The sequence below is a fragment of a genome, unplaced genomic scaffold, assembly GCF_019419815.1.
Source record: "Pyrus x bretschneideri cultivar Hongxiangsu unplaced genomic scaffold, Pyrus_bretschneideri_v1 Contig282, whole genome shotgun sequence".
NCBI classification, from domain to species: Eukaryota; Viridiplantae; Streptophyta; class Magnoliopsida; order Rosales; family Rosaceae; genus Pyrus; species Pyrus x bretschneideri.
This window is the reverse complement of record NW_025999593.1, coordinates 35,442-98,155: the sequence shown is the minus strand read 5'-3', so window position 1 is coordinate 98,155 and position 62,714 is coordinate 35,442. Positions and strand designations below refer to the sequence as shown.

At 36.3% G+C, this 62,714-nt stretch overlaps 2 protein-coding genes across 16 annotated transcripts; one reads left to right on the top strand and one right to left on the bottom strand.

Moving 5' to 3' along the window:
• Window positions 1–19,716: 19,716 nt before the first annotated feature.
• On the bottom strand, window positions 19,717–20,814 carry LOC103959293 (probable CCR4-associated factor 1 homolog 11). The gene has a single exon (XM_009371646.3). It carries the CDS (start codon window positions 20,700–20,702, stop codon window positions 19,851–19,853), a length of 852 nt encoding a protein of 283 aa, XP_009369921.2. The 5' UTR covers window positions 20,703–20,814; the 3' UTR covers window positions 19,717–19,850.
• Window positions 20,815–21,896: 1,082 nt separating this feature from the next.
• Window positions 21,897–27,488, top strand: LOC103926669. Of its 15 annotated transcripts, XR_007259969.1 has the most exons (14): window positions 21,898–23,430; window positions 23,649–23,718; window positions 23,809–23,986; window positions 24,065–24,129; window positions 24,303–24,488; window positions 24,583–24,702; window positions 24,812–24,903; window positions 25,052–25,105; window positions 25,600–25,658; window positions 25,911–26,033; window positions 26,214–26,460; window positions 26,573–26,704; window positions 27,016–27,180; window positions 27,342–27,368. XR_007259969.1 is itself a non-coding variant. In XM_048588639.1 (9 exons), the coding sequence occupies exons 4-9, from the start codon at window positions 25,103–25,105 to the stop codon at window positions 27,471–27,473; spliced, it is 555 nt and encodes a 184-aa protein (XP_048444596.1). In that variant the 5' UTR covers window positions 21,899–23,430; window positions 24,312–24,488; window positions 24,839–24,903; window positions 25,052–25,102; the 3' UTR covers window positions 27,474–27,488. The 15 variants fall into 15 exon arrangements, 9 of the variants coding, with proteins under 9 accessions (XP_048444591.1, XP_048444598.1, XP_048444597.1 ...); XR_007259964.1 differs by lacking the exon at window positions 24,583–24,702 and having other exon boundaries at window positions 21,899–23,430; window positions 23,892–23,986; window positions 24,839–24,903; XR_007259966.1 differs by lacking the exon at window positions 24,583–24,702 and having other exon boundaries at window positions 21,899–23,430; window positions 24,839–24,903; window positions 26,219–26,460.
• Window positions 27,489–62,714: the final 35,226 nt, after the last annotated feature.

The following is a 62,714-nucleotide window of genomic DNA, read 5'->3' as shown; positions in this document are numbered from 1 at the left end:
AAGACCGTGATGATGATGGACGGGGAAGATGGGTGGGGATATCAGACGGGGAAGGTGGATAGAGAAGGAAGAAAGGGTGATGGGTGTGTAGGAGGGGGAAGGGGAGGAGCGCCATAGGAGGGATGTGGAGATGGAGGAAGAGAGGGAGGAGTTGCAGAGAGGTGAGAGGGAAGGAAAGGGATTTTGGGGGTGAGTTTGGGCGTTTTTTTCTTTTTATTTTTTTTATTTTTTTATTTTAATAGGGTAAATTATTATAATATTTTAAATGCATAAAATATTATTTTTTTGCCACATGACACAAATTTGGTAGGCACATCAGCACAAATGTGACAACCACGTCAGCTCTTAACGGACTAATGGATGAAAAATGTAACAAATGTACTATATTGAAATAAAATAGTACTTGAGGTATGAAAGTTAAATGTTTTGAAGATGTTGTATGAGGTTATAATAGATTTCAAACTTGAGATGGTAAAGTGTAATTTACCAAAAAAAAAAAAAAAAGGGTTTACATATATATATAACTGAATCAAGCCAAAACTGAAACGAAAAATCAAGCCGAATAAAAACTGAAAAAAATTTGAACCGAACCAAATAAAATTTTGGTTTGGTTTTCGATCACGGCAAAAAACCAAACTGATTGGAACCCACCCCACCCGTACAACAAGGGCCCAAAACAAGTTATGCACAAACAAAAGTGGGCTACAAATACACAAAAGATAAAGTCCCAAGACCAGCCTTGGAGCCTAGCACACACAAACTAAACAGATTGAAAATCCCTAGAAATTGGTCTTCCTGATGTTGTAGGCACCGATGCCTCCACTAGAGAATCACCCAATAATCATCACAAACCGCCTCCCATTACTATCACCTAAGATCGCACCATCAAGAAGCCAAGAGAAACATCGCTGACAACGGTAAACAACGGGCATGACCAATAATGGTCAACAAGGGCGATGGTGCTAGCACCCAAGCTAAAGCTCTACACACCCTGCCAAAGATCTGCGACAAATCACAATAAACGAAGGCGGTAACTGACTGAAATTGAGGAGAGAGATGGCAACCAAAAGATGCAGGGGAGGGGTTTAAGTCTCAAAAAGGTGAGATAAAAGGAAAAGGAGAAAATATAGGAGGAGATTGTGAAAATTGTAGGGAAGGGGAGGTAAAACTAAAGGCAATAGATTGAAGAGAACGAAAACTACCCACATATGGTGAGAAAGACTCTAACAGGAAAAAGAAAAGCTTAGGAACAAAAATACACAAGTTTTAAATATTTTAAGCCTATCTCTAATCTAAAGTTAAAAGTTGGTCAATTTTAAAGTTAATTTCACTTTAAATGTTATATCATTCCATTTTTTTTTTTTTGGGAGTTGAGCGATAGCATTAATAAGTTGAATGTTAGATTAGCTACTGATGAGGTTTGAATCCACGTCATCATGCAAGGGCACAACACCTTTCCAGTATTGCGGTAAACGGACACTTGCAATATCATTTCTATTACATTTGGGATTTGGGTGCATGTATTAATATAAATATTATCTAACAGTTAGATATAGTCATGTAGTTATTGTATTCAGTCTCTTACCAAAAAAATGTCAAATAGCCAATCTCTTAAATTTGAGTCAAATATAACTAGAGATGGCAATTAAACCTGCGAAATATGATCATAGCAAGTAATAGATCTGAATGGTTCTATTTCGGAGATAAATTTTAGGTACTTTACGGTTATGGGTAACCGTTGGGTAAATATTTCAGTTTTAGGTTTGGTTATGGTTATTGGGGCATCCTCCCCAAACCCATACCCGAAACTGAACGGTTTCATTTATTATAAAAATAATATAAATATTTATTATATGGAAATGAGTTGTTAATAATCATGCATTATTAATATGAAAATTAATTATTTACTTTTAGTTCATTAATAGTATAAATTATGTGCTTATAATTTTCAAGAGTGTAAATTTTTCCTTACGTATTTAATATTACTTATTAGATGCATTGTATCAACTGATTAATAATAAAAATTTATTTATTATCATTTTTTATTTAAAATTCTTTATTTAATAAATATAAATAAATATTTAAATATTATAATGGGGAAACCCATTCCCTGAGAAAAAATCGATTACCCGACGGGTTTAGTTATGGAGAAAACCCGTTCGGAGATTCCACGGTTTCCAGTTCGGGGAAAATAAAAGGGTTTGGGTATGGGGATGACACATACAAACCCAATCCGCCTTGTTGCCATCCCTAAATATAACGTTTCCAATCAAATACATAATCATATATGACTATTTGAGAAAAGTACATATGACTTTACACTTATTCTAGATTATATATATAGATAAAATATAATGCATTGGAAATAAATTGGGTCAAATTTGAATCCCAAACTTATATTTGACATTAACATTCTATGTGCATTGGAAATAGCTGTAAAATCTAAATTTCAAATAGTCTTCTATGTAGATGAATAAATGACCAATACAATAAAAGGGAGTATTTTTGCTCACCTCCATTAATTAACGGCAACTTGTGGTCAAGGGCAACCGGATGAACCAGATCTTATACGCCCTCCAGTTATCCGACATTAGATCTCCGATGTCATTATTTGATTCCCAGCCACTTCAGCCATCGAGTTTCCAACCGCACAACCCAGCATATTCCCAGCTATACCTCTATAATCATTTAGTTTTAGGATTGTATAATATTTTTTTTTTATTGTTTATACGTACATTGTTTATTACATTTTTTGTTTTTAAAAATACCAGATAATTAAATTAATTAAATAACTAGTACATATTTTGTCACTTAAAAGTATGTGTGACGAAATACTAATAAAAAGAAAAAAAAAAACTCAAAAACCAAATATGCAAGGAAAGATTTCATTGCGTCTTGGTTTACCTGACGATGAACTTTGTCACGTAAAGTTTTTCGAGACGAAGACTTTTCGTTGTCTACACCTTAGTGCAATGAAGATGTGTTGTTACCTTAAACCTTTCGCAATGGATAGGCTTCGTCCCCTAAATTTTAGTGCAACGTTGTATTTTTTGTCACATTATGTTTTGTGTGACCAAGTTTTTCATTGTGTTTCTAACCTAAATTATGTCGCGCAAGCACTATTGTGCGATGAAGCTTTATATCTTGTTGCGCAAAGATTTGCATCTCGAACTTTGCCTGAGTACAAAGGTATATTTTGTTGCCCAAATTTTGAAGTAATGAATTTTCACTTTGCGCGATGAATAGACTTTCATCGGAAAAACACTTTTCTATAGTAGTGATCGGTGATTTCCTTGAAGAAATTTTGATTGATTGGACCATTGCAATTGAGAAAGTGCAGCATAATTCTTAACTTTGTGAAGTCTTACGTGGATGCAAAGCTCTCCAACTATCTTGACATCCAAGATTCACCGATCGTCTAGGCCTCTACTTTCTTTGAAGATGCAAGAGAAGGTGGTGGAAGTGCTTTTCGAGAAGATACATTGATAGCCTATTTAGGGTTGTTCGTGGATGTAGGTTTTGACACACCCCGATCTGGGATGTCCATCTGAACTCCGAATCGAGCTGTGTTGGCAACACCAGAAGGGTGACAAAGCCATAAAGTGTAGTGATGTGAAAAATATGGGTAAATTTAAACCTTAATGTGTCTAAATGCAAGAGTGCGCAAGGGAGTGGGATTGAACCCAATTCACACGTGATGTCAGACCATAAGTAAAGTATAGTAAAAGTATGATAAGAATTATACCATTGAAGGTAATCTCCTATTCCAACTTTTGCCAAGAATCCTCGTCGACACGAAAGCTCAGCAACTAAAACCTGGAAAGGCGGAAAACAAGGGTGAGTGGGCCTAAAAACAAAGTCAGCTTACGGTGCATTATGAACATACACGTGAAGACTGACCTTAGCTCAAGCGAGTACAAACACCAATGTAGCACATGATGAGCAGATAACATAAATATAGTCATGCCACAGTGGTTCGATAATTCTAGTCATCATAATATTATTCATAATAAATCTAATTAAGGCATCCTGTAGGATTTATAATGATTTCCTAATTCTCATCATTATGACATTTCTTATAAACATTACTCTAGTCCGGGCATCACGTAGAAAATGCTATACTAAAATGTATGGAAACTAAATAAATAAATACACACACACACACACACACACACACACACACACACACACACTAACTATATATATATATATATAAAAGAAATGACTCCACTCACAAATACTTGTGAGGTCGCAGCCGTTCGAACTAAGAAAACAGAGTCCCCGATAGTAATCGCACATAAGCATAATGTTGGTACCCATTAGCAAAACTCAACTAAAATGATTAAATTTGAGAAAATGGATCGCATATTTGGAATTAGGGCGTCGAAATAAGCTACGAAGGGTTCCTTGTAATTTTCATAAAAAGTCAATGAAAAGTCAACTGTTAACCTCGAAAAGTCAACTGAGCCGCCCAGGCGGTCAATTACGTTAAAATTTGGAATTTCACTAAATGGATGTCAAAAACGGACCCGGGATGTCGACATTAGTTAGGAGGAATTCTGAGAAAATTTCGAAAAAGTTAACACAAGGAATATTCCAAATCCTTTTAAGAAATGGGGTAGGCCGAATCCCGGGTTCGGATCTGGGTTTTTGGATCTTTTTTTTTATGTATTGGGTCGGGTTGGCCCATTTGGGTTCGTGAGTTGAATCCATTAGACCCAATGAAGAAGGCTGGAATTGGGAGAGTCTAGCCAGGAAATTTCCCGAGCTCCATTCGAGCTCGACTCTTACCTACTTTCAGAAAATTTTAAGTCAATTTGAAGGTAAGGAAAATAAGAATAATAATTTACCAACACAAGGACCAGCCGTGGTCGGAAAACATCTACAATTCGAGGGTGTATCGCCAGAAACTGGGAAGTGTTTCCCCGAGTTGATCTCTATATAAATCCTACCCAAAACCCGCGTGTAAGCTCGAAATCAAGCTATTAATCGAAGGTTAAAACGCTATAAAGTGGTGCGAGTCCTTATTGAGGTTGGGAAAGAAATGGAGTTGCTAGGTTCTCATCGGCAATCATCTGCAGCGAGCGCATTGAGAAAGAGAGTGCCTAGCGTTCGAGACAAGAAGGAAAATGGGAGATGCACGGCGAGGTGGTGGTCGTTGGAGGCGGTGGAGTTCGCTAGAGTGGCGAGTTGCGTGGGTCTCAGTGTCTGCAATTGTAGAGGAGGGAAATAGAGAGAGCGAGAGAGTTAGGTGAGAGACGGAGATGGTTCAAGAATCCTGAGAGAGATAGGAAGGAAGACATGTGGCAGGAAAATAGTGGAGAGTTTGTGATGTGTAGGCCCCACGGGCCGTAAATAAATTATTTAAATAATAAAATATCCCACCAAAAATTGTTATAATAATATAATAATTATGAAAAATGTCACATCCCCGCCCGGGCCCCTACCACATCCCAGGCTCAACTCCACTGTAGCATAATATTGTTCGCTTTGAGCCCTAACCACGCCCTCACAATTTTGTTTTTGGGAACTAACATGAGAACTTCCCAGTGGGTCACCTATCCTGGGAATGCTCTCACCCAAATTCGCTTAACTTCGGAGTTTTGATGGACCCCGAAGCTAGTAAGCTCCCAAAAGGCCTCGTGCTAGGTAGAGATATGAATCTACATATAAGGCTTACAGGATCCTCACCTCTGGGTGATATGGGATCTTACAATCCACCCCCCTTAGGGGTCCGATGTCCTCGTCGGCACACTTCCGGGCAAGGATTGGCTTTGATACCAAATTGTCACATCCCGACCCAGGCCCCCACCATATTCCGGGCTCGATTCCACCGTAACACGATATTGTCCCCTTTGGGCCCCGACCACACCCTCACGGTTTTGTTTCTGGGAACTCACATGAGAACTTCCCAGCGGGTCACCCATCCTAGGAATGCTCTCACCCGAACTCGCTTAACTTTGAAGTTCCAATGGAAACCGAAGCCAGTGAGCTCCCAAAAGGGCTCGTGCTAGGTAGAGATGGGAATATACATCTAAGGCTTACAAGATCCTCACCCCTGGGCGATGTGGGATCTTACAAAAAATATTTAAAATATAAAATAGTATTTTTAACAAAGTATTTTTCGGTTCCGATTTCGATTACGATTCCGCTTACACCTATACGTTTGTACCATTGAGAACTTCGAGATTATGGTAAAATAGTACCTCATATGCTTCACGAAATGATGATCAACAAAAGTGAACAATCTCACCTCAACGGGCATTTTGGTTAATTCACTCTTTTAAAATTAATAAAATCGTAAAATTATAGATAGGTTGTCGTAGGCTTCTTCATTCCTTGGTTTGCCGTATTAGTTGCTCTTTTTAAGTACAACGATATATTTTAGGGAACTTTAACGAAAAGCTCTAAGTACTGTTCACTTTAATGAAAAACCACATTTTTACACTAAAAAGTCAATCTTGTTACTATTCGCTTTACCCTTTATTTTGTCCTTATCGTTAAAACTCAGTTTTCAAACTTTTTTCATTAGTTTTTCTTATATTTTACACAAAAGAGGGCAGCGCTGGGGGGTGGGGAGGGGAGTTCGGCTAAGCTAGATAATGGGCAACCTAATTTGGTATTGAATTTGCCATCCACAAGATTTGAACCTAAGGCCTCTTACTTGCAAGTGAAGATGAATACTTTTAGACTGTAGTATTGAAAACAAGCTTAGGTGACGCCTTTATCTAAAAATTGGAAGCCCTAACTAACAGTCCAAATCCTTCTAGGAGTGCTCTATTAAACTTCCCTAAAATTACTCGCTACTTGGAAAGCACGACACCAACAAATTAAGAAATTTTTATGGAGCCATTTAAATGATTTTGACCTTTTTTTCCCCTTTTGATTGCCTTTGTACAAAGCTTTTTCTATATCATTTCAACTTCGTCTCTAAATTCACATATATTATGACATTTTTATATGTAATCATTTTTCGTTTCCAGTAGTTTCTTGGTGGAAGACGCAGTTCAATTATCTGTAAAGTCAGACATGGTTTCCAATTTTCAAAACCATAGGCAATATGGTACAAAAGCATGTAGGGTTGGTGCAAGTTTCACTATGATCTGTTTATTTATTTATAAAAGGGGATCAGCCCTTACGTTTATTATATTAATGAAGAAGAAAAAGGTAGTATAAAGATGCGGGGTCATGAAAAACGATAGGTAGGGAATTCTGAAAAATCTCTAGAATAAGTTGCAGACGTAAAAGAAGGCACGTGATCTCACTAATGAGAGCCAACATGATCAACCTTATAATTAATTAAGGAATTAGCAACTTGATTGTCCTCTCGAAATATTTGAGAAAAATGAGAATGCATTTTACTAAGAGAGCCAGACAATCTGATCAATAAATCCTAAGAAGCCATTGGCACTAATGAACTTGAAGAAGAAAGAAAGTAAACAGTCAATGACAAGTCACATTTAATCCGATGATATGCTATTTTCTAAATATTATTGTTATTATTATTTTTGTTGTTTCAATAATATCAGTTGTTGTATATGAAAGAGAAGATCATATATCTTCTAATCCACAACAATACATTGTATACGACTAAAGACCAGTTGAGGGCCCAAGGACATACAAAGTGGGAGAAAATAAAAGATGGTTCGTGCAACAATTTTTATTTATTTTTTTATTTTTTTATTTTGTTTTTATGATTCAAACTGTTCATTGTTTGGATCTTCATTCAAAGACACACCTTAAAATAATCATCCACATGGGTGAACATTAGTCATATCATTATTGTCATGAATAATTTATTTGTATTTTCAATGTGTATTTATTTGTTGGATTCGTAGATATCTCAAGGTGAAATTATGGATGCAAATTTTGATTATTTCTAGTAACATTACCACACATTAATAGGTCAAACTTAATATTTTTTTTGTGCCTCTACTTTTTTAGGCCTTGGGGACCGCCTTGGTCGCCCTTTTTTGTTTTCTATTTACTTATCTATTCATTTATTTTATATAATTTTGTAGAGACATATTATGGGAGATTAGCTCTTTGTCAATAGTCATGTACAAGACACCAACCCTCTCCCAAAAGAAAAAAGGACCATTGCACCAAGAAACCCCATGCTCAACCTCCCTCTACTAGATTTTATTAATAATATGAAGAAAAATAGAAAAGTAAAACAAGCACAGGACTAGATTTTTTTAATAAGGCATGCAAGATCTATATTCTTTGGAGAGGGAGAGAGATTTGTGATTGTGGTAAGTAGCTACTCGTGGGTATTTTATGGAAAAGAGAATGTATTTTATGGTAAAACATCTTGATCACCTACGAGTTAGAGAATGAATATGAAGCTATTGCCAAGTTAGGTTGTGATATATTATGTTATTATTGAGCCCTTATAGGTAAAAAGTAAATTTGTCATGTGCCACTTTTGAGGGCATCTTCAGTAGATAAATACAAATATAAGATAGTGATTTGAATTTAAAAAGCATTTATTTTGATCTCTATAACTCATAGAGTTTACAACTAAAGTGGTTTGGATATGTGAACGAAAGATCTAGAGATGCTCAGATTAGATGATGCGATTATGAAACAGAGACTCAGAGCAAAAAGGGTAAAAGAAGACTAGAAGAATTGGAAAGAGGTTTTAAGAAAAACATGAAGTACTTGGAGCTAACAGAAGACTTTACCCAAAACCAAGTTGTTTGGACCCAAATTAACAGTTTTGGGCTAAGCAATTATGGGTTCGCCCTAAGGGAAAAGTCCCAGGAGACTTGGAATATTCCCAAGTCAAGCCCAGCCCAAGGAAGAGTAGCCGAGTCTTAGTAGGAGTTAGTTTCATTGTAAACTTGGATAGAGTTGGCGGAGTCCTGATACAATAAGGACTCTTCATATGTCGGTGATGTTGCGAGAATCAAAAAGTATCTATTGAGGATTAGGGATTGAATCTAGAAGATAAAGAGGCTGAGTTCAGAGTCCTAAATATGATAGGAAAGGCCGAAGCCCATTTAGAATGGATGAAGGAGAGATCAAAGAATTATACTCCTAATGGGATTCTACTACTTGTCCATGTGGTAAACCATTACTATAAATAGAGAAGAAAGGCCAATATTCAAAACCCTTTCAACTCAAGACACAAATATACCTTGCGTAAACTTTTGCTCTACGCGAAACCTTTCAATCCTCTTGAGAATTTTATTTTACTGTTTTCTGCCAACATATCTTCAGTTTGAATAAACAGAAGCGTGAAGTCAACTGGCAACATCTTCAATTTGAATAAACAACACTGGAGTTGTAGAATTAGGCGACCGAGGAACACCTTTAGTTTGGATAAACAGCACTGCTTCGAAACCGATTGGTTATCTATCTAAGTCTCGGTCAACAAGAAATCTCTAAACTTGTTGGAAGAGGTCATTTTCTTAGATTTTCGGTGAGTGAGGTGTTACTAGATTCTTAGCATTCGACACATTGAAAGCCAAATCTAATATTGAACTTCATAGTGACTATTAGCCTTTTCTTTAGGCTCTAGAACCCGAAGGCCGAGACATATTCCTTCTCCGGCCATAGTCGCAAGATTTAGAAGTCATTAGCACACTCAATGCCACAACAACATTCATTTACTCCCCGGCCGAGCTTGGCTGACGAGTTGGCACACTCCGCATTCAACTGAATGACGTAGTTAGCTTATTAGTTATTCGGTTTACACGCCACTGTTTAGACCCAAAATTACACCATTTGCCCGAGTAATCAAGATCGTGAAGTGAGCAGAGTTCTAGACCATAGACGACAAAGTGGTTGAGATAATTTTAATTATTATTAAGGGATAATATTGTGTTTTAATCATAATATTTATCTTTAAGTAATATATTGAATTATTTCAACTTAGTGCTGTCTAATTCCCCAATTGAATTGAATGATGATGGAATATGGGGATATGGATGTGCATTAAGGTGCGGCATCAAATGATGAAGTAGGATGGGATGATTATAACATGAATACAAATGGAATATGCCTTTTGATTCTTGCCGCGTGAAATGCATCAGTAGGAGATTTTGACTCCTTATGCAAGTATGGGTTTGATAAAACAAAGGATGGAAGTATATTGGAGTTTATTATGCATGCGTGGTTGCACCTGGACCAGGAAAAGGAGAATTTCTATTTGGAATAGGAAGCAAAGTTTGAGGGCTTGGTTTTTACTAAGGAATGCGAAAGATAAGGTTCACAAATCAATTCACAAGTTTGGATTGAAATTATTGAAAACATTGGCAATGTCGAAATCGTTGGCAGCTTAATGAATGCCCACATAGTTTTTTCAATACCCACACAAAGTGACGTAGACTTTGGAAATAAAGGTGATCGTATTTTCAAAGTCATGTGCTGTAAATTTTAAAATGTAAGAATATGTTCGTATGGAGTTGCTCTATAAATAGAGCACTCCGACTGCTATCAAAGCACACAGAAAACAAAAGGGAAAGATCATTAACATCAGTATCTATTCCTTCCTCTTTTATTTGTCATCCCTTTGAATTATAGTTACAATGTGATATTTTACCCCTGCTTCACTCCTGTTACTAGTAAAGGTTACCTCTCTAACTTTTACCTATTTATAACACGTTATCAGCACGACTCTCTAAAATCTAACCATTTCTCATTTCTCTTCGCCGAACGAAAGAAAAAAAAAAGTTTCCTCTAAGGATTTTATTGTTCATCTTTTTCCTCTGCCTCAACTGCTGGATATACCCTCGCGAATAACTGTTTACGCCATGCTTGCTTTTAGTTCTCAACCTAACAGTTACATATATCTTTGATTTCTTGTTTGGTGTAGATCTTGATTACTAACTTAGTGTTTATATATGTTAATTTTACTGCAGTCCAAGATGGTACGGTACAATTGCCCTTCTTGAATTGCAAATTTAATCTTACTACAATCTAAGATGGTGCGGTATCATCACCTATCTTGGACTGCAGATCTAATTTTATTGCAAATTTTAGGTGGAGCGGTATAATCGCCCACCCTACCTTGCATACTTAATTTGCTTGCTGTTTAATTTCATTACAATTTTAGGTGGTGCGGTATAATCGCCCACCCTGCTCTGCGTATTTAAATTTTCTTGTTACTTGAGTGGTGCGGAATAATCGCCCATCCTATGTTATGTCATTTCAATGAGAATGGTGCGGTACAATCATCTTCCTCATTCATCATGTAAATCTTGAGCTTGAAGTTTCGAGTGCTTATCATTTGCCTGAAGATCAAAATGAAAAATTTGTAAGAACCAGAAGTTCTAACACTATATACCTCTAGAATACATATTATTCCAAGTTCTTACACATCTCATTTTTCTTTTAGAAAAATGGCAAACTTGGCAAAACTTGATTTTGTTGCCCTGGACATTACTGGGAAGAACTACCTTACCAGGGTAGTGGATGCCAAGATTCATTTGGAGGTAGGGAATCTTGGAGAAACAATGAAGGAGGAGAACAGTGCATCTTCTTAAGATCGGGTAAAGGCCATGATCTTTATCCGTCGCCACCTTCATGAACCACTAAAAAGCGAGTACCTAATGGTTGAAGATCCGTTAGCTTTCTGGAAGGCATTGAGAAACAGATACAATCGCCATAAAACAGTGATTATTCCAAGAGCTCGTTATGAGTGGACTCACCTATGGATCCAGGATTTCAAGTCAGTGGCTGAGTATAATTCTGCGATGTTCAGAATTAGCTCCCAAATGAAACTCTGTGGGGGAAACCATCACTGAGGAAGATATGCTAGAAAAGACTTTCGGCACCTTTCATGCTTCAAATGTGCTCCTGCAACAGCACTGTAGAGAGCGAGGTTTCACCAAATACAACCAGCTGATATCTGTGCTCTTGGTAGCTGAACAAAACAATGAGCTCCTGATGAAAAATCATCTGTCCCGACCTACTGGATCTGCACCATTCCCAGAAGTGAATGATGTTTCCCTCGAAGTGAACATCACCTCTTCTAGTGGCAATAATCATAAACGATGACGTAGCCACAGGTAAGGACGGTAGAACGGGAAAGGTAAGAATCATGGTGTCCAGTTTCACAACCAGGTTCCAATGCATAATTCAGGCCAAAGCTTTAAAAATGTGAATTGCCACAAAGGCAAAACTCATATGAACAATGCTCCCAGAAACTCTGAAGGAGCCTGCCATAGGTGTGGTGGCAATGGGCACTGCCCGCGGACTTGTCGTACCCCAAAACATCTAGTGGATCTATATCAAGCCTCTATTAAGGAGAAGGGTGTCGAGGCCAATTTTCTCGACCAGGCTAAACCAATGGATATACCTGATCCAGTGTGTGACTTATCAGGGAAGTCGAACACAACCCACCTAGATGTCTCAAATTTTATTATGGAAAGGGGGAATGAAGTATATCGGTCCAACTAAATCGTTTATGTTTGATGTACTGAACTTGTAGTTCAAAACTAGCATTTCAAATTCAATAAAAGTAGTGTTTAAATTTCCTGTTATAACTTACTTTTAACTGTGATTCCCTTACTCAGAGAGCATGGATAAAAACTATGGTCATTCTCAAAACATGAGAAATAGTAGAGATATTTGTCTTGCAGACTGCGCCACCACGCATACAATACTTCGAGATTGAAAGTATTTCTCAAGATTGATGCTTACAAAAGTAAGGGTAACAACAATATCAGGCCTTTCAGATGTAATTGAAGGCTCAGGGAAAGCTCAGATTATATTACCAAATAGAACAATATTGTCCATATAGAATGCGTTGTACGTTACTCGATCTACTCAAAATTTGTTGAGTTTTAAAGACATACGTTTAAATGGATACCACATTGAAACGAAAAGTGCAGAAAATGTGGAGTATCTATGCATTACCTCCAATGATACCCAGAAGCGTATATTGGAGAAGTTGCATGGTTTGACGAGTGGATTGTATTATATATATATATATACACACACACACACATAAAGACAGTTGAATCACATACTGTCATGAACCATAAGTTCATTGATTCAAAAGTTTACATGCATTAGCATGACCATCTGGGTCACCCAGGATCTACTATGATGCGTAGAATCATTACCAACTCTAATGGACATCCATTATTAAGCAGACACATTGCTATCTCAAATGATAACTGATGTGGTAGAAACTAACACACAAATTAAACGTTTTTTAGACAGTTGTAGTATGAGTAAGTAAGGATCGTTATAGGTCAGGGGTTAGAATGAATGATAACCAGCACAAATTAGACTTAAAAACTGAAAACTAGGCTAAACTGACACAAAACAATAAGGGGGGAGGTTTTTGGACGAATTTTGCACTGAAACAACTAAATTGCAGAAACAAAGTAAAGTATGAATGAAAATTTGGTGAAAGGCTAGCTAGAGGATTCTTCTACACACATGAACCGTATGCATACAAATCGATTTCCAGTTATTATTCCTATAAACCATGAATGACAATGCCCCAAATTAATCGTGAATAGCACTAATTAACTTTTAGATTTTCCTAATTTCATTGAATTGGACTCAGTGACGCAATCAAATTATTCTTATCAAGTTCCCTTTATGAACAACATGATAGAGATACATATCAAATATCATTAAGTTCTGTGAAGATCATAAGCATTGACAAGGCATTCGTAACTATGAAAAGCATGATACTCCTGCCAAGAATTTACTTAACACAATCATGACTAGTGATCTTTACTACTTGTAAATATAAGTTCATAACTATTAGGTGAAATTCCCTTATATTCTAGCATCAAATCCCTGCATGCAAACTAAGTGTGCACCCTTAATAAACATAGAAGAATAAGTTCTTAATAAAGCAGATAAGTAAATCGCATTCATGTTTTATAAAACAATAACTGGATGTAATCAATTTATATCAAACATATGATTGTGGCTTCGAATTCACCTCTAGCTAAAAAGGAATTTAGTTACACATGTTCGTCATAACTAAATAAAAACAATCTAAATTAAACATTGAAATCAAGTATGGAAAGAAAGAACTCTGAAATACTCCAGCAATGGCAGATTTGGCTCCTCTTTTAGATGGCAGAATTGGCTCCTCCTCTCCTTCCAAAGCTGCGGCACACTTCTATTTATTTCTCTATATTTTTCTCTCTAAAACTCCCCCCGAGTTCTGCGGCAAGGGTGTGCATTTATAGGGCAGACACACGGCATTGTTTGTGGAGGAAAAGGATTAGGGCATGGCACAATTCTAGGAGAAAAGGAATTAAATTGTTTATATGATTTCAGGACTTCTAAAATCAGATGTGCATTGTTAAAACATGATAAGGACTCCTAAATGCAGATGGAAAGGATTTAGAATAGGACAAGGACTCATTTTGCAGCTGGAGATAAGTTTAGATAATGTTGGATTAAATAGGATAATGTTTGGATAATATGGGATAAGATAAGATAAGACTAGATAAGATATGATAAGGTTGGATAAGATCTCCTTGTTTTCAGCTGATTCCTTGTCTTCCAAGCCTTAATTTAATTCTTCCATATTTGTAGCACATTTTTAGCATCATTTGTCACCAAAAACGTCAATCCATTATGCTTCATACACATGCTATCTAATCCAAGTCCAAAACCTCTCCAAATTGCTCATTTTTGCCCTTTTTGTCACCTTTGCCAATTAGACGTACAAACACATGAAAATAGCTTAAATTACTATAATAATTGGAATTTAACTAAGTAAATGCAAAGAAATAAGATAACAAAGTCGCATAAATATGTTCCTATCAATAACCCATGCAAAGCTTGTTCTCAAGAGAAGTTGGTAATTAGACCATCACAACTAAAGGTTGATGCTGAATCCCTATCATTTCTGTAAAGAATTCAAAGGGATATTTGTGGTCCTATTCAACCATCCTGTGGACCATTCCGATATTTTATGGTTTTGGTTGATGCATCTACCCGATGGTCACATGTTTGTCTCTTGCCTACTCGGAATGTAGCTTTTGCAAGACTTCTTGCTCAGATAATTAAGTTGTAAGCATAGTTCCCAAATTACCCCATTAAGTCAATTCGACTTGATAACGCTAGTGAATTTACGTCTCAAACTTTTGATGATTACTGCATGATATTGGGAATTGATGTTGAACACTCTATTCCTTATGTCTATACTCAAAATGGTTTAGCAGAAGCATTAATCAAGCGGTTTCAGTTAATAGCCCGCACTCTGCTCATGAAAACAAAATTGCCAGTGTCTGTATGGAGACATGCCATCCTACATGATGCATCATTGGTTCGATTAAGACCTATAGCCAACCACCAATACTCCTCAATAGAACTCGTATTTGGACATCAGCCAAACATTTCACATTTACGAGTTTTTGGTTGTGTTGTTTATGTACCTATTGCATCACCGCAACGCACTAAAATGGGACCTCAGCGCTGATTGGGAATTTATGTAGGTTTTGATTCACCATCTATCATTAGATATTTGGAACCCTTGACAGGTGATATGTTTACAGCTTGTTTTGCTGATTGTCACTTTGATGAGACAGTCTTCCCATTGTTAGGGGGGAAAAGGATGTTCCAGAAGAACGACAAGAGCTGACATGGGTTGTTCCCACCTTATCTCATTTTGATCCTCGAAGCATTCAATGTGAAAATGAAGTAAAAATGATCGTTCATCTTCAACGTATTTCCAATCAAATGCCAGATGCATTTAATGATGTTATGAAAATGACAAAATCACATATACCAGCTGCAAATACACCTGCAAGAATTGATGTCCCTATTGGACAAAATAAAGTGGTAGCGAATGATTCATCTAGTGTACTCCTGAAGCGTAGTAGACCTGTAGGTTCAAAAGATTTAGCCCCTCAAAAGAGAAAGATAAGGGCACAACTGAATCCAAATGAAATCATTCAAGAAGAGAAAATGAATGACAAATCCATAATTCATGATTTTGTACTTTCAGAAAAAGAAAATGTCCTTGATGAGACGCATGTACCTGAAGACACAGAGGTACATAAAGCAAAGAAATCTTCATAAATTATGCTTGTACTAATGAATTGTGGGATTGGAATGAAATAATCATCAACGACATGTTCGCATTCACAGTAGCCAATGAAATCATATTAAGTGATGATCTTGAGCCCTGCTCTGTTCATGAATGCAAACAGAGACAAGATTGGCCTAAGCGGAAAGATGCAATCTAGGTAGAATTAAATTCCTTGGAAAGGCGAAATATTTTTGGACCAGTAGTCCAAACCCCGCCTGGTGTAAACCTCATGGGTTACAAATGGGTATTCACAAGAAAACGCAATGAGAAAAATGAGATTGCAAGATATAAATCACGACTCGTTGCACAAGGTTTTTTGCAAAGACCTGGAATTGATTATGAGGATACATACTCTCCTGTAATTGATGCAATTACATTCCGTTACTTAATAAGTTTAGTGGTTTCAGAAAAACTTGACATGCGACTTGTGGATATCATCACCGCGTATCTATATGGAGAATTAGATATTGACATGTATATGAAAGTCCCAGAAGGACTTAAGTTGCCTGAAACAACTAACAAACCACGAGGTATGCTCTCAATCAAATTAAGGCAATCATTGTATGGGCTGAAACAATCTGGACAAATGTGGTACAATCGTCTCAGTGAGTATTTGATCAAAGAAGGGTATATCAAAAATGTCATTTGCCTTTGTGTGTTCATTAAGAAATCTAACTCTGGATTTGTTATAGTGGCAGTATATGTCGATGATATGAACCTAGTTGGAACCCCTGAAGAGCTCAATAAAACTGTTGAATATTTGAAAAGCGAATTTGAAATGGAAGACCCAGGTAAAACAAAATTTTGACTCGGCCTACAGATCGAGCATTGTGCTAGTGGAATTTTGGTCCACCAATCAACTTCCATTGAAAAAATCCTGAAGCGATTTGGCATGGACAAGGCTTATCCACTAAACACGCCAATGGACGTTTGTTCTCTAAACATTAAGAAAGATCCATTCCGTCCAAAAGAAGATGATGAACTGGTCCTTGGTCCAAAAGTACCATATCTCAGCGCAATAGGTGTTTTATTGTATTTAGCACAATGTACTAGACTAGATATAACTTTTTCAATCAACTTGTTAGCAAGGTATAGCTCTGCTCCAACAATTCGTCATTGGAAGGGAGTTAAGGATGTATTGCGATACCTTCATGGGACAACAGACATAGGTTTCTTCTACTCAAAGAAATCCATAAATGACCAGGTCCTTATTAGATATGCAGATGCTGGTTTTCTTTCTAATCCGCATAAAGCTTGTTCACAAACTGGATATGTGTTCAAGAATGGAGATGCAATAATCTCTTGGCGCTCAACAAAGCAAACATTAGTTGTTACGTCTTCAAATCACTTAGAAATACTCGCTTTACATGAAGCAAGTCGTGAATGTTCTTGGTTAAGATCAATGATCCATCATATCCGGAATTCATGTGATCTCCCTTCAAAGATAGACAGTCCAACTGTCATTCATGAAGATAATGTAACCTGTGTTGCCCAAATGAAATAAGGATTCATCAAGGGCAATAAGATTAAACACATATCTCCAAAGTTTTTTAATGCACATGAGCTTTAAAAGGCTAAAATTATTAAAGTCAGACAAATCTGTTCCAATGAAAATCTGGCAGACTTGTTCACCAAGTCTCTACCAAAGTGCACGTTTCAAAAGTTAGTACAAAGTATCGGATTATGTCGACTTACTAATCAGCTAAATTTGAAAAATGTGGAATGAGGAAAAGATCTATATCAGGGGGAGCATCCATGATACATGCATGTTGTACTCTTTTTCCTTCGATTAGGATTTTTCCCACTGGGTTTTCCCTATCAAGGTTTTAACGAGGCAACATTAGCATACTTAACTCTATATCAACAATCCAGATCAAGTTGTACTCTTTTTCCTTCGCTATGGTTTTTTCCCATTAGGTTTTTCTAAGCAAGGTTTTAACGAGGCAACTAATGTTGATATGTGGGCATCCAAGGGGGAGTGTTGAAAACATTGGCAATGTTTAAATCGTTGGCAGCTTAATGAATGCCCACATAGTTTTTTCAATACCCCACACAAAGTGATGTAGACTTTAGAAATAAAGGTGATTGTTTTTTCTAAGTCATGTGCTGTAAATTTCAAAATATGTTCATATGGAGTTGCTTTATAAATAGAGCACTCCAACTACTATCAAAACACACAGAAAACAAAAGGGAAAGATTATTAACATCAGTATCTATTCCTTCCTCTTTTATTTGTCATCCCCTTGAATTATAGTTACAGTGTGATATTTTACCCCTACTGCACTCTTATCACTCGTAAAGGTTATCTCTCTAACTTTTACCTATTTATAACAGAAATTAAATTTTACACAAGGGTTAAGCCGCGCTAAATGACATTTCCTTTTATAAATACAAAGTGGCAGATGACATTTAAAGACCCCTTCAAATTAACACACAAATTGTCATGCGCAAAGCTTCTCAACAACCCTGAGATTTTTTCCTCTCCCCTTTTCTTCTCGCCAACACATCTTCAGTTTGGATAGATAGCACAGTGAAGGCAACCGGCGACATTTTCAGTTTGGATAGACAACACTGGAGCCATAGAATCAGCCAACCGAGGATCACCTTTAGTTTGGATACACAGCACTGTTTCGAGACCGACTGGTTATTTATCCAAGTCTCAGTCAACAAGGATTTTCGAGTCCTTGTTGGTAGAGGTCATCTCATCAGCCTTGTCGACGAAGTGAGGTGTTACCAGCTTATTACATTTGGCACATTGAAAGCCGAATTTGAAATTGACTTTCACAGAACTAGCAACCTTGTCTTCAGGCTCTAGAACCCGAAAGCCGAGACGTGTTCCTTCCTCGGCCGCAGTCTCAAGATCAAGAAGTTAGCAGCGTACCCAATGCCACATCAACATATTTTACTCCCCGGCCGAACTCGGCCGACGAGTTGGCACACCCCGCATACAACCGAAGGACATAGTTAGCTTATTAATTACTCAGCCTGCGCGCCACGTAGGCTTGGTAATTTTTAGGGTCAACATCCACGTAAACTAAGTAGTTTTAGAGTCAACACAAGCATAGTAATGCACTAGAATTCATATAATCAAACCCACTTACTGAAATAAGGCTTGTTTGCGTTCTATTTTATGAGGAAAACGATGGAAAGGTTTCCTTTTTCCATTCCAGAAGTGGATAAGCCTATTATGAAGAAGCTGTAGAAGAACACCACCACGAAAAAAGAAGAAAAATCCTATCCCTGTAGGAGTGCTTGAAAGGATATTACTATGCGGTTGTCAAGCTCATATCTCGCTATTTGGCTGGAAAAGACAGTCTGGAAGCTTCCTCTCTCCCCCACGAACTCCTGTTGGAATGAGTGGGCCCGAACGATTTCTACGCTTTTCAAAAAAAATATCTAAAATCACAAACACTTTTTTGATTATGGATCTACTACTAGAAATTCAATGCGTAATCTTAGCATTCAATGGAATATTTTAGGGAGTTTTAACAAAAAACTCACGGTACTGTTCACTTTAATGAAAAACCACATTTTTACACTAAAAAGTCAATTATAATACTATTCACTTTATCCTTTATTTTGTCCTTATCATTAAAACTCAAAATTTTCAAGTTTTTTTTATTAGTTTTCCTAATAATTTACCACATTATGCATCTCCCACTTAAAATGGTACGATCATTAGCAAGTTTCCTGAATTAAAAAGAATTTTTTATCTTATTAAACAAATTGCCCCAATTAAGGAGGCAATAAATAGAATTTACACAACTATGATTTCTTTTCCCTTTCACGCTAACTAAAATACTCCTTTTGTTTTTGGTCCAAAATTTAATTAAAATACTTCCAATCCATACAATACTCCAGCGTGTTGCTCGGGCCCGCCATGCACAAAGTACACGTCCCTCATCTTCTGGAACGCATGCCATGTCAACAAGCTATCTGAACCGGCCTGGTGGCACTTCCCGACTGCCCGGTCCACCTCTAAGGTTCTCGCAACCCGGTCCAATCCGCCGTACAAGCTTTTGCAAAATCGCATCATGTGCTTGACGTCATAAACCTTATTACCGAAAAAGACCCTCAGAATTTTCAGAAATTCGTTCAAGCCACTCGGCAAGTCCCGGCGCGTGAGAATCTTCACCAGGTACCCGAAGTCGTAGGCGCTGTGAAACGTGACCCAACTCACCGAGTCGTTGCAGACGAGTCCCGACGACATCATCAGCTCCGCGAAGCGCGAGGAGTCGACGCCGTGGGAGCGGTTGCGGTCGAAGTCGATGCCCTGGCGGCGGAGGAGTTCGATGGAGTCGGGAGCGTGGGGGTCACGCGCGACGTCGAAGTCGTTGAAGTTGAATTCCCAGATGAAGCGCGTGGGGGAGCCGAGGTCGGGGAGGTTACCGCGGGAGTCGGAGAGGGTTAGTCCGACCTGGATGAGGCTGAGGGCGTCGACGTTGGATTTGAGAATCCTGTAGTGATCGGAGGGCCGGAGGGTCTGTCGGGAGTAGGGAGTGGTAGGGTCGACGGGGGGCCGGAAGACGACGCCGGGAAACTCGGTGTCCATGGAGATGAAGGGGTAGGCGTCGATGACGTTTTGGATGAGCTCGAATTCGGATTCCAGATTGTGGGCCCAGACTTCACGGATCACGATGGGCTTTTGGATCGGAGTCGTCGGATCTTGGTCGCCGTACATGTCGGAGAAAAATAACTGGAGACAAAATGGTTTTTATTTTTATAATTTTATTTTGTTGGAGGAGCTGAGAGAGGAGGAGCTGAGAAGGTTTGAGAAGGCTGAGAGTGATGAGGTGAGTTTTATAAAGGGGGGGGAGAGAGAGAGAGAGAGAGGAGTGAGAGATGGTGCTGGGAAATTGGATAAAGGAGGGGTGGAGGCGTGTAAGAGGAGTTTGAATAATAAATAATAATATTAAATAACAGGGTGGGGTAGGAGTAAGGGGTGAAAGAGCGAATATGATCATTTCAGGATTTTAAAAATCATTTCATCGTGTCTGTTTATCTTTTATCGTGAGGTTATAAATTATTTTAATTTTTTTATTTAAAATTGAATACAAACAGTAACTGATGAAAAATGATTACATAATATACAATAAACGAGTAGGATAAAATGATACCGGAGACCTCACAAAAGAATCCTGAGAGCATCCTAATCGTGAATGGGGTCAAGTGTTGAATGAATGCGTTTTTCCGTGTTGACTGAAACAGTCAAATGGAGTAACAGAAAAAAGGAGGTGAACAGAAATGGTCCAGGTTGGCTTCTTCTTTTGCCCATTCTGTCCCTTTCATTCCCACAGTTCAATTCAATGCATGATTGATGAAACAGTTGAATGAATGAACCTGTTGCTATCCATCCATGTGTGTTGTATACTTCTTTTCTTATGGTATCATCTTGCAAAGTTTTTCTTTTCATAGTTTGCTCTTTTTGTGCAGGCCTCATTATCTAAGGTATAATCTTTTTTGAGAATTTTTAGTCAAAATTATTCGTGATCAATTTTCAAAACTTCATTTTGATGATTGAAATCGGTAAAATATAATTCATTTAATAAAATTTAAAAGGTACGGGTTATGCTATTCCTCTTTATATAGCACTATGACATTATCTATTCTAAAACTAAGGAGAGATTTACTGTTCATTGGGCTACAGTCAAATGTTTGCCCCTCGATTTCATCTTATTTACAAAAAAACCATGAACATTGGGCTGGGTTTGAAGGATATTATTTGAACTGATAAGGGTGATTTTGTCCGGAGGGTTTAGGACGAATTACCCCTTCATTTCATCTTATTTGCAAGAAACCCATTATTTGTAGACTAGGTTGGAAGGGCAATTTTGTCCTCTGGGTTTTGAGTCAATTAAAGGGTTTGCCGTGTAAGGGTCGCACTTACTGTCTTTCATTTATGGTTTCGGGGAAATGAAGCTCTCACAGAGAGCGGAAGAAACGGAGAGACAGACAGAGAGACAGACAGAGAGAGAAAGAGAGAGAGAGAGACAGAGAGAGAGAGAGATTTCGAGGGGAAGACAGCGCAGGGAGAGGTATGGCTGATGGATTTCAGAAGTGGGAAAGTGGGTGATATCTTCTCGGTTTTGACTGAGTTCGAGGGTTGTTGTGTGCTGTCCTTCGATGAGGGTTTCGGGGGGATGGAGACTGTGACAGAGAGCGGAAGAAAGAGAGAGAGAGAGATAGAGAGAGAGAGAGATGACGATGGAAGAAGAGCGAAGGGGAAAGGTATGAGTCGTCGATTTCAGAAGTGGGGATACGGATTATCCGGATCTACCGCTGCATGCCTGGATTTCGAAAGATAAGTGCTTTAAAATTTTTTTTTTTCTATCAGCTTAGATCTGCCTGTTTGTTGTGGATTATTTTCGAATTTTTTAGTGTATTAGGTCAGATTTTGGGGGAATCATCAGAGATATTTATTTCCCTTATAAGTTTTCTTTTCTCTCATTTTGCACATTGATCTCTCTGTCTGCGCATTTGTTCACAGAGAGCGGAAGAAACCGAGAGACAGAGAGACAGACAGAGAGAGAAAGAGAGACAGAGAGAGGCAGAGAGAGAGAGATGTCGACGGGAAGACAGCAGGGAGAGGTATGGCTGTTGTCTGCAGTTTCATTTGCTGTCCTTCAAGGAGGGTTTCGGGGGGATGGACTGTGACAGAGAGCGGAGAAATTAAGCTCTCACAGAGAGCGGAAGAAACGGAGAGACAGAGAGACAGAGAGAGAGAGAAAGAGAGAGAGAGAGACAGAGAGAGAGAGATGCCGAGGGGAAGACAGCAGGGAGAGGTATGGCTGTTGTCTGCAATTTCATTTGCTGTCCTTCAAGGAGGGTTTGGGGGGATGGACTGTGACAGAGAGCGGAAGAGAGAGAGAGAGAGAGAGAGAGAGAGAGACAGAGATGACGATGGAAAGAGAACGAAGAGGAAAGGGGAAGCTACATGCCTGAATTTCGAAAGCTAAGTGCTTTTAAAATTTTTTTTTTTCCTATCAGCTTAGATCTGGTTTTTTGTTGTGGATTATTTTCGAATTTTTTAGTGTGTTAGGTCAGATTTTAGTGGAATCATCAGAGATATTTATTTCCCTTATTAGTTTTCTTTTCTCTCATTTTGCACATTGATCTCTCTGTCTGCCTGTTTGTTCTCTCACAATTCCCTGCTTCTGTCGCTCTTGAACCTCGATTCCTTTCGCTCTCCAAGGCTACCTTCTCTCCCTCTTCCACCGTGCGATCTTTGTCTCACAAGTTACCAACCACACTTTCTTGCTAAAAAACCTTCACTGCTTTCTCTGTTGCTAGAGGTTGCTTTCTCTTCTGCTCTCGCAGGGCCTTCAGTTCTCACTTAGATTCCAGAGTAGAAGCCCAGAAAGCTAATATGGCAAAGCGAGAGCTTTCCAGCACTCTCAGGAACTTAAAAGGTGAAAAGAAACGATAAAATTTTGGTTTTTTATTTATTGTGAGTGTTAATTTCTGATTAAATTATTATTTTTGATAAACCCTTTTAGAATCTGATCTAGGTTTTGCTTAAATTCATCTTGGTGTTGTTTAATTTTGAGTTATATAATTTTCTGGTGGACCTTTAATTGTATTTACAGATTAATACAACGTAATTGGGTTATTTTTTTAATTACTGTAGTTTATGCAAAGAGCAACTTAGAAAGAGGTGAAGAAAGAAGAAGATGTCAAACCATACCTTATCACCTCAGGTACCTTTTAGACCTATTGCATGTCAAAATCAGCTTCAAATTTGTGATTTAATATAATTGAATTTTAACAAGTTTTTAGTGATTTTGTAGAATTTTACGTTTAATAACCAAGTGGATTACTTTACTTGGTTGGACCTGTTTTTATAGCTATATTTCAACCTTTCCTCTGATAGCTTTTAACGATTGGATTTCTCGAGTCTACTTTCCATGCTTTGACCATTTCATTTGGCTGAGGGTTCTGGGTTTTGGAGAATTCTTCATTAAATTGGTGGGTTTGTAGAATTGTACCCTTATATTTCTGGGTTTGGTTTTATGTCAGTTTAATAAATTTTTTTAGGTTTTGCAGAATTTTTTGTGATTAAATTTCTGGCTTAAGTAGCGGTTTTTGAGGTTGTGGTCTCCAAAAAAAAGGTAATTTTTACATTAATTCTGTGAAAATTTGTACATATCAATGTGTTAGAATATTTAAGGGAATTTAAAATAAAATATGGTATTGGTATTGGTGGGGACGATGTATGGGAATTTTTCAAGGATTATTGGAATCTCATGGTAAGGAGTGATGTAGAAACTTATAGCTGCAGCAGTTGATGCAGGTTTCCTTTCTATGAACCTGATTTTGGATGGGGAAAGCCACCATGGGTGACTTCAGGTACGGAGTTCAAGAATCTGATTGTGTTAATGGATACACGAGATGGAGATGGCATAGAAGTATCCTTGAATCTCAAGGAAGAAGACCTGGCCATATTTGAAAGCACTAAGGAGCTGCTTGAGTATGCATCTTTAAATCCAACTGTAATTTTGTTTAGTATTGTTGAACCTTTTATGATCTTTCATTGTTTTGTTTCTTGCTTCTGTTTTTCTTAGGTGTGTACTAAATTGGATGTTGGTTTGGTTGTTTCCAATCTTTCCCCACGACTTTCGATACCCAATAGAGAATATGAAAAACCCAACTTTAATTTTGTAAATTTATTGTCCTAAATGAAGGTAACATGGGAATTTGTTCTGAATGGTGTTCAAAGAACTTCAAACTCAACTTTGTCCTGAATGATGATCTGTTCTCTGGATGTTTGATATCAATTTTTTATCTGCTCAGAGTGATCTGATTTACATCTTTTGCTAGGGTGCTAATGTGCCTCCACCATTCAATTCATTTGAATCTACTGGTCTCCCATATGAGATTCAGAGGTATGGAATTATTCTTCTGTTTTTGTCTCTTTTGTGTAATCCTGGTAAAGTTACCTGAGTGTTTTGTGCAAAGTTATGTGATTGCTAGAGGTCCAATGTTGAGTTCCTCTTAACAATTGAGCTCTTTTTGTCACTATTCATATTGCAGGTTTTGAGCTTCCACAAATTTCAAGGCGTTCAAACTTTACTCTCGAATGAAATGGTAATTAAATTTCTTAAAATTATAGTTTATTACTATAAAAGATAAAGACTTATTTTCTCAGCATTGTAATCTATGTATGTTTACACGTTATCCAACTTGCTTCTACAAAATCAAAATACTTATATCCACCTACAGAATTCTGTTGAAGAAGTGAGATTTTTAAACTGCAGTTTTTCTTTAATTATTCACAAATGTATGTACAAGTTAACGAAAAAACATGTATGCTTTTTTGGTGAATTTAATTTGAATTGTTAAATTTTGGTAACAAAAAAACCTATGATAAATTAAAAGACTATCATTAAATAAGATTTTCTGCTCAGTGTACCTCTATATAGTTCTATTTGAACTCACATTTTTTTTTTTAATTTAAATTTTATTTCTCTGCATAGTCCGGAAAAATTCTGCTTTCCTAATCATTTCACACAATTTTGTTTAGTTTTAAAAGTTTTGCTATAATTTTCTCTGATGAAAGGACATTCTGTGACAAAAACCAGGATCAATTTGTTTGCAGCTTGAAGATTTTTACTTTCACCAAGTTTATCTTCAACTCCAGGTATTTTCTCCCATTGACAACTTAAAATCAACTGAACTGCACCTCTATACTTGCATAACTCTGTTTTTCTCTCCTCCTTAAATTCATATATGGAGATAGGAAGTTTAAGAATCTTTGTTCCTGCTAATAGGTTTAATAATCGTGACATTTGAATGATCTTTGTTTCCAGGAAAATGATTTTAAAGAATTGTAGCTGTGATTCAGAAAATAGTTAGATTTTTTAAAGCTGACACAGGTTTTTATGAATATCAGGCTTTGAAATACAATGTTGTTCTAGGCTGTCATCTAGATTCCCAATCACATGTTTCCACGGCGGTTTCAAAGAGGTCCTTGAGACGATCAGATGCTGTACTCAGCTGCCACCATTATAATAAGGTTAGGTGTTGAGGTTTTTCCTTAACTTATTTTTCTCTTGGAATATGAAACCCTATGTTTTTCCTGCATGTTGGTACATGTAAATAACACAATGGTTCATAATCTTTTATTTAGAGTTTAATAAATATGATAAAAGTGGATCATAATTTTTACAATAACCTAACATGGCTATTTTTGAAGGTAAGACCGAGCGTCATTCTCTTGGTCACTAGATGCCTTGAGAATTTATAGTCACTCACCCAACTTGGGATTTGAGTAATCATGAATAACTCGATTTTGTGTTACTATGTGATGCGGTGGTGAGAGGACTTTGGTATGGGAGGGAGGACTAGAGAGAGATGTTTAGATTTGAGAAGGGTAATTGGTATTGAAAATTGAGATGCCTATATACCATGGCAGGGTCGGTTCCAGCTTTTTCTTTTCCTTGGTATGCATTATTTGTCCCTTTCTTTTAATTTGTTAGTTTAATTTATTCCTGCAATTTTGTATGAACTATATGTGTGTAGTGATAGATTGTAAGGTGATTGAGATTTGTGCAGGTAATTACTATAAATACAAATGGATGGTGCATACAAATTACTATAACTTCAAGAAAAAACAAAACAGACCCAGATACCAATTCACTTCAGTCCTCAAACATCTCGATCCATTCCAGCTTTTTCTCTTCCTTGGTATGCATTATTCCTCCCTCTCTTCTCTTAATTTTTTCTTTTTGTTTAATTATTTCTGGAATGTTGGAACCTGAATTTCCAGAATTATTGTGATTTTGGAACCCTAATTTGGGATGCATGTAAATGTAAAGTCTTATATATTTGGTCTTTGCTTACAACCTCTCTCTGCTCTTTTTCTCTCTCTCTCCAAAACTCAATTTTGAAGTTGTCATGCATTTTTTATTTTTATTATCACTGTCACCTTTTGATTTGCCTTATGGTTTTATCATCGTACATCATTAGTTGACTACTGTCTTTGTTTTCTTCTGCAGCATGGAGAGCTGTACAAGGCACTTTCTGCAATTTATTGCAAAATAATGTCAGTTATCCCTTCTTTGGATACAACTCAAACTGGGAGCAAGTCTGGTATCCAAGCTTTACGTTCGTTGCATGTAGCACATGAAAAGTCTAAGAATGTAGTAAGCTTTATTTGGCAGGTATTCCCTCAATAGTTAAGGAAACAATTATTTTCCCCTTTCTGCTTTGAAGGAATAGAATTCTCTTTAGATGTTTAAATTTGTTTCATTCATGATGAGGTTGTGTATAAATTGCATTTGCATTTGTAACTCAGTTTTTGACTCGAACATTGTTTATAAAGATTGCAGGTGCATAATTTTTCATATAATTTTCAATCCCGCAGCAACGCGCGGGTGCAAATTCTAGTCATTTTACTAAACATGTTGTAAATGTTATTTATAAGATGGTTGTCCATATTCTAGGGTCTATGTAATATGCTAATAGTTTAGTCCTTATTGTAGTAAATACGGAAAATCCTAAGTGACGTTAGGGGGAAGAAATGATAGTTTCAAGAAAGCCGTGGATCAACGTTGATACATACACTCTCGTCTCATAAGACTTTGGGCTCCCCACAAATGGAGATTAATAAAGTTCAAGCCCTAATTGAAAATAACTTTCTACATGAAAGTTTGATCCAATTCTATTAAGTAATTCAAATTAAGATGTTTGTTCTAGATGTGGCAATGGAAGCCCTAAAGAAGCATTGTACCCAAGCAATGAAAAACTTATAAATTAAGCATGCGCATGCGCATGCGAATGAGAGTTGTTGGGTCACAAATTGATGATACTAGATAATTTTTATTATAGTAGCTACTCACATCATCAAGGGCTCTTCAATAACGTTTTCCCATTAAATGTCGACAAACCATAAAAGGTAAATTCCATTTTTGAGAGGGACTAAAAAAACGTGAAATAAGTGAACTTGTAATTTAAACCCAAAAAGTTACTCTTGGGTGTTTGTATTAAAGTGAAATAAAATCATTGTATGGCATATGCTTCTTGGTATAGACATAATCTACTATTATAAGTGCAACCACATTTTTATAAGTACAATGTCATCTTAAACATGAGACTTATAGCATGTGGAAACTGCATACTACTTGAGTTTTTAAGTTTTTGTATCTTTCTCGAAGTAATTTCATAAAGAATAGAGAATTCCATGAAATTCTTATTCAAATATTTCAATTGAAGAGCACATAGCTCAAAATATCTACTCAATACCTATTCTAGATAAATTTGGTATATATTACCTTAATGAGTACTTTTGTTAGTTCGAATTGAATTATGTTGTTGCAAACATACCCTTAAAAGATTTAAAAGTTATGATACAACTCTTGAAGAACCTACAAGGCTATTTGCATATATGGTTTATATTACCATGGACTTGTACACTACTACTAGTATATTTTATATCCTAAATTTTGTATTTATTTGTTCTTTGCAAGAACACAAATGGTTGTTGTCAACTCCCGATAGACTTTCGCACTTCCCCATGTCAAGTTCTACTCAAATTTAATTTCTTGAAGGCCGAAGTCACATTACTTCAAACTTGACAGTGATGACCAGTCAAATCAAGACTTACTGTCATAAGGAGGAGTCACTTATTTAGCGGAGTTATTCATTAGGGATACTGTTCTACAATATATTATAATGGACATACAAGCGCATTGTGCTCTTTTCCTCTCGACCAGGTTTGTCCCGTCAAGGTTTTAGCTAGGCAACATGTCCAACACCATATCAATATTTCATAATCGTGGTGCCTGATTTTTCTCCTTGCTTAGATTTTTCCCATCGAGTTTTCCAAGAAAGGTTTAATAGTTTAGTCCTCATTGTTGTAAATATGGAAAATCCTATAGGCAATCTAATGAGAAGAATGGAACACTTTTATTTCCTCCTCCTAATCCCTCTCTTGTCTCTCTATTCTCTCTATATTTTTATTTCAAACAGTACAGACATTATAGTTTGAACAATTCATACCCTTTATCATCGTCTAAAGAATATCTCTAGAACATTGCACTCAAATCGGAGGTCGCTTAGTCATTCATAAGAATTTTCTTAGAGATGATATTTAGATGATGATAAAGAGAATGAAAAACTCAATTGTAACGTTTGTACAGTAAAATGTTATCACGTCGTCATGCAAGAAGAAATAAAGACAATAACCGTAACAAACATTTAACTAATTCGATTTTAAATTTTAGTTATCATCATTTTTGACAAAAAATATAGTTTATATTAGAAACTACAATAGAATGATGCTTCAAAGCATCTCCAATGAAGTCCCTAACTAAGGACAATCACTATAAAGTAAGTATAAAACAAATACAGGAACAAAATGAATCTTTAATAGATTGAAAAGTGAATCCCTAAAGTATAGGGTACCAACGAAGATTATGGGCCACATCATCGATTTTGGCTAGTGATAACACAAATGTTTCTTTTTGACAACTTGTTTTACCAAGCGGATGAAGTCTGTAGTGGTCTTATTTCTCTCATCCATATATTCCTGGTTGACTCTTCTTACTTTTGAACAAGTCTGCTATGTTTTGCGGATCAGGATACTCTGTTGATCTTAGGAGGCTAAGCCTCCTGAACAAATAACACGGTCTGTTGGATCAAAATCAACTGGCTACAATTATTATAATTTTTAATGGAGTCCTTTGTTTGTAGCTGTTGGATTTTGATCCAACGGCCAGTATGATTTGCTTAAGAAGCTCAACCTTGTAAGCTCAAGAGAGGATCCTGATCCATGTTTAGCAATAACAATTTAGCTCTTGAAAAACAAAAATTAATTAATTCATAAGACGGAAGTAGGTATCAACTAACACTTTAGGTTGGTCAACAATATCAACTAACTTGACTTTTAGTCTTTCTTGGGGAATGCATTATTGTGCCCTTATGCTGGACATATAGTATACACAAATTTATTTAAAATTTAGTTTATATTTTACGCTTGCTAAATTTGAAATGATTCTTAAAATGAGTCAGGATGTTTTATTATTTTTCTATCACATCTTAAGATAATAAAATTATTTTATTTCATATCTTTAGTTTAATTGATTGTATGATAATTCAACGAATTAATGTTGACGTAACTTGAGACTCTTATTTGAGCTAATGTGTAAGACACATTTACACTAATTGATAAAAAAATAAAAAAATAAAAAAATAAAACTTATCAATTTAAAAAATGACTTTAAACATGAAAAGTATAAAATGTAGGTTGCCTTTAAAGCAATGTTGTAATAGCAAGTGGCCATCGACCATAGTGGTAGATAGAAGTGTTGTCTTTGTATTACGATGTGTGTCTGAAACTCATCAACTCTCTAATCCAATAAATTTATCGTTTGATTAAAGGAAAAAAAAATTAAATAAAAAAGTAATGTTGTAATATTATTAATATTGTAAATTAGCTAGTTGATTGGATTGATTAATTGTATTGTTTGATTTGTGTTAAATAGTTAATTAAGAAGAGGTCGATTGCAAGCAAGTTGTGTAAAACCAATGATTGAGAACGCTTAAAAGCGTGTCAACTTCAAAAGGAAAGACTTTGGAAGCTCTGCATCAACTTCCAGCCGGCTTCTTGCTTCACAGTCAAATAAACTTGCGCGCGTTTTGAATATATATAATTACAGTATTTGTCCATGTGCTAAAGCTAAATCATGTTTATAGAGAGACGGAGTTTTTAGTCGATGGCTTCTTGCTTCTTTGTGAAATAAACTTCCATGCATATGTATTCGGAACTCATTTGTGATCTATCTATCCTTCACGTGAGGCCGTCAGTGCACGTTGGAAAATTTAATATTATTATATAATATTAAATTTATTAATTGAATGGATTGGAAATTAAAAGGGAGTTTCTCGATGAAAATGAAGAGTTGCAACATTTGATTCTTCATGAATAGTTATATATTTTAGGTCATGTTTTAAAAAGAGACATCTTTATTTCTATTAATAGGCAAGTCCCCTTGTAGTCATTTAGTAACCATTTCTATCATACGCATAATCATACATATAGTGCACAAGATATTAGAATGTCATTAGTCCATATGTGAGAGTTTTCAACATCTTTGTGGTTCATTGGTGCGTTGTAATTTTGAGTGCTACTATTAAGAAAACTTGTCGTTGTATATTTGCAAACAAGCGCTAATCAGCCATGAGAACTGTAACTACTACAAAAGAGGCTATCATTGGCGGTGTAAAAGTCGACAAGAAACCTTAAGTACTGTCGGATTTTTGGTAAAAATCTGACACCAAATCGTGCAATGTCGGATAGGGGAATCGACGACATTGCTAGCATCATGAAAAGGGTATTGACGTCGATTAGTCCCCTTAATCCGCCATGAAGAAGGAAAGCAATATAAAATAAAAAAGGATCGTAACATCGGTTAAAAATGACATCTAGGCTCACGTCAGATAAAGGCGACATTAAGTACTGACAATGACTATTGGATGGAGCAAACTGGTGTCAGTCCTAACCGACACCACCTAATAATTTGATAATAAAATAGCCACTATAATGTCACCCATAAGCGACACCACAAACCATTAATAAATAATAATAATAATAATAATAATAATAAAAAGTCTATCTTAGTTTTTAACTGCTTCGTTCATGCATTTCTGCAAATATATTGTCGCTCATGCATTTCTGCAAATATACTATACATTTCTTCACTGCTTTGTTCCATCTCCCAATAGACCAAAATCACTAGCTCTTGAACAATTGCTTGCACATTCAAGTTATCTAATGCACATAAACCAAACACAATTTATAATTACTTGATTAAATTAAAAAATGGAAGAATTGAAATTTATAAAAATTAAAACAATAAAATAAAAAAGATGAAGCTTAATTACCCTAAGTGAAAAGCAACCCATCTGAGGCAGCAAAGGCGGTGTCCTAGCGGTTGCAAGCAATGTCCAGCCAACACCAATTAGCCTCCGCCATGCACCTAAAAAGCTTCGGAGAGTTGCTTTGGGATCTTCAACTGCTACTTCTTCCCATTCTGACCCGTCTGCTCGAACTTGCTATATCTCCACACGTAAATCGCCCTCTTTGTCAGAATGCTCATTGGCCGGTTGCGACCCAGAACTCATCAATGTCCATTTCCATAAATTCCCTTCACAAACTGAACCACAAAGTTTCAAGTTAACATTTGACAAAAAATTAACAAATTTTAATCCAATTGAAGGAGAAAGTTGGGAGCTTTACAAAATGGGTTCTCTATTTGGTTACCGAGGAAATGGAAGAGTGGTGAATTGGGATTTTATTAGTAGCCAACCTGAGAGAGAGAGAGAGAGAGAGAGAGAGAGAGAGAGAGTGGTGGAGATACTTGAGGACTTAAAGCAGACGAGGAAGAAAGAAGCTAGAAAATCGAAATAAATTCTCACGATTTGGAGAAGGGGAGTTTTGCAATTACTAGCTAATGGGATGAGATCAACCAATAAATAAAATTTGAACTTCCTTTTTATTTTGAGAAGTGTGCCAAAGTGTTGTGAAATTTTTAAATTTCAAAGATGTTTGAAAATTTGCAAAAGTCTTGTCCCGCGCCTTCTCTAAATTTTGTAGTTAAGTGTGTGTGATTTCACCACTTCCTTTTAAAAAATAATTATTAGTGTCGGCTACAACCGACACCAGGTTTTAAAACATTTAAATATAATTATTAATGTTGGGTAGAAACGACATGATTCTTTTTTTAACCGACACTAACTTTATGTTGATTGAAAGCGACACGTTTTTCTTTTTATACGACACCACCATTTAAAAAGATTAAAAGCTATGTCAGTTATAAGTGACATTAATAGTCTATGTTGGTTATAAGTGACATAGACAGTTTATTTCGGTTATAGCCGACATTAATTCCGACACCATGTAAAGAGGGCGTCAGAAATGTCTTATCCGCCAATATATTATATAAAATCGATACCAGCCACCAACACAATAAGCCATTTTTGTAGTAGTGTGTACTAGGACGTAAACTTGTCTTAAGGACAAAATGTCTAACATTTTTCTCGACTGATTTTCAGACTTTTCTAACCCATTTTCATGTGCATTTGACATTGTTTTCTATTATGAGTATGCCTTAAATTTGGTATCTAGTTGCATGCATGAACTATTATTTGATTGTATATGTGATAATATAGCTATTAGACCCTATTTTCCAATCTTTCATCTTATATTCCATATCACAATTATTTATCTGAAATACTTGGATATATCCATTTATCTATGTGGATTGCTTACCTACTAAAATTCTTGTAAGATTTCTTATTTCAAACGATCCCCTATCTTCCCTTATCTAATCATTTCTGATTTCCTATACCATTGTTATCCGCCTTTCCCGATTTATGAGTGGAATTTGTGTTAGGATTTTCTTTCTTACTTTGTTGCCTTGTGTTAATCTCTTCCGTATGACCTTAGGTGTGGCGTTACATCCGAATCTACCTCCAAGTTCACAGCATTTGAAGAACTATGAGAAGACATTCCATTGGAGGTGTGAAACTGTTGACCCACTTCAGACGAATCAGACCCCATCACCTGCATTGCTATCGCTCCCTGAGTTACGGTGTGCAATATTCAAAGTTGCACTCCATAATCGACAACCTAAGCATAAAGCTACATCTTCAATAGTTTGCCAATTGCCATTTCTTCTGTGACCTTTCTCTGCCATTTGAACCATTTGAAAGGATAGAAGAAACTTTGGTGATGAAAATTAAAAAAACAAAAAAAAAATTGTTGATTTTTGGTACTTATAAAGTTTGCGATGAGTTTAATGGTTGGAGCTTATCTGGACTTGTTTACGTGGGATCATGATTTTCTGGGCCTATGACAGGTGGCAAGAAGGACTAGAATGCCCATAGTCCATAAGCACAGTCTGGCAACCTATGCTTAGGCTTATTGAAGATATTACTTGTCTCCCAAGTAAGGAAATCCCAATTCAAGTCAAATTGAGATATGTTGAGAGGATTAGCCAACATAATCAAGATTGTAGGACGATTGGGTATCTTATCCTAGATTTCCTCCTAGGTAGTGTCTTGATTTGATAAAGATTACTTTCCCTACAAGGACTCTTACGATCCCTATAAATACTCTAGCTTGGGTATTTATCAAAGGGAATATCGACATCTTTCTCCCGGACCTCTCTAGAGGTGTTTGTTTTCCCTCACTAAAGTTCACTAGACTGGACTAAGGGTTAGTCTAGTCTCATGTTTGTTCCCCTTAGGGCCTAGATTTAATGAGACTAGTTCTCATTCGCCTTGAATGAAATAAGGGCTAGCCGGTCTTAGCTGAACCCCCTAAAAACCATGGGATTGCTAATCCCGTGTCCAAATCTGCGCACGACGATCGCATGTTGCAAGTCTTACGAACGCTGCAAGTTTGCAAGCATGCTTTTGGGCAACTCTGTTTGACAACCCATTTCCCAAATATAAAATGCAGCCCCACCCACTACCTAAACATCAACACCAAAATTTGGCAAAAAAAAAAAAATGCAAAACGATAACAACAATAATCCCAATAAAGAATTTCTTTCTCATTCCCAAAAAGTTCTCAGAAATTTCCCAAAAAGTTTTTCCATTTTGCCAGAAATTTTCGAAGAGAAATGGATAGAGAAGGGGAGAGAGTAGCTTTGGGATGAAGAGAAATGGAGAGATGGAGAGGGAGAAGAAAGTAGCTTTGGGGACGATTTTGCAGGAAAAATGATTTTGAAGGAAGCCTTTTTTGCAGGAAAAAAAAATGGAGAAAAGGAGTAATTGGGGAAAGAGCTAAAGAGGAAGAAAAGAAGAACTCTCCAAAGAGAGTCTAGTGGAGGTTGAGTGATCTAGGCTTCCATGAACGCCTCTTGATTAAATGTTAATGAATCTACGCTTATCTTTTTTATTCATTACAGCTAACTCAAGAGTGACTCGAGCAAGCTCTTCCTAATAATATGATGACCATAATTGAGGATTTTGCATTCTTGAAAAGAATGTCATTAGTCAAAGGAGGCAATCCTAGAATATTATTGAATTATTTTGGATTGCCAATAAGGTCGGCGATGTTGTATGGCACGGAATGTTAGGCGGTGAAGCATCAACACATACATAAAATGTGAGTAGCGGAGATGAGGATGCTTTGTTGGATGTGTGGGCACACAGGAAAGGATAAGATTAGGAATGAGGATATCCGAGGTAAAGTAGGAGTAGCCGAAATTGAAGGAAAGATGAGAGAAAATCGGTTACGGTGGTTTAGACATGTGCAAAGAAGGCCTACTGACACTCCGGTTAAAAGATGCAACTACGGGACAGAGGTTCAGGACTGAAGGGGTAGAGGAAAACCTAAGAAAACTTTGGAAGAGACTCTAAGAAAAGACTTAAGAGTACTTGAATCTAACGGAGGACATGACACATAACCGAGCACAATGGCGTTCTAGGATTCATATAGCCTACCCCACTTAGTGGGAAAAGGCTTTGTTGTTGCTGTTGTTGTTGTGCCTAAGGAAAAGCCATAAAACAAAGTGGGCTTTAAGATAGACATGGATGCATGAAAGAAAAATTGGATGTCCAGTAGTTGTTCTCTTCCTAATGTTTAAAAAGGTTTCAAGTTCAAATCTCCCCACCTCTTTAATAAAGAAACACAAGTTGCATGAATCGAATGGTGAATGAAACAAGTTAGAGCTTGTATTCAGACTAATACGGCGATGTCAAGTTTTAATGAAAATGCATCTAGCATAATTTCTTCTTGATTAAAGACAATGCATGGTAAAGTGAATGTATGATAAGAAATTCAAATTAAAGAGGACCACAACAATGATAGTAAATGGTTGATACTTGGTATTCATGTCTCTTTTTTTTTTTTTTTTTTTTTTTTTTTGTCTTTAATTCAAAGTTCAATCCTTTTTATTTGTTGTAACCACAGATACATTTTTTTGGTCTGCAAGTACTTTCAAATTTTAATACATTATTCGTGTATCTTTTGCTAGACATTTAATAACTAGGAAGTAAGGAATGCAACATCCCTATATAACATGACCCAAAAATTTGTCGTAGATATTGGCATAGGAAGCTGAACTTCAACAGAGGCTAATGCTCTTTGGCAACGAACAAGCTCATCTTGGGCCTGTGTGAGGATTTCGATGACCGATTTGCCACCGTCATTGACCCCTTGCACTGCGAAAATGAAGGCCTCTAAAGCAAAATCATACGAATCTACGCACTGCTTTATAGCACTCGTGCCATTAGCATTCTTGCCGGTGGCGTTGAAAGCTTTTTCAAACGTAGCTTTGGTTTGTGCTGCATCTGCTGCTGCTAACTTAAGAATGGCTATATCAAGATCTTTGAGATTAGTTGCCGATCTAATTGGAATATCTTTCCAAAGAGATTTTACGCATGGCTTATAGTTGTAGCCGAATTGGTCTTGCATTTGCTTGCAAACACTCCTAAGTAATTGAGACACTCTTGCATTTGCAAATGGTGCTGGAGACGACGAGAGACATAAGAGCAAGGAAGCAGTGAACACTGCATAACTGCTTCAGGAGGCCATTGCTCAAGATGCATGTTTTTAAATTGAAGCTAACGTGATTACAAATTATTTGTTTGGGTTAAGAAATGAACGAATAGAGTATGATATGTATAAGCAACCCAAGAAGGGTATAAGTCTAAATTCAAGAGCGTAGTTTTCTGTACCTTTTGTTTTTGTTTTATCTGTTACGTATCAAACCATTGGATGGAAATTACTAGCTTTAACCTATTCTTCTAGTGATTTTTGTTTGAACAAGAACACAAAAAAAGCTGGACGTCATGGTTTCTAAAATTCCAATCCTAACCATACAATTGGACATCGTGGTTTTTGGTGGATATATCTCGTAATTTAACCTCTTTAGAGCTCAACCTAGTTTGACCATTACTCGCATCATCGCCCGCAATTTTGACTTCAAAATTTGGTTGTCACAGAATTCTCGTAGTTTGTCTTCAAATTTAGCTATTTAATGAAGCAGTGGCAAGGCCAGAAATGGAAGCTAGGAGGAACCTCTAAACCATATGACAAAAATTGGATTAAAAATAATACAATCAATGAGAGAAGATTTGGCAATTAACTTTTGTATAGGATTGAAAATTTGAATCAAAAGAGAGCAACCGAGTCACGAAAGTAATAATTTAACATTGAGATAATAGTACCATAAGTGCTGAACTTGTTCATAAGTTTTGCTAAAAAGAAATGAATACCACATCGAAGTTGAACAAGCATTATAGATTAGGGGTGGAAAAAATTCCCGAAAATCCCGAACCGAACCGAAAAAATCCCGATCCCAAACCAAAAATTTCCCAAACCGAAATTCCCGAAATTTTCGGGATGCTATCCCAAACCAATCCCAAAATTTCGGTATGGGATTCGGGATTGGCTTCTCGATATTTCGGGAATCCCATACCAAACCGAAAATATAGAATATTAATTATTATTTTATATATATATATATTTATACATATATATATATTATTCTTTTATAATTGATGCTAGTAGTTTCTAATTCATACTCGGCAACCTGGAATGCCCTACACCTTGCATATTTTTCATATTTTGTTTGATATTTATGTGGATATTATTATTGCTGCTACTAGGGCTGATGATTTCAGAATGCTTGATTCTTTTGTCTCTCAACAGATTGCAAAAAGGGTTTAATTAATTTGAATTTTGACTATGATAAAAATAGTCAAGCATGCCAGTGTTCAATTAAATGGTAGTGTGAATGAAATGAAATTCCTAGTTCTTGAATTATATATTTGAAGAACAATTCATAATTTCATATTTCAATTTGGGATTCCCGATTTGTCCCAAAATCCCGAAAATATTTTGGGATTCCCGAAAATTTGGTTTAGGATTGGTCTTCAAATTCCCGTCCCGAAAATTTTCGGTTTGAGATTCGGGATACTAGTTTCGGTATGGTATCCCATATCGAACCACCCCCTATTATAGATCATGGCTCAAAAATGCAACTGCGTGATTTTTTTTTTCTTCAATATAAACTTTTTCAACAACACTACGTATATAAAATGGTGATTTAAATACGTTGTGCTCAATGGCAAGCACACAAGTATAAATTAAAGCTAACAAACACAAGCAAAAGCATACAAAATAAAGAAAATGATGCAGAGGCCCAGTCCTATCTTTAGTCCTCATGTGTCTCTGCCACTAGAATAATGCCGCCACCTTGCGATACAAAAAATAATATTGTTAAATAGACTCCCTAGAATCCCTCTTGATTAAGTGTTTATAAAGCTACTCCTATCTTTAGTTTTCTATACTGCTAACTCAAGTTATTATGCTGACCACGATAGAGTATTTTGCATTCTTGAAAAGACTGTCATTAGTCAAAGGAGGCAGTCTCAGGAGATTATCGAGTTATTTTGAATTGTATAAGGAAAGTTCATAAAACAAATGTTTAAAAAAGGTTTCAAGTTCAAATCTCCCCAACTCTTTAATAAAGAAACACAAATGGCATAAATCGAATGGTGAATGAAACAAGTTAGAGTCTGTATTCAAACAGATACGACAATGTCAAGTTTTAATGAAAATGCATCTAGCATAATTTCATCTTGATTAAAGCCAATGCATAGTAAAGTGAATGTATAATAAGAAATTCAAATTAAAAAGGAACACAACAATGATAGTAAACGGTCGACATTCGGTATTCATGTCATTCTTTTTTTCTTTTCTTCAAGGTTCTATCCTTTTTATTTGTTGTAACCACATATACAATTTTTTTGGTACGCAAGTACTTTCAAAATTTTATACATTATTTGCGTATCTTTTGCTAGACATTTAATAACTGGGAAGTAACAAGGAATGCAACATCCCTATATAACATGATCCAAACGTTGGTCATACATATTGGCATAGGAAGCCAAACTTCAACAGAGGTCAATGCTCTTGGGCAGCGAACAAGCTCATCCTGGGCTTGTGTGAGAATTTCGATGATCGATTTGTCACCATCATTGACCCCTTGCACCGTGAAAATGAAAGCCCCTAAAGCAAATCATACGAATCTACGCACTGCTTTACAGTGCTCGTGCCATTAGCATTCTTGCCGGTGGCGTTGAAAGCTTTTTCAAATGTAGCTTTGGTTTGTGCTGCATTTGCTGCTGCTAATTTAAGAATGGCTATACCAAGATCTTTGAGATTAGTTGCCGATCTAATTGGAATATATTTCCAAAGAGATTTTACGCAAGGCTTATGGTTGTAGCCGAATTGTTCTTGGGTCTGCTTACAAACACTCCTAACAAATTGAGACGCTCTTGCATTTACAAATAGTTTAGGAGATGACGAGAGACATAAGAGCAAGGAAGCAATGAACACTGCATAACTGATTGAGGACGCCATTGCTCAAGATATATGTTTTTAAATAGAAGCTAACGTGATTACAAATTTTGACTTCCAAATTTGGCTATCGCAGAATTCTCATAGTTTGTCTTCAAATTTAGCTATTCAATGAAGCAGTGGCGGAGCCTAAAATGGAAGCTAGGAGCAACCTCTAGGCCATACGACATAATTTAGATTAAAAATAATACAATCAATGAGAGAAGATTTCGCAGTTAACTTTTGTATAGGATTGGAAATTTGAATCAAAGGAGAGCAGCCGAGTCATGAAAGAAATAGTTTAACATTGAGATAATAGTACCATAAGCGCCAAACTTGTTCATAAGTTTTGCTAAAAACAAACAATTACTAGATCGAAGGTGAACAAGCGTTACAAATCATGGCTCAAAAATTGAACTGCGTGATTTTCTTTTTTCAATATGAACTTTTTCAACAACACTACGCATGCAAAATGGTGATTTAACTACATTGTGCTCAATGGAAAGCCACAAACAGAAATTAAAGCCAACAAACACAAGCAAAAGCATACCAAATAAACGAAATGATGGAGAGGCCCAGGCCTATCTTGGTCCACATGTGTCTCCACCACTAGAATAATGTCTCCACCGCGTGGTACCAAAAATGATACTGTTAAATAGGCTCCCTGGAATCCCTCTTGATTAAATGTTTATAAAGCTACACCTATCTTTCATAGTTGTTACTGCTAACTTAAGTTATTATGCTGACCACGATAGAGGATTTTGCGTTCTTGAAAAGACTGTCATTAGTCAAATGAGGCAATCTGAGAAGATTATCGAGTTATTTTGGATTGTTTAAGGAAAGGTCATAAAACAAATATTTAAAAAGGTTTCAAGTTCAAATCTCCCCACCTCTTTAATAAAGAAACACAAGTTGCATGAATCGAATGGTGAATGAAACAAGTTAGAGCCTGTATTTGGACTTATACGGCTATGTCAAGTTTTAATGAAAATGCATCTAGTATAATTTCATCTTGATTAAAACCAATGCAAAGTAAAATGAATGTATGATAAGAAATTCAAATTAAAGAGGAACACAACAATGATAGTAAATGGTCGACATTCGGTATTCATGTCACTTTTTTTTTCTTTTCTTCAAACTTCTATCCTTTTTATTTGTTGTAACCACAGATACATTTTTTTTAGTATGCAAGTACTATCAAAATTTTAATATATTATTCGTGTATCTTTTCTTAGACATTTAATAACTGGAAAGGAACAAGGAATGCAACATCTCTATATAACATGACCCAAAAGTTCGTAGTTGATTTTGGCATAGGAAGCTGAACTTCAACAGAGGCCAATGCTCTTTGGCAACGAACAAAGCTCATCTTGGACCTGTGTGAGGATTTCGAGGACCGATTTGTCACTGTCATTGACCCCTCCCACTGCAAAAACGAAAGCCCCTAAAGCATAATCATACGAATCTACGCACGGCTTTATAGCACTCGTGCCATTAGCATTCTTGCCGGTGGCATGGAAGGCTTTTTCAAACGAAGCTTTGGCTTGTGCTGCATTTGCTACTGCTAATTTAAGAACGGCTATATCAAGATCTTTGAGATTAGTTGCTAACCTAATTGGAATATCTTTCCAAAGAGATTTTACGCAAGGCTTATAGTTGTAGCCGAATTGGTCTTGGGTTTGCTTGCAAAGACTCCTAACTAATTGAGACGCTCTTGCATTTGCAAATTGTGCTGGAGACGACGAGAGACATAAGACCAAGGAAGCAATGAACAGTGCATAACTGATAGAGGAGGCCATTGCTCAAGATGTATGTTTTTAAATTGAAGCTAACGTGATTACAAATTATTTGCTTGGGTTAAGAAATGAATGAATGGAGTATGATATATATAAGCAACCCAAGAAGGGTATAGGTCTAAATTCAGGAGCGTAGTTTCCTGTAGGGGTGTGATATCCACACACCCTATTTTACCTCTCACACATCTTTTGAATTTTCGGTCGTCAGATCGGATGAATTGAGGAAGATCAACGGACAGAAATTATCAAAAGGTGTGTGAGAAGTAAAATGAGATGTGTGGATAGCACACCCCTTTCCTATATCTTTTGTTTTTGTTTTATCTATTACGTATTAAACCATTGGATGGAAATTACTAGTTTTAACCTATTCTTTTAGTGACTTTTGTTTGAACTAAAACATAACAAAAGCTGGACTTCATGGTTTCTGGAATTCCAATCCTAACCATACAATTGGACATCGTGGTTTTTGGGTAGATATATCTTGTAATTTAACCTCTCTAGAGCTCAACACAGTTTGACTGTTACTCGCATCGTTGCCCATAATTTTAACTTCAAATTTTGGCCATCACAGAATTCTCATAGTTTGTCTCCAAATTTAGTTATTCAATGAAGCAATGGTGGTGCCTCAAATGGAAGCTAGGAGGAACCTCTATGCCATACGATTGAAATTACATTAAGATTTGGCGGTTAACTTTTGTATAGGACTGGAAATTTGAATCAAAGGAAAGCAACCGAGTCATGAAATAAATAATTTAACATTGAAATAATAGTACCATAAGCACCAAACTTGTTCATAAGTTTCGTTAAAAAGAAACGATTACTATATCGAAGTTGAACAAGCGTTATAGATTATGGCTCAAAAATTCAACTGCGTCATTTTTTTTTTCAATATAAACTTTTTCAACAACACTACGCATGCAAAATGGTGATTTAACTACATTGTGCTCAATGGAAAGCACACAAACAGAAATTAAAGCTAACAAACACAAGCAAAACCTTACAAAATAAACAAAATGATGGAGGGGCCCAGGCCTATCTTGGTCCACATGTGTCTCCGCCACTAGAATAATGTCGCCACCGCATGGTACCAAAAATGATATTGTTAAATAGGTTCCCTGGAATCCCTCTTGATTAAATGTTTATAAAGCTACACCTATCTTTCGTATTCGTTACTGCTAACTCAAGTTATTATGCTGACCACAATCGAGGATTTTGCATTCTTGAAAAGACTGTCATTAGTCAAAGGAGGCAGTCTCAGAAAATTATCAAGTTATTTTGGATTGTATAAGGAAAGGTCATAAAACAAATGTTTAAAAAGGTTTGGAGTTCAAATGTCCCCACCTCTTTAATAAAGAAACACAAGTTGCATGAATCGAATGGTGAATGAAACAAGTTAGAGTCTCTATTTGAACTGATACAACGATGTCAAGTGTTAATGAAGATGGATCTAGCATAATTTCATTTTGATTAAAGCCAATGCATAGTAAAGTGAATGTATGATAAGAAATTCAAATTAAAGAGGAAAACAACAATGATGGTAAAAGGTCGATATTTGGTATTCAGGTCATTTTTTTTTTCCTTTCTTCAAAGTTCTATCCTTTTTATTTGTTGTAACCACATATACATTTTTTTGGTATGCAAGTACCTTCAATTTTTTATACATTATTTGCATATCTTTTCCTAGACATTTAATAACTGGGAAGTAACAAGGAATGTAACATCCCTATATAACATGATCCAAAAGTTCGTCGTAGATTGGCATAGGAAGCTGAACTTCAACAGAGGCCAATGCTCTTTGGCAACGAACAAGCTCATCTTGGGCCTGTGTGAGGATTTCGATGACCTATTTGTCACCGTCATTGACCCCTCGCACTACGAAAACAAAAGCCCCTAAAGCAAAATCATACGAATCCACGCACTGCTTTATAGCATTCGTGCCATTAGCATTCTTGCTGGTGGCATTGAAAGCTTTTTCAAACATAGCTTTGGTTTGTGCTGCATTTGTTGCTGCTAATTTAAGAACGACTATATCAAGATCTTTGAGATTAGTTACCATTCTAATTGGAATATCTTTCCAAAGAGATTTTACGCATGACTTATAGTTGTAGCCGAATTGGTCTTGGGTTTGCTTGCAAACACTCCGTACTAACTGAGATGCTCTTGCATTTGCAAATGGTGCTGGAGACGACGAGAGACATAAGACCAAGGAAGCAATGAACATTGCATAACTGATTGAGGAGGCCATTGCTCAAGATGTCTGTTTTTAAATTGAAGGTAACGTGATTACAAATTATTTGCTTTGGTTGAGAAATGATTGACTGGAGTATGATATATATATAAGCAACCCAAGAAGGGTATAGGTCTAAATTCAGGAGCATAGTACCTTTTGTTTTTGTTTTATCTGTTACGTATTAAAACATTGGATGAGAATAAGTAGCTTTAACCTATTCTTCTAATGATTTTTGTTTGAACTAAAACACAACCAAAGCTGGACTTCATGGTTTCTATAATTCCAATCTTAACCAAACAATTGGACATCGTGATTTTTGGTAGATATATCTTGTAATTTATCCTCTCTAGAGCTCAACACAGTTTAACCATTTACTTGCATTGTCGCCCGCAATTTTGACTTCAAAATTTGGCCGTCACATAATTTTCGTAGTTTGTCTTCAAATTTATCTATTTAATGAAGCAGTGGTGGAGCCAAAAATGGAAGTTAGGAGGAAGCTTTAGGCCATACGACAGAAATTATATTAAAAATAATACAATCAAAGGAGAGCAACTGAGTCACGAAAGTAATAATTTAACATTGAGATAATAGTACCATAAGTGCCGAACCTATTCATAAGTTTTGCTAAAAAGAAATGATTACTAGATCGAAGTTTAATAAGCATTACAGATCATGGCTCAAAAATGCAACTGCATGATTTTTTTTTTCTTCAATATAAACTTTTTCAACAACACTACTCATGCAAAATGGTGATTTAAGTACATTGTGCTCAATGAAAAGCACATAAAGAGAAATTAAAGCTAACAAGCACAAGCAAAAGCATACAAAATAAAGAAAATGATGGAGAGGCCCAGGCCTATTTTGCTCATCATGTGTCTCCGTCACTAGAATAATACCGCAACCACGTGGTTCCAAAAATGATATGGTCAAATAGACTCCCTGGAATCCCTCTTGATTAAGTTTTAATGAAGCTACGCTTATCTTTTGTATTCATTACTGCTAACTTAAGAGCGACTCGAGCACGCTCTTCCTAATCATATGCTGACCATGATTGAGGATTTTGCATTCTTGAAAAGAATGTCATTAGTGAAAGGACGCAGTCTTAGAAGATTTTTTATTTATTTTTAATTGTCAAATGTATAAAGGGATTTCCAGTTCAAATGTCCCACCCCTTTAATTAATAAAAAAAAAAAAAAGAAAAAAAAAAAAGAAAACACAAGGTGTATGAATCAAATGGTGATTGAAACGAGTCAGAACATGCATCCGGACTAAAACGACGATGTCAAGTTTTAATGAAAATACATATAGCATAATTTCATCTTCATTAAAGTTAATGCATAGTAAAGTGAATGTATTGTAAGAAATTCAAATTAAAAGGAGCACAATAAAGATAGTACATGGTCAGTATTCATTATTCATATCATTTTTTTTTCCTCTTTTTTTTCCTCTTTTTTTTCAAATTTCTGTACTTTTTATATATAGTAATAAAAAAAGTCTTTTTTGGTACTGAGTACTTTCAAATTTTAATACATGGTCAGTATTCATTATTCATATCATTTTTTTTCCTTTTTCAATTTTCTGTCCTTTTTATATATAGTAATCACAAAAATATTTTTTGGTACTGAGTACTTTCAAATTTTTAATACATTATTCGCGTATATTTTCCTTGATATTTAATAATTTGGAAATAATAAGGAATGCAGCTTCCCTATATAACATGACAAAAAAGTTCGTCGTAGATATTGACATAGGAAGCTGAACTTCAAAAGAAGCCAATGCATTTTCGCAACTATCAAGGTCATCTTGGGCATGTGTGAGGATACCAGAGACAGATTTGTCATCGTCATTGACCCTTTGCACTTCAAAAAAGAGAGCCCCTAACGCAAATCATATGAATCAACACACTGTTGTATAGCTCTGGTGCCATTAGCATTGTGGTCGGTGCTGTTGATGCTGGAAGTATGCCACAAAGCCACTAATTTAAAGTAATAGCTTTTGGAATACTCATATTGTTAAACTATTATTTGTTTAATGAAAGGCAAAGCTTATTGTTAATAACTGTTTATTGTATCATGTGTTTAAACAATAGGGGAATCCAAGGAATGTATTTGTTCTAAGAGAGAAGTGGTCTAAGTAGGTTAGATTAACAAGACCTTTCTCTTATGTTCGTTCATTCCTAAAACGTTCCTAGCCATAGGATCGCCAATTGGGCATTGACAATTCGCTAAGGTTAGTATGTGTTATGTTGACTCAAGTGTGAGTATGGTCTCAAGTCATTTAGTGTTGGACACTAAGACAAACATATAGGTGCTCAATAGGGTAATCGAGTACACTGAACAACAATCAAACGAGGGTTCGAACATACATGTCATGTTAGAATTTAGAAGTTGCAATATGCAAAGTAGTCATTTGACTTAAGGCATCATAGTTATCTAATGGTTAGGTCCTTGATCTTTGACTATGCCAAAGGCATTCCATTGAGAGTGTCCACAAAAGGAGAATACTTTGAGATATGATTCGGGAGTCTTTGGCCATAGCATATGAATATGACTAAGGAAGAATGTTCCAAATCATATTCAATAGAATCACATAGAGAAGTATCATATTGGATACTAGACATGAAACAAACTATCACTTAGATAATGTGATCAAGAGTATTGTATTAGAGAATGACCGTATTGCATTGTAGTTGTAACTGGATAAGTTCTCCAATCACTTCTACTTAGCTTGGGTAGCCATGACATATTGCAAGGTGTCACTCATGGTTTGTGGAAACCCTGAAGATTAGCAATTACTAATCTTCATAAAAGGGAGAATTGAAATGTGATTTCAATTCACAAACGATCATTAAGAGTAATAGTCACCCACTGCCTCGCTAATTGGAACCTAATAGATCATACACTGAGTAAGGATGAATGTGAAGATATAAAAGAGATGATAAGCAATTAAATAGTTTAATTGAGAATGGTCATGATTTATTAATTATACAAAAATTTCGTATTTGGCCTTTTAAGTTAGTTTCGGGCTTTAGGGCCCAAGAGGGTTTTGGTCCACTAGGCCCATTATATTTAGGGTAAATTACACATAACTACCTCAACTATAAGTTACACCACAATTTCATACCTCATGTTTTAAACATTGCATTGTCATACCTCATTTTATGAATTTGTTTCACTGTTATACCTCCGTCAAATTTTCTATTAAATGCTAATGTGTCAACCACGTGGCTACTTCTCGCCCAACTCGAATTCCAAACTGACTTTATTAACCACGTGGGGCATCCCATTGATTGACAAGTAGAATTAAGAACAAATTTAAAAAGAAATCTGAAAAACTAAAAATAAAAATAAAATAAAATTCAAAAATTAAACTTTGGTTGTTTGCGCCCAAGACCACCGTCTGGAGAACAAGACCCCAATTTCCAAAGAAAAGGTTGCCCCTTCAGCCAAAAACACCACCATGAGAATATAGCCTGGCACCCTCAAATTCTTTTTCTCAATTGTCAAAAGGGTTTTAAAAATCTCTCTCAAAGTTTGGAACTTTGAATTTTCTACAAAATTTGGGATAGTTTAATACCGGTAGGTAGGAAATTAGGGATTTAAAAATGGTGAGCCCCAAATCTAGAGGTGTAGAGGAGAGCCCTGCGATTTCTGCAGTGACCAACCGACGGTTCTCCACCGCCGAACAAAGTTCGCCAAGCTTTGCTTGTTCAACGACCAACACGTGCACTCCTCTAACTTGTTCTTCTGAAGCATGTGAGCTATCAGATCTCTTAACATCGTGTCTCCGAGGTCGTTGCCGTTCGTTGCTCTGTCGACAACCTCGCTCTCTGCCAGGAGTGTGATTGGGGTGCCCACGATAGGAGCTCTGTCTCCTATCTCTTTCTCTATAGGCTCGACCTGACCCGCAGCTCCAAAACTGGAATATGGGTTGTCATCCATGGATTTGTCCTTGGGATGGGTTTGGGCTGTAGGATCTAATGGTGCCCAATCGTAACCAGAATGAGAAGAGAAGAGGAGGGAGAGAGTTTTTTTTATTCCTTTTGCTTTAATTAATTTTAATTTTCCTTAGATAAAAAAAAATATTAATTTGTTAATATTTAACTAATTTTTAATTTAGAGAGTGGGCCACGCACCTGCCACATCATCACTTAACAATCAAATTGATAGAAAATTTAATGGAAGTTTGACATTGCAACAAATTCATAAGATAAGGTATGACATTGTAATGTTTAAAACATGAGGTATGAGATTGTTGTGCGACTCATAGTTAATGTAGTTTTGTGTAATTTGTCCTTATATTTAAGTTGTATGACAACTAAAACAAAAATGGGAAAATAGCCCAATCACTTAAGATGGCTGGCCATAGTGGTGAGTTTTGCTTAATTGCAAGTTTGCCACTCACCTAAGAAAGAGATATAAAAGCATCTTTATAGTTTTAACCTCTTCAGGGTTTTCTTTGGAGAAAAAGAGAAAGACCTTCACTCTCTCTTCTCTGCAAGGAGGCCAGCCACTTAGGGAGACTTTCACTAGCATCAAATTCTCTCTAAGTCATCCATCTTCTCTTCACACTACATCTTTGATGCGGAGACTTAGAGGCACCAAGCCTTTCGTACTTTTGAAGATCTTTCCTCATATTCTCAAGGAACAAAGGAGAAGAAAATGAGCAAAGAGCCAAGAAGAAAGGAAAGAACCAATGAGCAAAGGAGGTGACTCGAAGGTCCTCCACTTGGGTGAATTCCTTGTGAAAACAAGGATAAGCTTAAAGCGTGAGAAAAACTCAAACTTTCCTCTTTCTTTTGCAAACAATCTTTAGGTTCACCATATAATAGGCTTTAAATTTCTTTGGGTCAAAGAATTGTTTTGAATGCATGGCTACTTTAAGAGTTTTTGAATGCTTGTATGTACAAATGTTCTCACATGTTCTTAGGTAGGACCAAATTTTTCCTTGAAGTGGTATCAAGAGCCTAGGTCTAGTGTATGGTGAATCCTTTTGGGTTTTGTATTTTCATAGTTTATGATTTGAATGTTGTAATTGTTAAATGCTTTATTCTTGCTTCTTTGAATTTAAACTTTATTAGAAAATTTGTCATCTTAAATGTTGTAGATGTTGTTCATTTAAGCATGTATTTTGGAGCTAAAATTTGGTGCCATGTTTATGGGGAAATTCGGCCAAATCCAAAGGGTGGATTCTTGGTTTCATGTTTGCCTTGTTAAAAGTGTTTTAAAGTTACATTAGGAACCCCTAAGTACCCTAGGATGTTAACCCTCTTTTGAGTAGTGAAAATTTGAGTTTTATTGAGTGAAAACAATCATGTAGCTCTTATGGGTTTTCATGGATGTTCTTCAATGTTCTTGCTTTGTTCTTGATCAAACCAAGAACAAAAAGTGGTGTTTTGATTCAAAGTTTTTGGCTGTTTACATAAAGTCTTGTTTTGTGATGGATGGTGTAACTTTTCAATCATCACTAGGTGTGAACACCCTTACCTATTTTTTCAGCACCATACCTATCACCTTTTCAACATACTTTAAGACTTTGAATTTTCAACAAAAACCAACCCATCTCTCACACTACCAAAACTGGCCACCCCTATAATGGGGTTACTTTTGAGGCTTTTATGTAATTACATAAAGTTTTGATACTTTTGTGTATATGAACTTTGACCTGAAAGTTTATGTTTTACGTAAAGACCCAAAATTACTAATGGACAAATTGTTTTGCTCCTTTAATGAAGTTTTTTGTAATTGTTGAAAATTTTGTGTTCTAGTTGTATTTACATGAAGTTGTGGACTTTTGTGTTTTTACAAGGTGACCCCAAAAGTTTGTGTTTTGCATAATGGCCCAATAGTTGCGGTTATTGCATTTAGGTCCAAATTAGCTAGAGCACAAAATAGTTTTGTCTCTTTAATGAGTTTTGTTTCTTTAAGAACAAGATGATTATGGACCAAAGGCCTAGACAATTGAATTATGTGATTGGCCGCTTTACATTATGAATGTTTGGGTTAACTAGTTTAGATTTGAATGTAATTTGATTAGTTCAAATGTGTTGTAAAAGGGCATAAGCCCTTCTCTTTATTTCAAGTATTCCTTTTTGTTTAATTGCATGCAAATTGGAATAGTTGGGTCCAAAGCCCAATAGGAAGTAATGATTTAATTAGATTAAACGCATAACTAAAATCAACAACTGCCCCACCTTAGACTCAAGACCCAACACAAGGCTCATGTTGGATCAAATCAAACGGTTCATAATCATCCTAAGACCTAAGATGACTATATAGTCCATATGAGGATGTTATGCATAAGTTAGTAGTTCTTGCTTGTTTCATCGAAACAGTGGGAGTATTATATACCACTAATTCATATAAACTTGGACTAATGGTTATGATAGGCCTAAGTTCTTTTAATAAGATTAAAATGAAATTGATGTAGCCCAACACTACTCCATCAAAAACGAATATTAAGTTTATAAGCGAGAGATGCTTTGAACATCTCTTCATGGGCCTTCCTCCATGGTAGGCTCTAATCGTTTGTGACTCATACATCGTGTTCATCTGGGGTATACAAAGTATGTTCTTACATTCAGGAGAAGCCTATAAACATATGATGAACTGAAGGTAGGCAACGAGTATGGACAATATGATATTGTTCTGAGGCCATTCTTGAACCCCTACTCGAACTAGCATGGTGGCAATGACTTAACTAAGTGTAGTGGTGCGAATATTATATTCTTCTAAGGCATCATTCTCTAGAGGCCAAACTAGATGGGTAATTACAAAAGTTGTAAATGGCTAAAACATTATCCTCTCATCATTATTGTTGCTAGCCAATATGATATTCTTCTGAGGTGGGCTTGGTAATGGTGAGTCTCCCATACCTCACTAAGAGTTCAACATAACTGTCGAATTCCATTTAGAGAGATCTGGAATTTGCCAAAAATAGTGAGTTATACTATTTAATTTAAGACCCAATCAAAGTACTTTTAAAACAACAATATAATACGATTTCTGTTATGTTATGCAGTTAACGACATGCCTAAAATTACACCTACCATTATACCTAACAAAAGGGGGCATAGGGGCCAATGTTTCCCTGCTTGGTATCATCACATTGAGAATGTCTCCAAGATGAATGACAAATCGTATGTGCTCAAGCAATCCCTTCCTCATGTACCTCCTACGAAACTAGCTTCAAATGAGGAGTGTCAAAGTTATGCTAGACACTATAAGGATGACTAACAAGCCAAATGCTTAATCATCACTTCTCTTAGTGAGGAGCTTAAGAAGCTACATAAGCACATGGACACTTCTTGTGCCATGGTTGATAGTTTGCATAAGATGCATAAAATTGTGACTAGTAACGTATAATTCTCAAATATTTGTAGTCTATTGTATGCCAAAATGGGAAAATGGACATTGGTCCAAAAACATGGACAAAAGATGGAAATGATCTTTCAAGATCTTGAGAGTTTAGGAACTTTCAGCGATGGGAAAATGGCCCAAGATTTTTTCCTTGCATCTCTCATGGATGATTTCATGAAGTTTATAGGAAACTATAAAGAGAATAAATTCGATCATACTCTTTTCGAGATGATTGACAGGGGCTGTAAGTTTGAATAAAGTTTCATTGTGGAAAGGATGAACGCTTAAAGAAGAAATATAATGTGTGCATTGCGAGCCTTATGACACGAACTTTTGAAAGGACTATTTTTGCCGTAGAGAGTGCTTTTACAATGAGCTCCAATTCCTGGATATTTGATTCAGGGGATAGTCAACATATCAGCAATTCGTTGCAGGGATTAACAGGGAGCAGAACAATGTGCAATGAAGAGATGATTGTGCGAGTTGGGAACGACACTAAAATCTCTACAAAAGCAGTAGGCACCTACATGCTTAAACTTCCTTCTGGGGAAGTCTTGGAACTTAGAAATTATTTATATTTTCCTTCATGTATAAAAAATTTGATTTCCATCTCTATGCTTTTACGAGATGAGCACTTAATATTGTTTGACAAAATGAGTTGCACTTTATACTTGAACAGTCATATTATCACTCATGGTAATATGATTGATGGACTTTTTCACCTAGAGACTAGTAGCGGTTTACACTTTATTGATAGCAGGAATACCTCAAAACCCAAAAGGGTTGGAGAACAAGTTAACCTAGTTAAGGTTTGGCATCTTAAACTTGGACATGTAAACCAAGACAAGATTCTCAAGATGTCGAAAGACTGATATTTTGGGTCATTAGGTAATGACCAAATGGGCACTTGTGAATCTTGTTTACTGGGGAAGATGTCTAAATCTCCATTCACTAGGAAAGGAAAGCAAGCCAAAGAACTACTAGGGTTAATCCACAGAGATGTATGTAGACCTATGCCTATTACAACATGAGGAGGGTTCTCATACTATATCATATTCACCGATGATCACTCTCAGTTTGGCTATATGTATCTTATGAAGCACAAGTCAGAATCCTTTAAAAAGTTCAAAAAGTTCAAGAATGAAGTAAAGAACCAAACTAGCAAACAGATAAATACCCTAAGATCAGATCAAGGGGTGAATATCTAAGTAATGAATTCCTAGATTACCTCAAGAAGTGTGGAATAGTATCACAGTGGACTCCACCAAGAAATCCTCAACATAACGGAGTTTCTGAACGGAGAAATTGAATCTTGATGAACACGATTCGTTCTATGATGAGTTCCACTGACTTACTAGTTTCATTATGGGGATATGCACTACAAACAACAACTTATTTACTAAATAGAATGTCTTCCAAGTCAGTTCAATAAGCGCTATATGAGATATGGCATGGCAAAAGAACAAGTCTTAATCATATTAAGATTTGGGGTTGTCCAGCTTACATGAAGAAGCTTGAAGTTGACAAGCTTGAAGTAAGGTCTCTGAAAAGGTCAGCAAGCCACCTCAGAGGTATTGCACCTTCTAGGTGGCAATGACACAAATGAGGACTCTAAAGACTACACTGAAGCAATGTCCGACATTGATTAAAAAAGATGGCAAAAGGCCATGAAATCCAAGATAGATTCCATGTATCAAAATTAAGTCTGGACTCTAGTAGACCTTCTAGAAGGTATAGTACCTGTTGGAAACAAATGGGTCTTTAAGAAGAAGATAGGCGCTGATGGGAACGTGGGGACTTGTAACGCTAGACTAGTAGTCAAAGGTTATAGGCAATGAGAAAGGACTATGAAGAAACCTTCTCTTCTGTAGCCATGATTAACTTCATTCAAATTTTTCTTGCTATAGCTGCAGACCACGATTCTGAGATATGGATGATGGATGTGAAAACAACCTCTTTGAATGACTACCTAGAGGAAGAGCTCTATATGATTCCACTCGAACGCTTCTTGTCCAAGTCTAAAAAGACTAAGGTATGCAAGCTTCAGAGGTCTATTTATGGACTTAAGTAAGCCTCGAGGAGCTAGAACATTCGCTTTGATACTGAAATCAAATCGTTTAGTTTTACTCAAAGCGAAGATGACAATTGTGTTTATCAAAAGGTCATTGGGGATGCAGTTGTATTCCTAATGTTATATGTAAATACCATATTACTATTCGGGAATGACACTGCAATGCTCTCTTTTGTAAAAGTATGGTTGTCCAAAACCTTCCATATGAAAAATTTGGAAGATGCATCTTATGTATTGTGGATAAAGCTTTATCGTGATAGATCCAAAAAATTACATTTCTAAGTCCATGAGATTGAAAACTGCTGAAGAGATAAGGCAGATAAGTAAGATTCCTTATGCTTCTGCAATAGGAAGCCTCATGTATGCTATGATGTGCACAAGGCCTGATATCGCTTATGATGTGAGCATTACTAGTCGATATCAATCTAACCTAAGATTAGAATACTGGACAACTATCAAGACAATCCTTAAGTACCTAAGAAGAACTAAGGATATGTTCGTCATTTATGGAGGAGCATCAAAGTTGCAAGTAGAAGGCTATATTGACTCAAATTTTCAATCTGACGTTAATGGTAAAAGTTCCTACTCCGAATCAAGGTTCTAAAAGATGCTAGAATCGGACGGTGAGCTGGGGCCTAGTGCCTAGGCGGGGATTTAGGCGGACTATGCGGATTTAAGTAAATTTATTATATATTATATAAATAAATATCTATTTATACTTAAAAACACGTATTGTATACATAAATTGCAAAATAAAATGATATATAGGTTATAAAGTACTAAACATATTGTAAACATTAGGAGCAAGCAGATAATGAGTGTTCATCCAAGTATTCAACAAGTCTATTACATTTTATTAAAACAATAAAATGCAAATGAAAGTTATCGATTTTCTGTCCAAGTGAGATTTGCGACCTAGGCGAGTACCTAGATGGGTTTAGGCGCACTTTCTTAATTTTCAAACGCCTAGGTACTAATCGGGACAGTGGTCAACCACCTAGCACCTAGGTGGTGCTAGGCAGAGATTCTAGAATAGTGCTCCAAATATGTATTCACTCTAAATGGTGAGGTTGTCAGCTGGAAGAGCAAGAAACAAGATGTAATTGTTGATTCCATGACAGAGGTAGAATATGACACTGTAGTTGAAGCTGGCAAAGATGAGTTCGGATGAAGAAGTTCATCACCGAACTTGGAGTGGTTCCAACCATTACATCACTAGTAACCTTGTATTGTGATAATAGAGGGGCGATAGCTCAAGCCAAGGAAAAAAAAACAAGCATTTTGATAGACACTTCAATGTCATTAGACGATATACCACCGAGGGGAATGTCAACATCCTCAAGGATGCCTCAACCAATAACGTAGCAGAACCACTGACAAAGTCAATGTGTCAAATCTAACTTGGCCGCCATATGGAAAAGATGGGTATTAAATACATGGGAAAGTGGCTTTTAGTGCAAGTGGGAGATTGTTGGAAGTATGCCCACAAAGCCAGCCGTTTGATGTAATAGCTTTTGGAATACTCATTATGTTACACTATTATTTGCTTAATGAAGGGCAAAGTTTATTGTTAATCATTGTTTATTGTATCATGTGTTTAAACAACAGGGAAATCCAAGGAACGTATTCGTTCTAAGAGAAAAGTGATCTCAGTAAGTTAGATTAATAAGACCTTTCTCTTATGTTCATTCCTAAAACAGTCCTAGCCATAAGATTGCCTATTGGACATTGACAATCCGTAAAAGGTAGTATGTGTTATGTTGACTCAAGCATAAGTATGACTAGTCTCAAGTCATTTAGTGTTGGACATTAAGACAAACACATAGGTACTCGAAAGGATAATCAAGTACACTGAACAATGATCAAAAGATAGTTCAACCATATGTGCCATGTAAGAACTCATAAGTTGTAATATGCAAGGTAGTTCTTTGATCTGAGGCATCATAGTTGTCTACTGGTTAGGTCCTTGATCTTTGACTATGTTAAAGGCATTCCATTGAGAGTGTCCACGACATTGTTGGGGTCAAGTCATCTAGTCATGTAGGCATGTGAATGCATAACAAGGGATGTCTAACCTTCCATGGTGGAAGGAGAATACTCTGAGATATAATTCAGGAGTTTTTGGCCAAAGCATATGAATATGACCAAGGAAGAATGTTCCAAATCATTTTCAATTGAATACTATAGAGAAGTGTCAGATAGGATAGTAGACATGAAACAAAATATCACTTAAACAATGTGATCAAGAGTATTGTATTAAAGAATGACCGTATTACATTGTAGTTGTAACTGGATAGGTTCTCCAACCACTTCTACTTAGCTTGGTAGCCATGGCATAATGCTAGGTGTCATTCATGGTTTATGGAAGCCCTAAAAATTATTGATTACTAATCTTCATAAAAGGGAGAATTGAAATGTGATTTCAATTCACAATCGATCGTTAAGAGTAACAATTCCCACTACCTTGCTAATTGGAACCTCATGGATTGTACTCCAAGTAAAGATGAATGTGAAGATAAAATAGAGATGGATAAGCAATTAAATAGTTTAATTGAGAACGGTCGAGATTAATTAATTAGTTAATTAAATATACGAAAGGTTCGTATTTGGCCTTTTAGGTTAGTTTCGGGTTTTGGGGCCCAAAAGGGTTTTGGTCCACTAGGCCCATTATATTTAAGTTATATGACAACTAAAACAAAAATGGGCAAATAGCCCAATCACTTAAGGTGGCCAGCCATAGTGAGGGCAAGTGGTGAGTTTTGCTTAATTGCAAGTTTGCCACTCACCTAAGAAAGAGATATAAAAGCATCTTTATAGCTTTAACCTCTTTAGGGTTTTCTTTGGACAAAAGGAGAAAGACATTCACTCTCTCTTCTCTACAAGGAGGCCGGCCACTTAGGGAGACTTTCACTAGCATCAAAATCTCTCTAAGTCATCCATCTTCTCTTCACACTACATCTTTGGTGTGGAGACTTAGAGGCACCAAGCCTTTGGTGCTTCTGGAGATCCTTCCTCATATCCTCAAGGAGCAAAAGAGAAGAAAAGGAGCAAAGATTCAAGAAGCAAAGACCCAAGAAGAAAGGAAAGAACCAAAGAGCAAAGGAGGTGACTTGAAGGCCCTCCACTCGGGTGAATTCCTTGTGCAAACAAGGATGAGCTTAAAGGGTGAGAAAAGCTCAAACTTTCCTCTTTCTTTTGCAAACAGTCTTTAGGTTCACCATAAACTAGGCTTTGAATTTCTTTGGGTCAAAGAATTATTTTGAATGCATGCCTACTTTAAGAGTTTTTGTATGCTTGTATGTTCTAATATTCTCACATGTCTATATCTAGGACAAAATATTTCCTTCAGTTGAACGCATTAAGATCTTTGAATTTAGGTGTTGATTGAATTGGAATATCTTTCCAAAGAGATTTTACGCATTGCTTATAGTTGTAACCGAATTGGTCTCAGTTTTGTTTGCAAACACTCCTAACTAGTTCAGACGCTCTTGCATTTGCGAATAGTACTGGGGACGACGAGACATAAGAGCAAAGAAGCAATGAAAACTGCATAACTGATTGAGGAGGCCATTGCTCAAGATGTATATTTCTAAATTGAAGCTATCGTGATTACAAATTATTTTCTTGGGTTAAGAAATAGTGAATGGAGTATGAGATAAGGGTATAGTCTAAATTTAGGAGCGTAGTTTTCTGTACGTTTTGTTTTTTCTCTTGCATATTAAACCGTTGGTTGGAAAGTAGGTTTAACCTATTTTTCGACTGACTTTTGTTTGAACTTAAAAAAAAGTTGGACATCATGGTTTCTAGAATTCCAATCATAACTATATAATTAGACATCGTGGTTTTTGGTAGATATATCTTGTAATTTAATTTTTTTAGAGCTCAACGCAATTTGACCGTTACTCGCATCATCGCTCGCAATTTTACCTTCAAATTTAGTTGTCACATGATGCTCGTAATTTGTTTTCATTACTTAGCTATTCAATTAAGCAGTGGCGGAGCCAAAAATTAAAGTTAGGAGGAACCTCTAGGCCATGACATAAATTAGACTAAAAATAATATAATCATTGAGAGAAGATTTGAGGGTTAGATATGGCAAACGTGAATCAAATGTGAGAACCCATATCTTTCTAATGGGTGTATATACACACTCACATATTAGTTCAATGAATTGGTTAGTTGGATTCAGGCTTGGCATTTTAACAATTAAGCAAGTGTTTATATTAGCATGAGAGGATTTTAGTTGCTTGAGATGGAGCAAATACTACACGTTTCCATGGCAGAGTAGACCCTTGTTAAGTATCAACCTACACATTGCCATCATTATATTAGGAGGTGGCATGATGGCTAAGCTTTTGAGTTGGAAGGATTAGGCTGGAGGTGGTCTTGAATTAGCATGCAATCAATATGTGTGTGTATGACTCTGTTTTATAGTAGGAGCTGTCGAATTAATGGCTTAAGTTATCCATGAGCAAGCTTATCACACACTTATATATATATATAAGATTGAGATGTTTATATATATACACACTTATATATACATACATATATATATATATAGGCCCTTTATGCAAAGGAATCCCATTTTTATAAAAAAAAAAAAAAAAAAAAATGGGGATTAGGTGTGGGGCTCACTCCACATGGAACTTCAACGATTCGAACCATCTATTTTGTAAGTCTCGATTCATAAATCATCCTTGCAAAAATTCAATTCAATCTGAAATAATTTGCCTATTTAATTATCAAGATAAAATTTCATTGTTTCTTGTATAACAAAGTATTCGTTAATTTCTTTGAACCCAATTAGATTTCTTAAACATTTCCATTTTGACTAATATTTCGCAAGGAAGATCTATGAGGTGCAACTTGAAAAATAGACGGTTCGGATCTTTAAAGTTCGATGTAGTGTGGACCCCACAACTAATACCCATTTTTATAAAAAAAAAATAGGGATCCCTTCCCTTAAAAATTTCCTATATATGGAAAGAGAGAAAGGAAAATTAGGGTTTGGTATACATGGAGATTGTTAGTTGGGTTGTCTTGCCAAAACTTGGATTATTGAGGTGAGAGGTTTATGTAATGTGTTCAAAAAATATTCTTATTTTCTGATAACTGAAAACCAGGAGTTATCAAGTGATTTTATACTATTTTCAAATATTTCTCTATTTCAAGTCAAAGCATGCTATATTTGTTGAAATGTTTGATATGTGGATTATTTGGAAATGTTCATGGAGCATGAGGACTTTGTTGTTGCATTAATCCAAGGGATAAATGTAAACTGCACACGAGGACACTAGGGTAGAATGGCCATTAGGGGTCACGGGGTGAGTTACAATTTATGAAGGATATAATGAACACATAAGGGGACGATGTTATATGGCAGTACATGGCTAAAGCTTTGATATTATTATTGCAATTTCTAGTGTGTGTAAAACGGCATCGCTTGACTAGCATATTATATATCCTACTCACTGAGCGACGGTGGTTGTTGCTCACCCCTCACATTTTTATTTTCAAATGAGTTATTTAGCAAGACAAGGACTAGACGAGCTAAGGTTGTGTTAGATGAGGGATTAAGATTTTTATTATTTATTTATGTACACCCTGTAAAGATTTTGGAGTTAATTGTTATAAGAAAAGTTCGTTTTCGTTTTTAATTTTACTTTTACTAGCGCATCGGGCATGGGGTTAAATTTTTTTCGCCGACCTCAGGTCTGGGGCATGACATCAAAGGACAACAACAGAGTCATGAAAATAATAATTTAACATTGAGATAATAATATACAGCAAGTGGAACGACACCCTTTACATGCCTGGCGTGAAGCAACGAAGGAAGGAAAGAAAGAGGGTTATTCTTCGAACTAAAATTGAAGAGCTTAAAGCTCAGAACAGTATGAGAAGCTCTTTGAGATGCTTCATCAAGCTAGACAGACTTAGTCTCATAAGCCCATCAACGCGAAGGTTCACATGTCTTCAACAAGGGCATTCTTAATGAAGAGCAACTTTCTCACCAAGATATTGGTCAACACGAGACTTATCTTAACCCAACTAATTCAAACTAAAGTAAGAGAAGTGGAAGAAGACATCTCCTTGCAAAAGAAATGGAAGGATCAAAAGTTGTTTATCATGATTGTTGAGACTTCTTGAGGCAGTGTTGAGAAAAACCCATGCACATAGGCTCAAAAATCAATGACTCAAGGGTTTTTAAGGGTTCGGTCCCCTACCACTCTTAGGCCAACTACCAATCTAAGGAAGGAACAACAAGCTTTGGAGGAACAAGAGAGCATAGGAGACTCAAGGGACTTTTGACAAGCTCATCCTGACATACAGTATGTTGAATCCAAGAAAAGGCCACATGTTCTTGACCAAACCTCCTTATTTTCAAGAAATGGAAACTTTCAAAGGAGGGCTCATATGGTACATGACTCTACTCAAGATCCCCTTATCCTGCAACTCCTTGACAAAGTGAACAAAGTGAAGGTCAAGCGTCAGGCCAAAATACCTTATTGGAATCAGCTAAGGCCAAGTGCTCTAACAAGGAGGATCCTTTGCACCTCTCTACAAGGAGAAATGAAAGAAAAGCTTGGCTTACAATCGTATACTGGGAGGGAAGATCTAATTAAACATACCTACCTCTTTGAATCCACCATGACATACCAAAGACACATTGATGAGGAACGATGTCTCATTTTTCCCTTCACTCTTTCTAATTGAGCTGTTAATTAGTATTGTTGTCTTGAACTTAATATAGTAGATTCCTTCGTTGAGCTAAGGAGAATCTTCGTGGCTCAACACATCTTCCAAGCTAATCGCTTACACTCCGCTAATGAGTTATACACCATTCGTCAGAAATCAGATGAGTCATTGCATGAATATGTCAGTCACTTCAGCCATAAGTACTCTCGCTACGCTGAGGCTATTGACAAAACTACACTTATGACCTTCACGGTAAGCATGCGTGAATGCTTCTACAAGTAGATGATCACTACCAATACTTGGAAGACTTATTTGAAGTGTTGACGCAAGCTTACAAGAGTGTTTTTGTCAAGGCAAGGACATACTAAAGGAACCCTCATATGGTTAACCCCTATCAACAAGTGGGAAACAAAGGTAAAATTCTAACAAGTGAGAAGGTTTTGGCCATTTAGACACTCTGTGCATCCCCTCATGCCCCACTCAGCAACCTGTAAGCTCATTACAATAAGAAGGATAAAGGTTCGTATCAAGACAATCAGGGGTGAACGTATCTTCAACTATTATGCCCATGAGGTCAAGCCTCGCTCTTTCAAAGTGGAGGATTGGGTACTAAAGAAAAGCTATTATAGAAAGACATACGTATTCCAAATGTTTCGACCTTCAACCATTTGGGATCCTTTGTAACAGAAGCCATTCGACAAATATTTAATGAAGAGGTATTTCAGACAACTTCATCTAAGTCTTTTGTATTTCTAACATCGGAACACTTGGTCTAACTTTGACCTATCTATATACTCTAACTTAGAGCTTCAATAAAAGTACGTTAACACAAAGTAAGTGAAACTAAATGGTATAACCAACATGGTTCACATACCCAAACAATGGATTTCCTTCATGCATAGCAAAACATTCATAAACAACATGCATGTCATGAACATCCCTCATGTCATAAGCATCATATCACTAATTAACCAGGTGATGAAAAATAAAACCAGTACTCTAATAAACAATGTTGAGCTTCGACAACTTGCCACCCTTCTTACCAACTAGGTGATGGAAGAACTCACCTTCGTATCACCAATTAGGTGGTAAAGGATATAACTAGTACTTTAATAAACATTTGTGCCTCAACAACTTGTCATTCTTCACACCAACTGGGTGATGAAGGAACTTGCCTCTCTTCACCAACTAGGTGAAGAACAGTACAAGTTGTACCTGTGGATTCTTAACATTCATAAGCAGTCAAAAACTTTCAAGCCTTACAACCTGGAAAAGGCGTAGACAAGCTTAATTGAATTTAACTAGGGGAGCCCTTAAGCCCAACATGGGTTATGGTCAACAATAAAGTCTTATTACAAATCAACAAGGGTTTCAACAATGTGCGATGCTTTAAGAAGACAACAAAATGCTTTAGTGCATATGTAATGCTTCAACATCATATTGTTTACAAGTCTCTTGGAAAAGTCTGAAGCTCCAGAAAGCTACATATAGTATACAAAGGCCAAACTTTTACAAGATTATTGTCATCAACATGTGAAGCAATCTCTCGCCAAAGCTCTTCAACCCTCTTGAATCTGCTTCAAACATTTTCCTCTTCAACAACACAAACACTACAACTTCATTGTGGATCCTTAAGGGCACCGTTAGAAGGTCAATCAATTTATATAGCACCTACAGAGCTTCAAGCAACACAAAAGCTTCAACTCTTTAGTACTTATGTTGCAACGTGCAATATAAAGTATTATTAGCATATCCTTCAACTATACTAGAAAGGTCAAACATCATAGCTTCAATAAACTATTTGGGCTCCCAAAGGTATAGGTTAAATGAAGCTAATTTTGAGTTATTCAAAAGCTTCAGGCATTTTCTACTCCAACATTTACAAAAACTCCGAAGTCAAAAGCCTTGATAACCTATGAAGCTAAACTTGACAACATGCAAGTACTACATCTTAGACTCACTTACCAACGGTAATAAATGGGAAGTTTTGGAAGGTGGTAATGCACACTAGTGTCCAAAGCAAAATCATATTATATGACTCTACAAACCTTGAACAACTACATGTAGATTAACCTCTCTAGAGCTCAACACTATTTGACTGCTACTAGCTTCATCGCCTGCAACTTTGACTCCAAATTTAGCCGTCACAAGATGCTTGTAGTTTGTCTTCATTACTTAGCCATTCAATTAAGCAGTGGCAGAGTTAGAAATTAAAGCTAAGAGGAACCGCTAACCCTGACATTGCCAATTTATCATTGAGAGAAGATTTGAGGGTTAACTTTTGTATAGGAATGGAAAACTTGAATCAGAGGACAACAATGTAGTCATGAAAATAATAATTTAGCATTGAGATAATAATACCTTAAGCACTGAACTTGTTCATAAGTTTTGCTTAAAAAACAATTACTACATTAAAGTTGAACAAGCATTATAGATCATTGCTCAAAAATGCAAATGTGTGATTTTTCTTTCAGTATAAACTTTTTAAACAACACTATGCACGCAAAATGGTGAATTAACTAAATAGAAATTAAACCTAACAAACACTAGAAAAAACATATAAAACAAAGAAAATGTCGAAGAGGCCCAGGCCTATCCTGGTCCTCATGTGTCTCCGCCACTAGAATAATGCCACCATTACGTCGTATCAAAAATAATATTGTTAAATAGGTTGCCACGAATCCCTCTTGATTAAATGTTAACGAAGCTACGCTTATCTTTTGTATTCTTACTGCTAACTCCACAGCAACTCGAGCAAGCTCGTCTTAATCATATGCTGACCATGATCAATGATTTTGCATTCTTGGAAAGAATGACATTAGTCAGATGAGGCAGTTTTAGAAGATTATCGAATTATTTTTGGATAGCCTAAGGAAAGGCCATAAAACAAAGTGGGCTTTAAGATAGACATGGGTGCATAGAAGAAAAAAATTAGATGTCCATAGTTGTTTTCTTTCTAATGTTTACAAAGGTTTCTAGTTCAAATCTCCCCACCCCTTTAATAAAAATAATAAAAAAATAGAAGTTGCATGAATCGAATGGTGAATGAAACAAGTCAAAGCTTGTATTCGGACTGATACAACGATGTCAAGTTTTAATGAAAATACATGTAGCATAATTCATCTTCAACAAAGACCAATGCTTTTTCACAACGATCGAGGTTGTCTTGGGCTTGTGTGAGGATATTCG

Coding starts and splice junctions, on each gene's coding strand:
- LOC103959293 (XM_009371646.3), bottom strand. CDS start 20,702: ATGTACGGCGACCAAGATCCGACGACTCCGATCCAAAAGCCCATCGTG.
- LOC103926669 (XM_048588634.1), top strand. CDS start 22,612: ATGGCTGTTGTCTGCAGTTTCATTTGCTGTCCTTCAAGGAGGGTTTCG. Junction 23,719..24,311: donor ACCATACCTTATCACCTCAG/GTACCTTTTAGA, acceptor CAGTTGATGCAG/GTTTCCTTTCTATGAACCTG. Junction 24,489..24,582: donor AGCACTAAGGAGCTGCTTGA/GTATGCATCTTT, acceptor TGTTTTTCTTAG/GTGTGTACTAAATTGGATGT.